This window comes from Notechis scutatus, chromosome 4, assembly GCF_049901735.1.
Source record: "Notechis scutatus isolate UNSWTSFEM ecotype Mainland chromosome 4, rNotScu1.2, whole genome shotgun sequence".
Taxonomy (NCBI): domain Eukaryota; kingdom Metazoa; phylum Chordata; class Lepidosauria; order Squamata; family Elapidae; genus Notechis; species Notechis scutatus.
Genome location: NC_142012.1, coordinates 117,924,561 through 117,985,508, shown reverse-complemented (window position 1 = coordinate 117,985,508; position 60,948 = coordinate 117,924,561). Strand labels below are relative to the sequence as shown.

Here is a 60,948-nt window from a genome sequence, read left to right as displayed (position 1 = left end):
TTTGAGAACATGATCAGCCACAAAATGCTAACCACATCCCGTTTTTTTCCTGAACTGGACTCCATAATTTCTCAGTCCTCACATATGTTTTATTTCAAATTCTTCAAAACCGGTTGCGCCTCCCTTTTCTGCAAGAATGGTGCTGAAGGGATTGGAGCACAAACAGAGTGCATATACAGTGTGTGTCTGGCCCAATCTTTGATTTCCTTGCTGAGCTGGGAGATGAGCCAACTGCAGAGATAAAAACTTCTAGGCGAACTGCCAACCTTACCCTAGCAAAGTAACTACTTGAGAAATGCAAAATCTGCTTGTAACTAACTTAGAATGTCTTCTTCCCAGTAACTTAAAATGTGAGAAACAAAGCTTTGGGCTAAAATGTATTTCTTTCCAATCCACCTAAGTAAGGTTTCTTTGTTTGTAGAAGCGCTGAGAAAATTTCATGAGCTTTGCTTGATATGAAATGTTTCCATAGCAATGACGGTCTTTGCAAGCTGTGTGATCTATAAAAGTTCAAGAAAAAGTTTTTGTGCGCCTGCTTTTCTCTCTCTCTGCCTTGCTGTTTAAGGTGGGTAACTGAAAGGTCGCCCAGTTTTTGCTTTCTGATCAGAAAATAAAGAAAATAAAGCTGATTATCAGTAGCCTCGTGTTCAGAGTTTCATTGGATTTATTAGATTCTGACCTGCACTCGAAAAACCTTACTGTGCACTTTCAGCTATGAAAACACACTCAGTCTCAGCCCGAAGTTGACTGAAAATTCTTCTCCCACAAAACAGCACAAAGACTTCATTTATCTCCAGCATTGTCCAACCTCTCTCTCCCATTGGTTGTACTTGTCTTGGCGCCCAAATTGCTGCTACGGATTGAACCAAATTCCGATAGGGCGAGTTAAGAGACGCTTATTTTAACCGTCTACCGCGAGTTCTGACTGTCAGGACGGAAATGTTGGCATAAGCGATATCTCCATACAGTGTGAAAAAGTGATATTTTCCGCTCCCCCTTTCTAAGGCGCTTTCTAGGTTTTCCTTGAACCTTCCCCCTTTTCTTTGATCAAATGGTTCATTCCAAAGGGGAAGGGAGGGGGGAGACATGCGGCCATTTTGTGCGCAGCTTGAGCGGGTGGGCGCTTCTCGGTGAAAAGAGGAGGCCACCAACACCGATCCGATGTATATTAAGCAGGTACTCCGCATCGGGCGTAGGAAATGGAAAGGAAGATCCATACAGGGCTGAATGTGAAGGGTACATAGGGAGAGGGTTGCCGGAGTTGGGTTGAGGGAAAGGAGTTGCCGTGAGGGAAAAGAGGACGGTGCTTGTTGCCTCTGGGCTCCAGCAGGAGCTGAGAGGATATGCAGGCCGCGATCGTTGTGGAGGAGGCTTTTCGGTGCCTAGTTTTTGGCCCGGAGATCTTTTTTTTTTCCAGTGGCAGACCAGAAGAGAGGTGACCCATCTTCAGGCCCTTCTGGGGGGATGGGACCCCGACTGGCTGCTGTCTTCCTTGGCGCGATGATGGGAGGACAAGAAGGGGGGAGGCGGCCGTTCTTAGCTGAGGTAAAATTAATGGATCGGGAAGAAATAAGCGAAAATAAAATTGTGGGCCGGTTCTGGAGAAATGGTAGTGGAGAGTTGTAAAGATTGAAGGAGAAATATGACTGCTCGTGAGGCAGATCAAGGTGATGAATTCGGACGGGTGGTTTGGGACGTGCTTCCCCCCCCCCTCAACAAGCCGCAATGCATCGTACTTAGCTCGTTTCAAGTGTGTTGCTGCATCCTGAGGAACTGTCAGCACACTGCATGCACCTCCAAATGGTTGGGTGGAGACAGCCGTGTAGTCCCTAGATGGGTGATTTTCAATCTTGACAACTCCCAGAATTCCTAATCATGGCTGGTTAGGGAATTCTGGGAATTTAAGTCCTCACATCTTAAAAGTTGTTAAGGTTGAAAAACACTGCTCTACATTGGTATGTCGATTAAGGATTGTAATTGGCATAGGGTAAATAAGATTAGAGTTAAGACTGAGCTTGAATGACATTTGTCACATACTGGCTAGAAAGTGCCAAAAGTGGCAAGTGTACTTGTTCTTACATTAGCAGACAGTGTTGGCTGTGACATAATTACAACAAGGCTCGTAATTTAATTATGTTTTTTCATATTAGTAAAACTGCTTTGTGCAAGTCTTGAATTAACCAAAGCAATGACAGGCAGTGGAGGTCAATACCATCTGGCATATTAAAGATTGCAGCTTGGAATGTAGGAAGGGTACTTGGTACAGAGTATTAAAAAAATGAATTTGAATTAAAGGAAATGTGTGTGTCTGAGAAGTTGGAAGAATGTAATAAGTTTGAAGAAGATAGGCTGATCTTATAGAAAATTATCAAGTCCATGCTGGGAGATGAAGCTATAGTTTTAATTATGAAAGGATTAAAATATTGGTCAGAAAGTAAGACTAAAATGCAGATCAGAAAATATGCCTTGTATCATCTAAGTTGAGTCATCTAGGTGATGTGTTCACAAGAAGGACTAATAATACTGCATGTTATGCCTCAGTTTGTAGTGATGCATTTCAGGACAATTGTGCAATACTAATGAATGTGTTTTGGGGTAAAATGTTTGTTAGAAGAGATGAATAAGCGGGTAAGAAAAGATAAGAGAATGTAGAAAAACGAAAGGGCCATCTAAATCCCAGAAATGAAAATTATGACCATTGATTTTTTTTAAAAAAGGTGTTTCATAGATGGGGACATGGTAAAGGCCATAGCACAGATATAGATGCATGATGACCCCTAGATTGTTTAATGTAATTATGGAATGAATAAAGAATTTTGTGATGCTATTTGAGGAGTGCTTTTTGGGTTATGTGAATGCATATCTTTTATATACTAACGTTGCTACATTATTAGCTAAAAACTTAGTGATCTTTAACAAACAACCTAGATTGTATGTTGTAATATGGAATATTGATTTGTGTATGGTAAAACAAAAGGTACAACGAGAATGAATTTGTACTGAATAAATGTGGATTAATTATGTTGGAACATTTTAGTTCAAAATCTGCAAGTTGATATATGATTTGGTCTGTTCATTTACTTTAAAAAAATCTGCTTATTTCAGGTAATTATCCAAGGATTTAGAAGTTACAGAGATCAAACTATAGTAGATCCCTTCAGTTCAAAACATAATGTCATTGGTAAGTTCTTTACTATAATGGATAAATATTAAATATATGTAATTTAAATAATGCAAATACTACTGAACATTTCTGAATACTTTTTGTATAGTAAAACTTAAACTGTGAGCCACCCTCTATAAGTTTGAAGTTAGATAGTGTCTAAATTGAATAAATAAAATAAATATTTAATTATGCAAGTAATATAGGTCATCCTTGACTTAAAACAATTTGTTTGGTGACCATTTGAGGTTATAGCAGCACTAACAAAAAGTGACTTACAACTGTTTTTCACACTTATGATCATTGCAGTTTCCCCATGGCCATATGATCAAAATGCAGACACTTGGCAACTGATGTATTTATGATAGCTGTCATGTGATTGCTGTTTGTGACCTTCTGATAAGCATAGTCAATGGGGAAGCCAAATTCACTTTAACAACCATGTTACTAACTTAATATGGTTAGCAATGATTCACTTAACTGTGGCAAGAAAAGTTGTAAAATGGGGCAACTCACTTAACAAATGTATCACTTAGCAACAGAAATTTTGGACTCAGTTGCGCTTGTTAGTCAAGAACTACTTGTATTAAAAGGAAAAGGAATCTTTCCACTATAGCCTTGAGAGGTAAAATTCTTGTTTCTTTAATCTTTCTATAGATTATATTTATATTTAATTCAAAATGTATGGTTAAGACATCTGGAAGTTCCCGAGGCTCCCGTGCCAGAGCATTAGTTTGGAAAAATCACAAAATATAGTTATGGTATATTGCTATTAAATCTTATGGGAATCACTTTTCCCCTTTTTAGCAGCTTGTTTTCCAGAATTGTTACATAATGACATAGTCTGAATGGAGGAAAATTAAGTGTGTCAGACTGTGATACAGATAGGATAAAATTAGAGAATATCCATATTGAAGATGGTTTAAAAGTATTATAAAATAAAAATGAATCAAAATACCTTTGTGAAAGTTACTTTTCTTTTTTCTGCACTTTGGTGCAAAGTGTCTGGTTGATTTTAAGTATAGGTCAGATGGTAATTGATTCTATTTTACAATTTTATTTTCATTGATGTAATTGTGTATAAAGCTATATATCTTTATCTTATGACTCCAGTTTAAAATATTCCTATAATGAAGTTACATCAACATTTATATAATTTTTACTGTTTCTTTTTAGTGGGCAGAAATGGTTCCGGAAAAAGTAACTTTTTCTATGGTAAGAAAAAACTTCCAAATTTGCATTAAATGATAATCCAATTTGTATTAAAGATATGCAGGTAATATTGTGCATGACTGCTATGTACATTGTATTTTCTTTCAAGCAACACGATAACTTAGGCAAATCAAAGTTAGTAGTATGAATACAACCATATAAAGACTAAATACTTTTATATAATTTGTGGTACCTTCTGTATTAATTTATAAAATAAATGTTTAGGAAGTTCAGTATTAAAACATATCCTACAAATTAAGTTGCAATGTATTTCTTTATTACAGCAATTCAGTTCGTCCTCAGTGATGAATTCAGTCATCTTCGTCCTGAGCAAAGGCTGGCTTTGTTGCATGTAAGCAAACTGTTGGCTGACAATTACTAAAATATGTTCACTTCCTAGTATTTAGGCTTTTCAAAATATATCCTCATTAGTACAAATAGACTCCCTCCCCCAAAATACTGCTGAACTGGGACTATCATAAAATATTATCTTAAGATTAGCTTGTGTAATTATTTTTAATTAGCCTAATAGTTACATTAATTTAGTGAAGGAAAAATACAGTACTTTAGTCATTTGATTATATTATTAAGCATTTTTATTACACAAAATTAAATATAGTATTTCTGTTTTTTGGGAAGAATAAAGTTTATACCTACATTGAAGAATAGGGTACCAAAACATTGTATCAAATAGAACAGTTTAAAACTTGGATAACTTACATATATCTATATTTTAGGAAGGCACGGGACCTCGGGTTATCTCTGCTTTTGTGGAAATTATTTTTGACAACTCAGACAACAGATTACCTGTAAGTTAAATATTTTAATTTTATAAGTCCTCTTGATTTGATTTTATTTAAATTAAAAGGAAAATATAAATTACTTCATCAAAAATTATATCCAGGAAATTAATGTTTGCACTCTATCTTATTTTAAGATTGATAAGGAAGAAGTATCTCTTCGCAGAGTCATTGGAGCTAAAAAAGACCAATATTTCTTAGACAAGAAAATGGTGACGTGAGTGCAGTTTTATTTTATGAAAGCAATTTGATTTCTGCATGAAATGTTTCTGTATGAAATTTTAAATTATTATACGAGGTAGCTATTTTGAATATTTTCATTTGTCATATTTATAGCAATAGCACTTCACAGTGTTTACAGCTCTCTGTAAGAGTCAACAGATGGCCCCCAACAATCTGGGTTCTCATTTTACCGACCTTGGAAGGATAGAAGGCTGAGTCAATTTTGAGCCAGTGAGAATCAAACTACTGGCAGTTGGCAGAATTAGTCTGCAATGCTGCATTCTAACCACTACACAACCATGGCTCACATTTATATTCATTGCAAATCCCTTAATTTATCAAGTTCCAACTTTTCAACTTCTACCTGTATAACTAAAATATGTAAAAACATTTGGACTTAAATTGGCAATTGTCACGACTACTAAAGTTTTAAAATAAATTCTATATTCATAATATAGAAATATCTCTGCAGATAGAAAGTGATCACTGTTACTCCTGGCTCAGTATATAGCTGTTTGGAAAAACTGACTGCTATTGGCAGTCTCCTCTTCTTTAATAAATAAATAAATATATAAATAAATATTTTGAGCTGGATTGGAAAAGCATTTAAATACTGTATCTAGAGCAGTGGTGGTTAGATTGTCACTATTCCTATTGGAATGAACGAGAACAAAAGAGTACAGAATAAAAAGGACTCTTATCCCAGTTATTGTTTTCCATTTGATTATTAATGTGTTCTGGCTACTCATTCCCCTACTATAGTTTTGAAGTAGGAACTGAATTTAAGATTTGATTTAAATTTTATAAAAATATTCTACTTGATAATACTGGAAAAAGCTAAACAATTTATTTCAAAAATAAATATTAAACAAAATATTTTTATGAATTAATAGAATAACATTGGTTATTTAAATGCTTTTATGTTACTTTTATGCTACAGTGTTTATAAAATTGGCTTAAAATTTACTTCTAGGAAAAATGATGTCATGAACCTCCTTGAAAGTGCTGGATTTTCTCGCAGCAATCCCTATTATATTGTTAAGCAAGGAAAGGTATGACAGTAGTTACTATTTTGAAAAAAGAACAGTTCATAACTTTCAAAGCAAATTTTCTACTAAAACAGAAGAAGAAATTCTAATAATATTTTAATTCAGTGGTCCCCAATTCCTGGGCCACAGACTGGCACAAGCGGTGGGCAAGCGGGAAAAGTTTCATTTGCGCATGCACAGGATTAGGTTGTGCATGCAAAAACATTCCCTCTTCCCTCCACTGCCGTTGCTGGTCTGTGGATCCAGAAAGGTTGGGGATTATTGCTTTAATTGACTAATTTTCATTAATATTTATATTCCTTAATCTCAACTATTCAAGATAGATTCTCCATTTGTTTCTTTATTAGTGTGCTTCAAATGCAATGTGTTTCCTTTCCAGTTTAAATTTTATATTATTGAATTATGGCATTGTAATAAGAGTAACAATTTAAAATAGGAATAATAGTACAGATATGGTTTATTGTCCATGAAAATATCAATCCATTAACATTTTCAGATCAAACGAATCATTTATAGTTTATGGATTGGTTGTAATAATATTTATTAGAGATGGAAAAAGTATTGGATATAAGAACTAATCATTATTAAATGACAGCTATATTCTGTCTGGAATAATCTGATAATACTCTAATTGTATCAAACCACACAGTAAAAATATTTGAGAGTAAGGGTTAATGAATTTTGAAAATGAGACAGACTGAGGAGGGAATGTCTTCCAGATGTCACATTCCCATTTTCACTAGTTGTAGCAGCATCACTAGTCTGAACAGAATTATAAGCAATAACATTGCATATTAATATTTCATATTAGCTATTGGTGCATTATCTGTTTGCTTTTATATATAAACAAAAACGTTGAAAGAAAATTTTGTTGTTCCTAGATCAATCAGATGGCCACAGCTCCTGATTCTCAGAGATTAAAATTGCTAAGAGAAGTTGCTGGAACTAGAGTATATGATGAACGTAAAGAAGAGAGTATATCCTTGATGAAGGAGACTGGTAATATATTTTTTGAGTTTCCATAATATTTCATTTTATTGATATTCCACACATTTTATTTACTTTATTTGCACTTACATAGGTGTTTATGGAGATTCTCAGTCATTTAGGTCATGGTTGTCCCAAAGGCGCTTTTTCCAAGAGGCAACTGGACTTTATTTTTCTTTCAAGATGTTTCGTGTCTCATTCAAGAAGCTTCTTCAGTTCCGGAGTTAACTGCAGTTACTCTCCCGAACAATATATTGGCAGCATGATCAACTCTCTAATAGAAATCCACATTAAATAAATGTTTATCTTGACGAAAACATTTTTTTTTCATAAATATATTTAAGACATGTTTAGATTATTTTTCCATACATAGGTAAATAATCTATTAGAACATGATACCACATTCAGTAAAACATTAAGAACAAAATATGAATACAGGTAGTTCACTATTGGAATAAAGTATTCCAGTCATATTGCCCTTACAAGAATTTAATTTGATTGTATTCCATATCAATTGATGTTCCCAGAAAGTATTAAAAGGCATATATAGTTGCAACTACTAATAACCCTCTTGTTTAATTTGTTTTTGAATGACATTTAAAGAAGGGAAAAGGGAGAAAATAAATGAGCTGTTGAAGTATATTGAAGAGCGGTTACATACTCTGGAAGAAGAGAAGGAAGAACTAGCTCAATATCAGAAATGGGATAAAATGAGGAGAGCACTGGAATATACCATTTATAATCAGGAACTAAATGAAACCAGAGCTAAACTTGATGAAGTAAGTCACTATTTTGGCTATGTGTTAAAATAAATAGCACTTAGATTTATATACTGCTTTATAGTGCTTTACAGCCCTCTCTAAGCGGTTTACAGAGTCAGCCTATTGCCCCCAACAATCTGGGTCCTCATTTTACCCATCTTGGAAGGATGGAAGGCTGAGTCAACCTTGAGCCTGGTGGGATTCGATCTGCCAAATAAAAACTGGTTTTATAGCTATACTTTATGCAATATTATTACATGTAGTATTATATTACCAATAGTATACCAAAGGTTAATTTACTGTATGTTTTCAGCTTTCAGCCAAACGAGAAACAAGTGGAGAGAAATCTAGGCAATTAAGAGATGCACAACAGGATGCTCGAGATAAAATGGAGGTAAAAATTAACATAACTTAAGTTATTCCTAACTGTAACAAAGATAAAATATTTTATGTAGTATGACACTACACAGACATATCTGAAACTGAACTGAAATTGTGCTAGAATACAGAAAGAATAAATAAATGAATAACTAGGTTTTCTATAAGACAAATAGTTCATATTTCTATTTACATGCTATAGTGCATGTAATGATAACATCAGCAATAAACTTCCCAAAATTAATCACATATTAATCTCCCTGGTTAAATCTTGTTATGTAGATATTGAGAATTGCTATATTTCTTTTGCCTAATATTAATATGTTTGTACCGGTATGTAGGAAATTGAAAGACAAGTCCGTGAATTGAAAACAAAGATTTCAGCTATGAAAGAAGAGAAGGAGCAACTCAGTGCTGAGCGACAAGAACAGATAAAACAAAGGACCAAGTTAGAGCTTAAAGCAAAAGATTTGCAAGATGAACTTGCTGGAAATAGTGAACAACGGGTAAGAGTCCCGGTTTTTTTCCCTTTTTAATTTCTGCTATTTATCAAAATAATATAAACTGAAGTTAAACGCTGTGCAGCATTCATCTTCTTTTCATGTTCTTCTGGGAAAGCTTGCCCAAGGATTACAGTGTTCGCTTAGTTATAAATCAATGAACCTCCTGAAAGTGACAGCTGACAATCATGACAACTATTACCAGGATTGTATTGATGTTACTTTGAACATTTATGCATCAAAGTTTCTAAACATTACATTTTAAGTTATTAAAACTATTATTTTTATCATAATACAAACATGGTTTCACATATTTCTGACTCATGTTTATTTTCAGAAAAGACTGTTGAAGGAGAGACAGAAACTTCTTGAAAAAATTGAAGAAAAGCAGAAAGAACTGGCAGAAACAGAACCCAAGTTCAATAGTGTAAAAGAAAGAGAAGAACGAGGAATTGCCAGGTGTGAAATAGCTAATCTGGAAAAAAAAAACCATTTAGAAACAGCTCTCCATACCCAATGTTTGTTCCTGAAACAAGGTCTGAAAAAACATTAGATTATCTGTTACTTTAAAATCAAGGCAAATACCTTTTCCTTGGTATTTTGTTTTAGAAGATGTTTCTCTTTTTCTTTTTTGAATATATGGGTGTTAATTTTTCCATAGCCATGCTCACTTTGCAATCTAATCCCAGTTTTCCTGTATCATGACTCTTAACAATTTATCCTTTACCTAGAAGGCAGAAAAAGCAAAACAAACACCAAACTGTAAATTTCAGTCAGTACACATTCCCTATCCTATTCAATGTCCTTATTACGTGTCCTATAATTTATACATTCAGGAAATTATAAGAATAAGTGTAAATTTTAGACTTAAAATAAAAACTAGTTATGGCACATTCATCTTGCATTTATTTTTCTGAAGCATAGAGTTTTAAGAAAATGGATTGATAAAATGATAACATTTTAACATTTGAATGTATTGGTTATGATCTAATAGTTCTATTGAGACTTAATTTTAATCATTTTTAACAGACTAGCACAGGCTACCCAGGAGAGAACTGATCTTTATGCAAAGCAAGGTCGAGGAAGTCAATTTACCTCTAAAGAAGAGAGAGATAAATGGATTAAGAAAGAACTCAGGTCCTTAGATCAAGCTATCAATGACAAGAAAAGACAGATTGCTGCTATACATAAGGATTTGGAAGATACAGAGGCTAACAAAGAGAAGAACCTGGAACAGTACAGTGTAAGTATTTTAGCTCATTGATACACATAATTTACTTTGATTCATGTATTTCATGTGTGTGCATGTTTGTGTGTGAGTGATGGAGCTGTTCTTGGAAACTACACTTCTAGGTATAATATGTAAACGGTACCTATCTAAATATTATACTTGTTCACAAATATAATGCTAAGCAAGGATGTTGTTAATTGTATGTTGAAGTTATTAAGTCCTAGTTTGCACATTATTCATAGATTCTTTTTATAAAAGAAAAGTTCATCACACTCATACTACATCTCAAATTGTTAAATAATAAGGGTGACCAAAGCCTTTGGTTTCAATTGTACATTTGTTTTAAGTAGTCTCTGAATTAAAATACACATCTAATCTCAGTATTTCTTAGCTTTTTTATATGTCCACCAAAAATGATAAAAAGTGCCTTCACATTGATTGCATCTCCAAAATATATTTGATGTCCTTACACATCTTTGATCAACAACAATACATTATCTAATAAAAATTGTCTTTTAAATTACAATTCAATTTAATTATCCCTCGATCAAGTAATATATATACTTCTACTTACAGAGTATATATCACATCTCATTTGTGATAATTTATAGATATTCCTTGTATTTAGTTGTGGTGTATTGTGCCTGATAAAAGGTATTCACTCTGATTTAATGATCTTTCACTGACCATTACCTTTGAATTGTTCTTTTTTATTTTTTATGGTAAAGATCAGGGAAATTGTAACTACTCATAGGACCATTTTTAACATTTAACTCAGGTGATATGCTATAATATTGACAGCATGACCCATTCTCTCTCCACTCCAGCTGCAGCATCACTTAATAAATGTGTTATCAATAAATGTGTGTTATCTTGTATTAATTGTTTGCATTCATCTACACTAAAAACAAATCTAAATTGCTTGTTTGTTTATATTGTTTATCTAAATGCTGAAAAGAAATTCATTGAATTTCAAACTTTTTTGTAAAGTTGATGCTGCTTAATAAAATGTGTTAAAGTTAGTAAAAATTGGGAATGTATTTAAAACACTTTTCTTATGTACATTAGAAATTGGATCAAGATCTCAATGAAGTGAAAGCTCGTGTTGAAGAACTGGACAGAAAATATTATGAAGTAAAAAACAAAAAAGATGAGCTGCAGAGTGAAAGAAAGTAATTTATTGAGCTTTTCTTTCTTACTTAAGCTTGTAAGAATGTACATGTGTAAATTTCCCTATTTTTAAAATGTATTCTTAGTGTTAGATCGAGGGTGCTTAGCTTTAGCATCTAGAGCAGGGCTGTCAAACTCTCAGGCTGAATGTGTCATGCACTGGCCTATGCCCACATCTGGTTTAGCAGAAAAGGGAAAAAAGTCCTGATATGTCATGTGATGCTGCCATGACGATGCAAGTTTACACCCCTGATCTAGAGGTTTCCTCCCAAAATCCTTGGATATGGCTATTCTACAAATTGCTTCAAATTGTAATTAAATTGGTTGAAAACAATTGCATTAGCCATTTAATAAGTGTTAACCTTACATTTCAATTATATTTAGCTTTTGTTCATGCACTGTCCATTTTTGAACATGTCCCTCAGCAAGCTACTCAAAGACCAAAGACATTCCTAAGTTCAAAATCAATGCTTCTGTTTTATTATCCTACTGCTAGAAGGGAGTAAAATTTCCCATTGAATCTGCAGTAGTGCTGTTGTACTGCAGACTAATATAAGGGATCTCAAATGTTGCAGTGTCTTGATACACTAAAATAATAGAAGAATTTGTGTAATTCCCATCCTCGTGATTATTTATGCAATGTATTCAAATAATGATTTCACTGGATACTTTTAATAGCTATGTTATAATCTATGTATAAAATAAAACTGCTCTGGCTTGTCCAGCAGAAGTGGGACAAAATTTAATAGCAATCCAACTTTTTTGTGTTGGGCTTGCCAAATGCAAAGCTGAAATATGTCAGAACTGGGCTTAATGTGAATAAAGTTGGAAATCGGTAAGCTTGTCCAGGCAAAGCAAATTCTGCTAAGAATCTTGCTTTGTAGAAAAATATTCCCCCTACCCCTTTTGCAACAAATTCGTTCTAACTTAGGGTAGTGTGATCCACAGTTTGAAAGCCGCTAACCTAATGTGTTTTACCAATTTATCACTACCATAATGGGATAAAATTAGACTTCCTGAGGTTATACATTTTTTTTACTTTCCAAAAGCTGAAAATTGTTATAAAGAAATAGAATTAGATGGTTCACAGAAAATAATTTGGTTGTTAGAGAATTCAAATATAGGTATTCTACTTTGAAATTTTGCATAGCACATTGGTAATTATATTTATAATGCCTTTTTTAAAAGATATTTTTATTAATTTGGCTACCTCTGAAAATAATTTTCAGTTACTTGTGGAGAGAAGAGAATGCCGAACAGCAAGCTCTTGCTGCAAAGAGAGAGGATTTGGAAAAGAAACAACAACTTCTTAGAGCAGCAACAGGAAAGGTAGATAATAATCATAATTACTGGTGTTTTGCTCAAAGACTTATACTGTAAATAATACAGTTCTTTAGTCTTCTTAATATTTTATGGGGCATAGTAGAATGGTGGGAGACTTGAAAATAAAAAATAATACAGCATTTAAAGCTAAACGCTTTAAATAAAATTACATTCATGGTTTATCAGAATTTGATTTCTTTATAAAATAGCACCATACACCAAACATCTACTTAAGTCTATGTTGTTGCAGCCAGCAGAGCTGGCGGCAGACTCAGACAGTGGGGAGGTTGGGGAGGAATATGGGCCAGTCCTGGAGTTTGGGGAAGGCTCTGATGAGTACTCTGTGTTGGAGGCAGAGATGGGGCCAGGGCCATTTGACAGTTATCAGCTGCCTTCAGAGTTGGAGATCAGTAGGGTAGAAGAGCTGGATCCTGTTCTCGGTGTGCGCATGCACAGAGCTACCAGGAGAAGGAAACAGTTAAGGAACAAGTGTTAACTCGGGAGTAAAGGCCTGGTTGGACAGTGAATGGCCCCTCCCATAGGGAATAAAGAGGAGCGAAAGGGGAGTAGTGTTTGCAGGAGACAATTAGTTCATTTAATTAGGGTGAAAATTTGGTTGTGACTCCTTGCCAAGTATTTTCTGGTACAGTGTTGTGCTTGTAAACCTGGCAATTTTCAAGCCTGATAAGGTCTGTGGTTGTAAATCACTCTTGAAAGACTGTTTGCCGGGACTTCGCTGGATGTGAATGATAAGAATCCACATTAGCCTAAATAAAAGGGGTTTTGTTGGGACAAGGAGTCTGCTTCATGATTTTGTGAAGCCTAGGTCAGAACAGTCTATATGTATTCCCATAGCAATAGCTTCACAAATTTGTTTACTTATATAAATACTAATTTATCTTATGTGCAGAAAAAACACATTATTTATAATAATTGTACACAGGTACATATAAAGTAATAGCAAATCTGAAGATTTATTTTGTTTTCTGCTATAGACAAAATAATCAAGTTTGTGGGAAGGGGTCTGAAACAAAAGTGTTAATGACATTGGACATAGACAGTTTCTACAGAATATAGGTTTTACAACTAATGCTATTTTATTATAAACAGGCTATTCTAAATGGCATTGATAGCATAAACAAGGTTCTGGAGCACTTTCGTCGTAAAGGCATTAATCAACATGTTTTGAATGGCTATCATGGAATAGTGATGAATAACTTTGAATGTGAGCCTGCCTTCTACACCTGTGTTGAAGTTACTGCAGGAAATAGGTATAGTTATCACTAGTTATTTTTTTAAACTGTTTTTTGTGTTGCACTTAAACTGGTAAATTAAGATTATATTTTGAAGCAATTATAGGCTTCAAATATTTTGAAGACAATTCTGACAATACTTGCTATCAACTTTGTATACAATTTGATACAGTGATTAAGGTGGTGGATCAAAAGAGATTCCTCCCTTAGGCATGGAAACTTTGGGCTTGTTTCTTTGTCTTAACCTAAATCAGTTTTGGGTTTGCAAGCAGGCAGCAAATAAACCATCTGGTTATATCATATATTGATAGTTTTACTGTAAGAACCAGGCAAACAAAGCACAAAAGTATAATAATAGCTCAGCATACACTTAAGAGGAATAACAAAAGTTGTCTGACTTAGTTATATATGATTACGTATGTTTGACAGTATAGTTTCTTCATCTTTTTATGGTTACCTTTGATACTAGGAAAGGGATATACTATGCTGTCATAGTTACAATAAACATTGATTTGTTTTCTTTATCTTTTATGACAGGTTGTTTTATCATATTGTCGATTCTGATGAAGTTAGTACTAAAATATTGATGGAGTTCAATAAAATGAATCTACCAGGGGAGGTGACTTTTCTTCCTCTGAACAAACTGGATGTTAGAGACACTGCATATCCTGAAACAAATGTAAGTTTGTTTTGCTATAAATAATTTACTACCATAGTAGTTGAATTATATGAGTACAATATCTTCATATTAAGGTAGCTACAAAGAAATAGAATGAATAAAATTATAAGCAGTATAGACTCTGGGTTTCCTCTTTGTATGTTGTGATCCTGAATAGCCTAAGATGATATTTTCCTTTGATTTAATTGTCTCATAATTAGTATTTGTATTTTGTATTTGTATAATGCCTTTTATTCATCATAGTGGTTCTGGGTTAGATCACACAGTATTTAATCTGCATCTGTTAAATCTAAGATAAATTCTACTGGTTTGCAAATTTTTCAGCTTTTTGGCTTGGTTATTATTTTCAGGATGCCATTCCAATGATCAGTAAACTGAGATACAATCCAAGATTTGATAAAGCCTTTAAACATGTTTTTGGAAAGACTCTTATTTGTCGAAGTATGGAAGTATCTACACAGCTGGCTAGAGCTTTTACTATGGATTGTATTACTTTGGAAGGTATGGTTGGTTACAGTTTGATTTATGATGTAAATACATATTTTAGTTTGCTTTGATCTGCCCAACACAATATTAAATCCAGTGTACCAGCATTTCAGATTAAATCTTAAGTGAGTTTTATGTTTGCTAATGTCATAATTTCCTTTGTATACCGAGAAAAGTTTCAATAATATTTCAATACTTCTTGTATTGTAATAACTGATTTTGAGTCTGGCTTGTTTAAGCATTGTCTGCATAAACTACAGTTCTCAGTTCCCATGAGATAACAATTAGAATCTACTGAAAGTAAATTCTGGTAACCTCTTGTTCTGGTTACATAGAAGTAGCAATGTATTGACCTGGATTCATCTTGTGCATGTAATTCATTATGTTCTGACAGGTGAACTATTTCATGTACAGACCAGTTTGAAAACTATTTTTTATTCAACAGAACATCATTTTTGTTGTAGGTGATCAAGTCAGTCATAGAGGGGCTTTAACTGGAGGTTATTATGATACAAGAAAGTCTAGACTTGAACTCCAAAAAGATGTTAGGAAAGCAGAAGAGGAACTTGGAGAACTTGAAGCAAAACTCAATGAAAATCTACGCAGAAACATTGAAAATATCCTTCATAAATTGCTTGCTTGCTTGTCTGAGATGTGCTGTATGTAAATGAGTAGTTGACTTGAATATGATGAAAACATCCTTAGTGGTATGCTTGTATGTATGTGAATGCACGTGTAAATCTGTACCTCATAACCATTGTCTGGAAATTTGAAGGGGATATTTTTCAGTTGCTGAGCTGAGGATCTGTTAAGATTACTTGGCCTGGAAGAGAACTTAAAGCTGGTGGTATAAGCAGATGACAGTTATTCATTTCACTAGGATTGTGTATGTCCTTTAAAAGAGATGCTTTGGAACACATACGTTTTTGACTCACTAAACCAGATGTGACTTTTTTCAGGCTTCTGTGGGGAAGGGGACAACTCAAATAGCTTTATGGAAATACAGATACAGAATTTCTGGGAGTAGCTGTGTGAACCTAAAAAAAGATAAGGATGATTTAATTTCCCAAAAATATTTTTATTTGTATTTATTATTTATTAAATTTCTATATTTTCTCCGAAGTGATACATGCTTCATATGTGTTCTGTGCATGTATATTTAAAAGCAGTTCTTTAAGAGTAGCATTCCCTTTTGCTATTTTCTAATTTCAGAAATTAATTTTGAATTAATTGACTAGAATTCATTCCTCTTTTTCAAAAGAAAAAAATTCTGGCTTTTACAAATTGTATGTTCTTTCCACTGGAGCATATAGTATAGCTGTTTAAAATGGTCATTTGTGTGATAATCGCCCCTGCCCTAAAGTACATTTTTAGCTCTGAAAGGCAACTTTAGGCTTTCTTGCTTTTTTGGAAAAAAAAGTTATCTGTATTATTATAGCAGACTTTCAGACTTTAGTTGTGTTTGATTAGTCAATGTAGCCAGATAATGATGTGGTAGTGGTGATAATAATGATTTTCTATTTTAATTTATTATATATTGAAATTGTTCTCTGCTACCTAGAAACCTAATGATTAAGTTAATAAATAAATAGTCTGCAATTGGTTGGTTAAGTTACATAGATGATATGATTACTCATCTATCATTTTAAGCAATATATTGTATATGTTATATTGTAACATTTAACTTATTTCTACAATGATGTAAATGAAAAGCTTCATTAATATGAAGAAACTTACAACCATTTTAGCATATTGTATTATATCCTTAGCACATTGCATGAATTAATAATGAAATTGACCAACTGATGAATCAAATGCAGCAGATAGAAACACAGCAAAGAAAATTCAAGGCTTCCAGAGACAGCATTTTGTCAGAGATGAAGATGCTGAAAGAGAAGAGACAGCAGTCAGAAAAAACATTTATGCCTAAGGTACAGAATATCTGAGAATGTTTGCCATTTGGGAGGCATTTGCTCTAGTTTCAATTGTAGAACTCAAAGACAAAGAATGGGTTAATGCTAAGTGGTTTCAAAAGAAGAAGCAAGTGATAGAAGAAAAACCAATAGCTACACAATTAATTGAACCAGAAGGCTCCTTTCATGAATGAATAATTATACTTGGCTTAATTTCATTTTAGCAACGCAGTTTACAAAGTTTAGAGGCAAGTTTACATGCTATGGAATCAACCCGAGAATCATTAAAAGCAGAACTAGGAACAGACCTGTTGTCTCAACTTAGCTTAGAGGACCAAAAACGAGTTGATGCACTTAATGATGAAATCCGACAGCTACAGCAAGTAAGCAAGTTCATGTTTCAGAATCAAATTGCAGTCTTAATCATGTTCAAGAGTTACTAAATTAAAAAATAACAATTGTTTAACTTTTTATGAGTAACCTAAGTATTTATTTATAGCAGATATATAGCCATATTTTACCTATATACAGTTATAATGACTGGGTTTACAAATATTTTGTAAGCCATAATAAACAAGTTTTGGCTTAGCATGTTATCTGACTCTAAAATAGGGTTTCTTTATAATTCAGTGTCTGAATGTCAATTATAGCTTAGTCGGAAAACCATTGTTAAGCAAACCATGACCTAGTGTGATGTATGAATCCCAGCACCTGTGTATTAATATTCTTCTCATCTTAATACTAAGCATTGCTGGTTGTAGCATTCTGATAGTTTTACGTCTTAAAATTACACATCTTAAAATTAATGAGGTTGGCAAACACTGATATACTGTTATCTAACATCTTGGTTGGTTAACTGTTGAGAAGGTCCTACTTGTAATATAAACCAGATGCATTTCATATAAAGTAGTGGAGAGGTTTAGAAAGTTTATGTGGAAAGATTTCATTGTAATTTAAAAATCCATATTACTTAATTTTGGAAATATTGTACAAATTGAAATATTTTACAAATTGATATTTTTTTCTTTATAGGAAAACAGACAGCTTTTGAACGAGAGGATCAAGCTTGAAGGCATCATCACTAGGGTTGAAACCTACCTCAATGAAAATTTAAGGAAGCGTTTAGATCAAGTTGAGCAGGTAGGATACTTTATTTTTTTATTCATTATTTTTAAAACAAATCTTGATTTCAACATAGCCACTCTGTTTGCATATCATTATTGTGAAAAGGGGGAGTAAATCTGGGAGAAAATTCTGTTTTCTCTTTAAAAAATGACCCACTTGCCTAACCCAGATGGTCTAGATTTAGCCACACATAGACTTATTTGAAACTTCCCTGAAATGTGCCAACTGTCTTCTGGGTGAACTCCTAACTTGAGGCGGGGGGTTAAAGGCAAAAAAGATAAAAGTCCTTTTGTGGCATCTGCCATATTTTTAAAAAAATATGATTTTTACTGTTACCCAAGAATTATTATCATTAAACTCAAGATGGCAACTCATTAGAAAAATAATTTATAATAAAAGCACATTTTAAAATAGATTTTTTTAAAACTGAAGATTACTAAGCCTTACTTTCCAACAAATCTACTGAATTAGCTGTATACATGGTAACTGCTGCAAGAACACCTGGCAAACTTCCTATTGAAAAATGTGAACAGGCCTTTCTGCAGAAAAATGGCTAATTAAGGTCTGGGACTATGCCTTGATATTCAAAATAGTTTTATATGTCAAAAATAAATCTGACAGAATTTAATCCAATTTAGAAACGCTTTTCTATCCATAAACAAGTTTGTACTATATCTGAAATCTGGTTCAAGGTTCTTCTGGATTCACAGTTCCTGCTGGAAAAATAGTGGTCAGGAGGGCTTTTTATTAGAAGCAGCCTCAATTCCTAACATCCTTGCATCTCTTGTGTGGATTTCTTCCATTCACTTTACATGGGGCTGTTCTCAAAGACCTCCCAGAAACTTTAGCTGATGCAAAATCTAGCAGCTGATAAAATTATAAAAAATATTATTACTGTTATCTAACATCTTTATTGCAGAAGTTATACTGCCTGTTGATTTGTTTCGGGAAGTCAATGTTCTGGTTATTGTTTTAAAAGCTATGGCTCCAGACCTGGGTATTTATGAAGCTTACCCCAAACTCTTTCTGTTTGCATAATATGAACAAACAGAAAATGCCTGTTGCATTTTTCCATGTGCTGCAAATTACGGTGGAAAGGGGCTAGGGAACAGTTTCACGGTTAGGATGGCTCCCACTCTTGTGGCCTTCCAGAAACTAGTTAAAACATAGTTATAGATATTCCAGGAGCTTTGGGTCCTGACTGGTGGGAATCATAAGCACCAGATGTATAGGTCTCTTACAATATTAAAGTAGCTGGAACTATTCTATTTTATGTCTTTTATTTATGTGCTGGGTCACTGCCATTACTTTTTGTACATTAACGTGCCTTTTTAAGATTGAGAAAGTTTAGAAATTATATATCCATTAGTCTTCAGTTTCTAAATTGTGTGAAAAAGTTGATTAAATCATGTTACAAATCATATTATACATTAAAAAATTTAAATGCAAGGATTAGTTCAGGCAGTCACAAGGAATCAATACTGAGTTGAAAGCACAAAAATGATTCCAAGTTGAACAATTTGTGATTTAGTACATATTGTTAGATATGTTCTAGTCATCCTGTACATTGGAATGTAAATGTTGTTAACTCTTTGTCTTTCAGGAGCTCAACGAACTAAGAGAGACAGAAGGTGGCACTGTTCTTACAGCCACAACGTCTGAACTGGAGGCAATCAACAAACGAGTAAAGGATACATTGGCACGATCGGATGGTTGGTAATCTTATTTAAGCAAAGAAAGTAATAGTTTGCTTTCTTAAAATATCCTAAAACATAAATGTATGTTGTTATGACAAAAATAAAGCACAAATAATAAAAAATAGAATGAGGAAAACCTAAGTATTATAAATTTTTCTTCAAACAGATTTACATCATCTGAATATGTCTTAGAATGATTCAACAGTTAGTATATTATTTACCTTTAGTTTATAGTTGACTCCTTTGCTTTTGGCCTAAATGCTGCCATTAAGACTTGTTCATTCCATTTTTCAGATCAAATGTTTCTTCTGGTCCCCGTATCAACTTCCTTCCCTTGTTCCCAATCAGTATAGACTTTCTTTGTTCTACTTCTTTTTACTCTGTGTAAGCTCTTCCTCAGTATTATTTTATATACCTAGTTTAGTATCTTTATACTTTTTTATGTTAATAGACCTGGATAATTCAACTGATAAAACAGAAGCTGGGATAAAAGAACTTCAGAAGAGCATGGAACGTTGGAAGAATATGGAAAAAGAACACATGGATGCTATTAATCATGACACAAAAGAACTTGAAAAGATGACTAACAGGCAAGGTATGCTTCTGAAGAAAAAAGAAGAATGTATGAAGAAAATCAGAGAATTGGGCTCTCTTCCCCAAGAAGCATTTGAAAAATACCAGACTTTGAGCCTAAAGCAGGTAACAAATATCTCTAGTTTTCATGATCAGAGATGAAAGATGTTAGGTAATATATATTTATAATTTTTAACTCTTTTATACAGCTCTTTCGCAAACTGGAACAATGCAACACAGAATTGAAAAAATATAGCCATGTTAATAAAAAAGCTCTCGATCAATTTGTGAACTTCTCAGAACAGAAAGAAAAGTTGATAAAACGTCAGGAAGAGTTAGATAGGGGCTACAAATCCATCATGGAACTGATGAATGTCCTTGAACTCAGAAAATATGAAGCTATCCAGCTGACTTTCAAACAGGTATTACTTGACAATAGTTTTAACATATAAAAAGCATATTCTTTGGAATTAAACACCTTAATATTATTAGCTGCTTTTCTTGATTTCTGAAATATAAGTGGTTTTATAGTCATTTTAACTTCCTTCCAAAAGAAATGGGTTTAATTGTAAAATGCTTAAAAATATATTAGGTTAAATGTTAGGGGAAAAACAAGTTTTATATAAACATAACTTGATAACTGTCATATCAAAACTATGTTGAAAGAGGTCATTAGTCAGTCTCCTTCATTCTTTTATCGTTTGTCATTCTTGAATTATGTTTCATCAAGGTGTCAAAGAATTTCAGTGAAGTCTTTCAGAAGCTGGTACCTGGGGGCAAAGCAACACTTGTGATGAAGAAAGGTGATGTGGAAGGTAGTCAGTCTCAAGATGAAGGTGAAGGCAGTGCTGAGAGTGAAAAGGGATCAGGATCTCAAAGCAGTGTTCCATCCGTAGACCAGTTCACTGGTGTTGGAATTAGGGTAAAGCAAGACTATTTCCAATTGGTGTTTAATTATTGCTAAGTCTCTTGTTGATAATATTTAAGAGCTAAGAATAATGTCTCCAACTGTTTCTCTCCACCAAGTACATTCTGGCAAAATGAGTGCGCTCCAGGCCCCTTCTATTAAATTTTGTCATCTTGCAGAACCAAGGAAGCATGCTTTCTGTGTCGCAGTTTCCACCCTCTGGTATACACTTTGCCTAGAGATAAGGAGAGCACTCTCAGCATTCTGGAAAGCTCTTAAAACCTGGTTTTATCCTCCAGGTCTGGAGTTAATGTATTAGGGGAGAGGTGGTTCTGTTTCTTATTATTTGTGTCATTTTTTAGCTTATGTTAAACTCTGTGGCTTTAGGTTTTATTGATTGGGGAGGTTGTATTGTAGCTCCCCTTTGCACTTAGGGAGCCTCAGTAAATATAAATAATAAACTAGTTTTTCTGTGTTTCTTTAGGTGTCCTTTACTGGTAAACAAGGTGAAATGAGAGAAATGCAGCAGCTTTCTGGTGGACAGAAATCATTGGTGGCTCTTGCCTTGATTTTTGCAATCCAGAAATGTGATCCTGCTCCATTTTACCTCTTCGATGAAATTGATCAAGCCCTGGATGCCCAGCACAGGAAGGCTGTTTCAGGTACAGATACAGAGTTGCAGATCAGTCTCTTGTGCAAATGAGACTCTTGTGTGTACTTGCTCCTTTCTATGAATTTTTCTCTTATTTGTGTTACTAAAAGAAAATTAGTAATATCAAGTACACCTTTGAGGAGGAGGGCATTAAGATGTATGTTCAGCTTATTTGTCCTACTAGCCTATTTCATTTTAAAAAAATAGTTTGAAACATTCTTAAAAGCATTTGCACAAAATCTTGAAGTCGGTGGCAGAATATCAGCTTTCATGTATTGCAATTTCTGCTAAAATGAACTGTGTAAAGAGCTCATATTTTACGAGGATTTTTTAAATAAAATTGCTTGTGACTATGTCTTGAATATAGCTTATATAATTTATTAATGTATATATGAGGTTTATAGCTGTCCTCCAGGTACACAGTTATGAAATGCTGCAATACTGTTTTGATAAGAGTTGTATACTTTACAGTAACACTTAAGGATAATACTTGTTACTTCCAGAGGATCTTTACAAGTGCCCCTCATATATGCATGAGTACAGTTGATAGATGGTACAGTCAAATAGGAGAAGCAGGAATCCTCAGTGGCTTAACAATCAGAGAAAGAAACTTAAGCAGGGCCCACCTGCTTAATAAATCAAGCAGTTAAAAGTGGCTGCAGGAAATTTATTGTGGCTTTGCTCTGCATTTGGAAGGCTGCCCACTGGGTGGTCGAATGCATCAAGAAAGACACCAACGCAGGTTCTATCTCGGATGAGCTGCCCCGATCACAAGTTCGGGAAGCTCTTTTATTAAAAAACACACAGTGATACGTCACAAGCAGTGAATTCTATCCAATCATTAAGTTACATGAGAAGGAATATTAGTGCACACATAGTAACATCCAATTACAGTGCATGGTCAGTGTGAAAGGTACAAGGTAACAAATCAGCGCCTGCATTACAGTTATTCGCCCATGATGACGTGTTTGTTGATTGATTATCTCTGTTCCTGGTACGCTTTCAGCCTACGTGAGGCCTAGAGGCCTTGAGGCCTGGTATGTACCGAAACTATAGAAACTAATTTATTACTGCATCTCCTCTGTTTTAGTTTTATAGAGAGAAATTTCTTCTGGATCTTCGTCACTGCCCATGCAAAAACTCATGTGAGCGCACGCATCAGGGTCTTCTGAGGGTATGACTTTGTACAGAGGTTCCTTTTCCCAGAGGGCATTAACCTGTGCAATGGCGCGCTTTTCAGCTAACAAGGATAGACTATTGGAGATAGTGCGAATAAAAATTTGTAATACACATGGAAGAATAACGCATCCTAAAGCAATCATACCTATGAGAGCTACTATAGCTTGTAATCCTGGTAGTTTTGGGAACCAGGAACTAAAAATATTTTTAAGATCAATACCTTGCCATACTTGATTAGGATTATAGGTTAATTGTCGCATCTCAGTTGTTAATTGTGCTACTACTTTGCCAACTTTATCAATTTGAAGACAACAATTCGTAAGATTGAACCTTCCACACACCCCTCCTTCTTTGGCTAGTATGTAATCTAAAGCTAAGCGATTTTGGTAGACAGCTGTGCATAATTTGTCTGTGGCAGTTGCTAGAGTGTTTAGAGTTTTGTCTATTCGTTGGCCAGCTAAATCTAAAACAGCTTGTAAGCGAATAATTCTATTAATCATATATATGGGGGTTCTGTACCCCCAGGACCCGTCTTGGGCCCAAGTAGCCACGCCGTAGGTGCAGACGATTCTTTCTGAGCTCCAGGTATCCCCAGTATATTCTGATTGACAGGGGAAGCCTGCAAAGGCATTATCGGTGTTTCTTTTCCTGCGGGATAATGTATCATACACAGGGATGCCTAGTTCTTGCTTAATGGAGATCGGGAGGAGGAAAAAGGAAGGTCTTATCCACCCCAATGCACATGACCCTTGCCAATCTGCAGGAAGGGACGGATAGGCTAGGTTACCACAAATCCAATACATGTTATTTGGGGCTGTCCAAATTTGGGAAGATGTTGTGTCATTGAGATAGGGGAGGAGGGAGGTGTTGAACTTGGCAGGTGTGGTGGTAGCATTGTCAGGTGCTGTCCAGATCTGGTAGGAGTTATCCCATGTACCTAAGCAAAGGAGGTGTCCTACTGGAGTGGACCCATTTCGGGAAAAGCAGTTTCTACCAATTAAGTTGGTGGTAATTGTCCAGATAAGTGGATCGGAAACTGTTCTAGCTGTTATGTTTCCTACAGAAGACATGTTGTTGAACAGTGATGGTGAGGCTTCCAAGGCTTGCCATGGCCATTATTCCCCTGTGGTGGTTCCCCCACAGACAAAACAATTGGTTATTGCAAGTTGTTTTGCAATTTTTTCTGCCATATCCATGAACAAGTTTTTTGCAATAACACTGGTATCAGGGGCTTTTTCTAATTTCCTTAAATTATTATATACTGACCAGCCCAATGAAGTTTCCTTACCTTCATATATCACTTCGGTTTTTATGGTAATGTAAGTGTTTGGATCCGATCCTGTGCCATCAATCCCTATACCATAAGTATCCAAGGCAGGGTGTTGTCTGGAGATGGTGATTTCTACCTTATTGTCTGTGGTAGACCCTGATATTCGTTTGAAATGTGACAGATGATTGCAGCCTTTGTACCCTCCCCCAGTATAATCACAGACACAAGACCAACCCGAGCACTCGATGGAACCTCCACAAGGGACCCATTGATTGGGGTTCCCTATGGCCCAGTTGATGGGTGTAGGACACAAATATTTATGATTGTGAGCGTATGTTCTTTTCCAGTCAACCGACCCGCATGAATGCCCCCCTGGTTTAGAACAAGCAACACAAACATCAAAGGTTAAAACAATTGGGTTAGTACCGTCCTTGAGCACAGTGGTGTGGTTTAGGTAATAAAGTTTTCCCTCCCCCTCAGGATCAGATCTGCCAGAGGTTCTTGGAAGTCCCGCCCATAAGGTAACGTTGAGACGAACAGCCGTCTTGGGATCGTAGCAAATGGTTTTTGAGTTCATCTTGCATAGATGGTACATGGTTCCGTTGTTTTGGCAAGTTTTTCCGGTAGGAAGGCACTTCTGCGGTTGTTGGGTATGGTAGATGAGAGTTAATTGAATGAAGCCTGCTCGTGTGGTTTTGGTCAGGCAGGGGGTGCAGCCATCTGACACGCTGGTGGGATTCTGCGATCTCTTAACCCGATGTGGAAAGGGGGGGGGCTGAGCATGAATGTCAGGCTGATTCGTGAGCTGTCTGTGATGACGATGGGGTGAACAGGGTCTGAGGACTGTCCATGAGTCATATATGTTATGTATGGAATCAGAGGCGTCGACCAGAGCAATAATAGGCAGTGGCAGTAGGACGGAGTATGAGGAGTGTAGTCCGAGGAGGGCGTTCAAAGGTGTTGATCTGGAAAGAGGCATTGCTGGAGATGTGGAGCCATGGCTGAGGGAGTGTCGACCATCTGAGATAGTGGGGGAAAATGTCCCCAGATGCAGTGCAGGTCAGCAGGAGGGGAGTACCTGGCGTGAAGTACGTCACTCGAGATGGAATGGAGACCTTGGAGGCATGTGCAGCAAGAAGGAGGAAGAGGGTCGGCAAGGCAACGAGACGAATCATGATGATATGTCTGCAGGTGGTGATTTTTCTACTTTGGGGTGGTATGGTCTGACGTGCCGTCCAGGAACCCACAGGACACGATCTGGAAGCTGGATAGCTGCGTAGCCACGACCCCAGGTGAGGAGACCAGCAGGGCCCTTCCAAGTAGGGTCTGGCAGTTGGCGGTAGTATACCTGTGGTTTGGGAGAATCAGGGGAAGGGGGGGAGGAAAAATGTCGCTCCGCTGCCGTCATAGCAGGGGTGCCGGAGAGATTGAGGAAGTTGAGAGTATAAAGACAGAGATTAAGAGTGTCTTGCATCGCCGGGAGGCTAGGGGTTCTTTTCCCTTTGATCAAATGTCGTTCTAACGCTGTTTTTAGCGTTAAGTTAGCCCTCTCTACCAGGGCTTGTCCCTGACTGTTATAAGGAATCCCAAATTTGTGGGTAATTTGCCACTTAGCGCAAAATTCTGACATAGCTGTGCTAGTGTATACAGGACCATTATCTGTTTTTATTTCATTTGGGCGTCCCAACGATGCAAAAGTGCGAATGCAATGATTGATGACATGTTTGGAGGCTTCTCCTCTTTGTGGGGTCGCCATTATGAACCCTGAATAAGTATCAATTGTGACATGCAGATACTTCCAGGGGGCAAATGGAGGAAACTGAGTAACGTCCATTTGCCATATTTCGCAGGCTTTCAACCCGCGGGGATTTACCCCTAAGGGAATGGAATGGGCTTGTTGACTACAGGTGGGGCATTGCTGCCTAATGGCTGAAGCTTCGGCCATAGTGAGGTTGAAATGTTTCATAAGAGCTTTGGTGTTTTGATGGAAATAAGAATGGCTCTCCCAAGGAGTCAATGTGTGTGATGTCATGATGCATGCAGCCGCTTGATCAGCCACATCATTGCCTTCCTGGAGGATTCCTGGGAAGGGTTGGTGGCTACGAATGTGTGCTACAAAGAGGGGGTGTTGACGCTGTGCAATAAGGTGTTGCAATGTAACAAAAAGAGAGAGAAGGTTTTTATCAATAGCGGGAGAGAGGTAAGAGTCATGAATAGTAGAGACTATTTGAGTAACATATAGGCTGTCTAGGATTAAATTGAGGGGTTCGTTAAAATTCTGGAGGACTAATATGGTTGCAGCAAGTTCAGCCCTTTGTGGTGATGTCTGCACAGGGGTGGTTTTAGTGTGCCACACCCCATTCCTTTGCCAAGCGCATGCTCCTCTTTCCCTACTGCCATCAGCAAATATAGTCAAGGCGTTGACCAAAGGTCCTTTGCTGATGGGAGAGGAGAAAGAAATGGGTATTGTCCGAATGATTTGAAAACGTGGATCAGCGGGCGGGTGGCAGGAAACTAGTCCAGGCCAGTCGGCTAAGGCAAACTGAATTTCCTGGGAGTTTTGGAATAGAGATTCCCATATTTGTAGCGAAAAAGGGATATAAAGTGTGGAGACATCTATTCCCATAAGTAATTTTGCACAGCTCCTACCTTTTATGATCAATTGAGCCAATTGAGCTGATTTGGAAGTGATAGAGCATCGTGGCGTATGGGAAAGATGGATCCACTCTATGATGTGGAGTTTTTGGTCTTTTTGAATTACTGCTGCGGTCATAAGCCTCGGGGTGGCTAAAATGACCACATCTAGAGGAGTATTGGCAGCAGCTCTATCTACCCATACCTTTCGGATATTTTCTTCTATTTGAGTTATTGCTTGAAGCTGAGGTTGCTGCAAGGATATTATGTCAGCAGGCTTTTCCCCCCAAGTAAGGGCTTCAAACAATGGAGAAAGAATATCAGTGGTTAAAGACAGGAAAGGTCGGGCCCAGTTTATGGTACCCAGATATTGCTGAAGTTGAACCAAGGTGGGTTGAGAAGGTAGAGACAAAGAGGGAAGTGAAGGATAGGCAGTAGTTGAAAGCATTTTATAGCCCAGATATGCGTACGGAGTTAATACTTGCACCTTTTCAGGTGCTATGTGCAAACCTTCTTTTGCAAGGACGGCTTTCAGGAAGGAAAATGAAGTGAACACCGTACCCGGTGGCCCAGGAGCGGCTACAAGGATATCATCCATGTAGTGATACACCAGAAATTGTGGAAAAGCAGAACGATAGGGTAGCAAGACATTATTTACATAGTGTTGACACATGCTGGGGCTGTTGAGCATACCTTGAGGTAAGACTTTCCACTGAAAGCGGGAGGAGGGAGAGGAGTTGTTTAGGCGAGGTAAAGTGAAAGCGAATAAGGCACGATCTTGTACATGCAAAGGGATAGAAAAAAAGCAGTCTTTTAAATCAATGACCATTAGATCAAATTTCTCAGGGATGATGTTGGGATTTGGAAGACCACATTGTAGCGCCCCCATTGGTTTTATAATGGTATTCACGGCCCTTAAATCATGCAATAGCCTCCATTTTCCTGACTTTTTCTTTATGACAAAAATGGGGGTGTTATATGGGCTGACAGATGGTTCAACATGCCCTTTGACAATTTGGTCCTTTACAAGTGATTGCAGGGCCTCTAGTTTGTCTATCGTGAAGGGCCATTGGTCTACCCAAACAGGTTCTGTGGTTTTTAATTGTAGCCGCAGTGGAGTTTTAGCAAAAGATTCCATTAATCAATAATGAGTTTTGTGTTAAGTTGAGACATAAGATCACGGCCCCACAGGTTAGTATGTAATGGAAGGACCAAAGGTTGAAGGTAGGCAGTGTGAGAAATATCAGAGGAACTCACCGGTAGCCAGTGTTTGCTACGGTGGGCGTGCTGAACTCCTCCCACTCCCCGAACGGCTGGGGCAGTTTCCAAAGGCCAATCGTCCGGCCACTCAGCCGTTCGGATGACACTTACATCAGCTCCAGTATCTAAGAGACCCGAAAAGACTTTGTTACGGATTCTGAATTGTAACACAGGCCTGGCTTGTTCCACTGTTTGATGGACAGTAAATGCCCAAGCATCAGCCGTTTTAACAGGCACCGGAACAGCGGTTGCTACTAATTCTCCCTTGCTAAATTTTGTGGGAGTATTTCCAATTACTGCCATGGCCACTGATGAAAAGTCATCAGAATCTCTCAGAAACGGAGAAGCAATGATTCCCTTTGCCATGAGGTCTCGGATGGGATAAATTATGAGGGGCGTCATGGCAGGAGGGATCGTTTTCAGGCATGTGGGGAGAAAGTAAACAGTGCCTGGAATGTCAATCTCCATATCTTCTGAGGCAATTAGTTGGAAAGATATGGAGTCAGCCTTTGGAGCGGAGCTGGCTGATCGCCCCCCCTCTAGTTTCCCTGTGGCTGAGAAATGTTGCTGCGACACTGGTTTGCCCAGTGGTACCCTTTCTTGCACCTTGGGCATACTGTTTTAGGTTTGGTGTTGTTTTGTGTATTATCTCTGGCTCTGCATTGTGCTTTGAAATGGCCAGGTTTCCCACAATTGAAGCAGTTTCTGGCTGGCCTGTTTTGAGAATTTGCTTGCTGCAAGGCCATGGCCAGATGCTCCATATTGTAAGAGACAGTTCCCACGATTCTGCAAGCCTTTAGATAGTCCGAGAGGGAAGTCCCCCCTCGGGCAGATAGAGGCTGCAGAATCCTCTTGCAATCCTCATTTGCATTTTCAACAGCCAGTTTTAACAGAAGCTCTTTACGGGCTTCTTCATTCGAGATTTGCCTCTGAATGGCTTTCTGAAGCTCCTCTACAAACTTAGCATAGGGCTGATGTGAGCCTTGAGTAATTTTTGAAAAAGATCCTATGATGCCAGAGGTAGGATCATCGACTTTGTCAAGGGCTTTGACCGCTATGATACTGATAGAGGCAAGAATACGTTGTGGGAGAGTCGCCCGAGCTGCTTAGTCCATATATCGCCCCGCACCGAAGATTTGATCCGCTCTCGCGGGCGCGCCACGATTGCGGGCAAATCTCTCAGCTTCGGCGCGAAAGTCTGACTCCCAAACAACATACTGTGGTCCAGTCAGTATCATACGGAAAAGATCTTTCCAATCTTGGGGTAACATGAAAAAGGAGGTGCTGATGGTGTTAATGAAGCCTCTGACGTATGGTGCCTGGATGCCGTACATGGCCACGGCTTGTTTTAAATCTCTGATTAATTTCATGGGTAAAGGTTCAAGTCTAGGCACCATATTTCCGGCTCCATCCCCTATATATTCAACAGGACAGAGAGAGAGCTCCTCCAGGGTAAGAGAGCCCTCCCTGCGTCCCTGCGCCATGGCTTGTGCTATCGCTCCCATGAGTGTTTGATCCTCCGCAGAATTTAAGTTAGGAGGATTTATGGGTTTAGGAGCTGTGGGAGATGAAGCTTCTAACGGGAGAGCGTCCTTTGTTTTGGTTTCAGCTGTATAAGGAGGAGGACCCGGGGGGGCTTTGGTCAGTGCTAAACCATGGATTTTTAAACATTCCATGACTATTCTCCATGTGGTCAGAATCTTTGGCGGAGCCCTGGGGTTATCATGAAGATAATCACCAAATGTTGCCATGTGGAGACTTTCAAGGACCCTTTCTCCGGATAAGCCGGATATTGTGTATAAATGTAAGTCAAAAGGGTGATAAGGTCCTTTTTAGTTGGAACCGGGAGCTTTTTGCCCTGATTCCTAAGAATACGAATTGAGCTCTTCGTTAGTTCTCCTAATTCCTGCAAATGTGCTATCTGCTTTTTGGAGAACTTTCCGCCCATACTCACCTGAAGGGAGGATGTCTTCTTTAAGGAAGATTCCTGGGGAGGGATCCGTGACACGAGACAGCGTCCCTGAGTTGCAACTGGCTCGTCCGGCCGGGTGAGATAAGCAGTCGAAGATAAACGCACCCATTTCTTTTAATGGATCACGTCGGGGTCACCAGATGCGGCTTTGCTCCGCATTTGGAAGGCTGCCCACTGGGTGGTCGAATGCATCAAGAAAGACACCAACGCAGGTTCTATCTCGGATGAGCTGCCCCGATCACAAGTTCGGGAAGCTCTTTTATTAAAAAACACACAGTGATACGTCACAAGCAGTGAATTCTATCCAATCATTAAGTTACATGAGAAGGAATATTAGTGCACACATAGTAACATCCAATTACAGTGCATGGTCAGTGTGAAAGGTACAAGGTAACAAATCAGCGCCTGCATTACAGTTATTCGCCCATGATGACGTGTTTGTTGATTGATGATCTCTGTTCCTGGTACGCTTTCAGCCTACGTGAGGCCTAGAGGCCTTGAGGCCTGGTATGTACCGAAACTATAGAAACTAATTTATTACTACAATTTATACCTTCCAATTTGCAACATTGATGTCAGCCCAGGTAAACCAGATGACAAACACCAAAAGATGAACTAATTCTATTTTATTGTAAGGCTACATTAACAGAATTTTGCATGTCTGGAAGTACAGACTTCCTGCCAGTTTGTCTAATCACTTGATCCCTTAAGCTGAGACTTTTCTCAGTTTCTTTCTGTGATTGCTAAGCAGTTGTGGAATCTTGTCTGTGCCCTGTTCCTCTTCCTTCAAGGCCACTAATCCATTCCATTCCTAATTTTCTTCCTCTGACCATGAAGCCACTCAGGGCTCCTATCTCTCTTGTCAGATTGTTTCCGAGGCATCATCTATTCTTCTATTTTCCCAAGGTTGTTCAAACATTTCATTATACATGAAAATTAAAAATTTTCTGTACAACACTAGTGTAAAGTGCATTCGGTGTACAAAAGTGAAAAACTAAAAAAATATATATCTTTTTATTCTTTGTTTCATTGACTACAGATCCTGGATAAAATTATCAATATCTCTATAGAAGATATTTGTAATGAAAGAGTACTAAAATGCTGTGCTCAAGATTATCAGATTCTGTATTGATTAGTAGTTTTAAAGGGCCAGCGACATATATACAGTATATTAGAAAAGTATAAATTACTATCTTTAGACCTTAATTTAGTAGAAAAGATGCAGGGTTTTCTTTTTTTCTTGTTCTTTTTCCTTTTTTGAGTACAAAATATTTTAATCATCACTACAACATGGTGTTGTAAAGTCAGATCTTTGAACTGAATGATCCCCATTCTCTTTGGTACATCATAAAACATTTAAGTATCTTATGTTACTTTTGACATTTAAATTGGTAATTTGAGTGTGAAGAAATTCTAATCATAGCCAGATTGCTATGTCATATAAAGTACCAAACCACAAATTGGTACAGTCTTAAAAGACTGATGTGACATGGAACTTTATATCCCACTGGTAGCATTGCATCTTCAGTCATATGGGAACTAGCTGTTGGATCAAAAAGTAACTAAGCTTTAGTTGATGACTAAGACTTGCAGATGTTTCATTTGTTAAAGTTTTAGATTATGTACTAATAGGTGCTGTATTTTAACAATGTATTGTTTATTTTTTTGCTGCCTATCTTGCTGTGGGGCTACTCTGGGCGGCTTACAATAGTAAAAAGTAAGACAAAGAAAAAAGCATATAAACAGAACAGAAGTAAAATAATAGAAGAATAAAGCAAAAAATGACAAAGGAACGCAATTAAAATAAATACATTAATGTGATAACCAAAAGGATGGGTAGGTGGAAGGGGGGGGTGTTAAGGTGGAGTCTGCTATCAATCTAGCTTCCACCTCCAGTTTATTTCATTTATTTCAATTTATTTCAGATATGATCATGGAATTAGCAGAACATGCTCAATTCATTACCACAACATTCAGACCTGAACTGCTTGAATCTGCTGATAAGTTCTATGGTGTAAAATTCAGAAATAAGGTGTGCAGCTTAAAATGTACAGTGTAAATATTATTGTATAATAGTTAACATTAGCTATTAAGATCACTGTTTATTCAGTCTCAAATTTAAGTATTTGTAGCCAATATTTTTCTTGATTTAAAGACTAAAATTTGCTTAGATTTCAGCTTGATTTAATTAACTTAAGAACATGATGCAAACTGTTAAGATATCCTAAATATTCATGAAACATTTCAATATGATGTTACATTTAGATCAAGTATGTATACCCATTTTTCTAGACTTTTTTAACTACAAGCATACTAAAAGATCAATTGACAAACCATGATGTCAAAATTACAGTACATATATTATGTCATATAATATGCTCCCATGATTAGTGCAAAATTCTTCATACACATGAACTATGGAAGAGATCATATATGACTTCTTCATAGTCATAGCTATTTACATTTGTATTTTTGAAAACAAGGGCTATATCATATTCATCTATTAAGCCATTTATTATTTGTACAGAATTCAGAATTTTACATGCAAGGAATCTGACAACCAAATGAATTATTCACTAATGTTATCATTAGTTGCATTTTTCCAATTATAATTGCCAAATCACTTTTTTCTTATGTAGGTAAGCCATATTGATGTGATCACTGCAGAGATGGCCAAAGATTTTGTGGAAGATGATACTACTCATGGCTAAGTGGAGAACAACTGCCAGTCTTTTAAGAAAATGTAAAATATTTTAACCAACGTTGGGCAATTTTATAAATCTAAATATGCAGTCATTGTTCAACAGTTATTTCAATATATTTATTGGACCATTTCATAATATTAATTAATTTCCTTGGTGTCTTCTGTATGTACATGTGTTGAATCCTTTTATAAAATATCTTTTATATGTGTAGCTTGAAAATGTGTTCTCTGCAGGTTTTTTGTAAAATGTTTTTCTTGTTCAAATGTGTTCATTTTCAACCCCAGTTCTTGCTTTCTAGTGGTGATCTTACTGTTATATTGCCTCACATGATTTTTTTTTTAAACGCTTCAATAAAATAATTGTTTTTATGCTATATTTCCTACTTGAAAACTGTTTTTGTATCAGGTGCCATCACTTCATACATGTTAGTTTGATTACATAAAATATTTGTGACAAAAGTTGCATATTAGTGCTTAGCAATAGGCATATGGGAAACTAAGTTTATGACTTGATTTAATTTAGTGTTCTAAACCTATATGTTACCTATACTATTTATCAAACTGATTTTAAACATTTCATCTGATTTATGTACTACAATGGCTTAGTTTTGATATTTCAATTTCATTGGAGAATAAAGATGACTAAGAATCATAACACTAAGAATTCATTCACATTTGAACCCTATTCATCCTCTTCTTGTGGCCAAATTGTTTATGTCTACCTATCATTTGATTTCTAGAAAGCAAAGAATGAAAATGGGAAACTTGTTATTAAAATGTAAGTTTTTTGTTCTATATGCTTTATCAAGTGTATGTAGTCCATAGAAGCGTAGGCTGTAAGAAATTTGATAATTATTAATGTGTGCTATAAATCTGTAATAGACTAAATTTGCTACCCATTTAGAATTGTAATACAGTATTTTTTTCTTAATATAAATTTTGTTAAATAAAAAGCAACCGGAAAAACAACAAAGAAAGGGAAAGGGCTAGAATAGAAAACATACATAGTATAAGCCCTAACTCATCTGTTGATTTTTAATAAAAAATATTATTGCATAAGCTTTACATAGAAGTGAGAGCCTATGAGAATTTAAACCATGAAATATAATACGAGTGAGAAAAGGAAAAATTGTGTTTATAAGAAAAAACATTCAAGAACCCCTCTTTATTTTTTATAACTTCTAAATGCTACTTGAATATTTTTATACTATACCTTAAATATCTATTTATTATTTCTATTAAAGATAAAGGTTCTTGCACATACATGCTAGTCATTTCTGGCTCTAGGGGATGGTGCTTATTTCCGTTAAATTTAATTAGTTTTTTTGTTTAATTTTCAATTTAGTTTTTAAATAGATTCTTTTCCCCCCCATAAAATGTAATATTTTAAGATACTAACTTGCCTTGCTATGTGGTATATTGTACAGGTAATTTTCCAGTTACGACAGTTCATTTAGCAACTGTTCAAAGTTATGACAAAACCCTCCCCCCCAGTACTTAGGAGATAGTCCCAAAGTTATGAATGTTGCAGCACCACAGTAATTGTTCACCTTTATGAACATCTGCAGAGGCACTGCAACATTCGCCCTGCCTATTCCCCCCACACCCCAGGCTGGCTCTCTACAGGCACTGGGCCTATGGAGACTCATTTCCCTTCCGAAGATCTAGTAAGCCTTCGGTTTCTTTGCCTGGTTCGTTGCTTCAGACCTTCGGTGCATTTGCAGAGAACAGAGAGCTAAAATACCAGGAGATCAATAGCGCGAGATTTCACTACTTATTTTTGGCCTGTGTTTTCTGCGAATTTAGGCCTGGATGAGGTCCACAGCACAAGGCTGCAAACGGAGGGAAGGCTTCAGTTCTTCAGCACTTTCCTCCATTTTCTGTTTCCTTGCTGAAGCCTGCAGGAGTGAGTGATTGTGTCCCTGTAGGCTCTGGTTGTCTGCAAAAAGCCTTTCCTATCAAAAACAGCACCAGGAAGGGGCTGGCATAGCTCAGTTTTTGATGGTGCTCCATTTTTGGTGGCGAGGGCTTTTTGCAAAGATGATCGGAACCTAGAGGGACACAATATCTCTCTAAGCTTTGGCAAGCCTTTGCCCAAGATGAAACCGCAGCAGAGAGGCTGGAGAGGAGACAGCTCATCAAGATTTTCAAAAGGCAAGTAAACCTGGTTGGGCAGGATTAGCGGGGAGGAGAGCATGAGAAATCTCTCTTCTTTCAATTTTTTAAAGTTCTCAGCTATTCCAGTCCAGGGTCTAAACCAAAAACATCAATCAGTCCCACAAACAATCTTTCCTTCCTTGCTTTTTCCTTTATTCTGGTTCTGCTTTCACTTTCCAAAATTCTTACTTTGTTTCAATATTTCTGTAATGTTATATCCATATCAGTTCATTCAAAAACAAAATGTTTTCCTTTTTATTTGAACTAAATTTTTATCAAAAGGTGACACTCTCCATTATACGAAGTCTTCACTTTTTCCCCCCTGTATTTTTATTTAAGGTTTTTCGAACCTCAATATTCCAACACAATCCAGTCTCCAATTTGTAAACTTTATTATTATTATTCTTTGACAATCTTAAGTCCAGCTTTAATTTTATACTTGATTATTCCCAAATTATTTTAGTCCAATTTCATAAAATCTTTAATTCCAGCTTCTTCCTTTCCCGGTTCGAAGCCCCATTTAGCTGACAAAAATATTTTCCTTTTTTTCTCTGTCTCTTTGTAATTTCGCCGCTCACGTTTCTTTTCTTAAAAGTTCTATGTTACCTTAATCCCGGGGTACTTTTATTTGGTTATGTTGCCCAGTTGTCCCGGTTCAGATGTTATCCACCTCTTTCTTCCCTCCTGCACAAATCTTAGTCAAGCTGAGTCATCCTCTTCGGGATGGCCATTTTAGACCATCGCTGCAGTCGTCTTCGGGAGGAAAAAAAAACAAGCCCGGGGGGGGGAGATGCGGCTCCCCACAAACAGGCTTGTTGCTTCCTCTTACTCCGCTGCCCCTCCAAGGCAGTTTCAGCCCCTAATCAGGATGATTGGGGTTCTCCGACGAAAGAGCACGAACGATAGCCGCAGAGAGTTGCAATCTACCGCCCATCGGCGAGGAGGCTCCACCTTCCAAACTCCAGCATGAGAAATCTCAGTGGGTTGGGAAGGCCTTGGGTGGTCAGAAGCACAATGGCCCCCTGCTCTTCTCCACCCTGAGATACTCGTGCACTTAACGACTGGTGAAAGCAGGGAGTTCTCACGTTCATTCAACGTGATTCACTCCGATGAATCTTTGGGTTACGAATGTAATCAGCAGGTTCTATTATATTTGTAACTTGAGGATTACCTGTATATGAAGAAGCCTGCTTGAATTTGGTTAGACATCAGCTATGAATATATACTGTCAATTTTTCAGTTTTTGATCTTAACATTGTATTTTGGACAAGGTTTTTTTTTCTAGTGTTAAGCCAGATTGATTCTTGCCATTGTCAGCAGACAAACAGCATTTCAGTCTGTTACCTTATCTGAATATTGTTACAAGAATCAGTCACTGGAGATGGAGCTGACAGCAAAGAGTTAACAGTGCCTATGTTATTAGTGGGCAGGACTTATTACATATTTATGGAGGAAAATCCTTCACTCCTACACATTGCTTTTGGCTTTCCTGTCCTGTCTATTCTGGGAGTGAAGAAAAGGAGAAAGACAACTACAGGAAAATGTGTCCTGGTATTCTGAACCAGCAGATTGGCATGCTGGCAGGAGGCCAAAATGAAAAAGGGCTAAGTAAGCTAAGAGAGCAACCAAAGGACCAGGGGAAGATCCTCATCAGCTGATTGGAAAGAGGCAAGCAACAGCAATACAGCACACACACACACACACACCAATGCGGCTTGATTGGAGCAGAAAGATTTAAGAATTTTGGAGCAACTACCACTTACATGAGTAAGAAGGAAAGCCATGAGAAAGTGGCTGTGGGGAGCAAGATGCTGCCAGTACTAGTGATTCTTTAGCAGGACAGAAAAGTGGTATGACATCACCTAAACTTACCAGTCTCAACCAGATAGAACCTACTAGATCACCCTTTACTCCACCAACAGAACAGTGGTGAAAATGGCTACTGAGCATTTCACTGGGGATCCAGATAGTGATTTACATATTTTTTAAAAATACCAAATTACAAGTTTGCCATGGAAATTAAAACATATTGAAGAGAATAAAAGATTTACTTAATACGAGACTCTCCAAGAAATTTTGGTAAAATCTTTAGCTCAAGTAATAGATTCAGAATATGAAAAACTCATGGAAAGAAACCCTTAGCGCTCTGATTTATAAAGAAAGAAATTACTGAACCAACATAGAGGTATTTCTTTATTCAATATAGATTATATTTTTTGTGACAATGCAAATAGAATAAATCTGCTTTTAACTGAAATTATATACCCTAATCTGACTTGATTGATTCCAAAGATATACATGAAATGTGTGTGTGTGTTAACAAGATAAACCAGAAAAACAAGAAAGTGGCTTTGATTTTTCTTGATGCAGAAGAAACTTTTGATAATTTACAATGATCTATACCTGCAATTTCGAAAAAGATAAAATTGTAGCCTTAATTTTTTTTACATGAATATATTTATAAATATCAAAACCAATATAATAATAAATGGATATAGAGAGAATTGCTCTGTAGGGCTGGCTATTGAGGCGATTTTCTAGGAAATAATAGGAATTTGTCAGATGTGATTAAAGGGAACAACCGTTAGTTTCCCAAGTGCCAATAAGTCCATATATGAAAAACATGGAATCTTGTAGAATAATGCAATACCTTTTAGCTTTCTAGCAGCATGAATTCTAAACAGCTGGACAGCCATTCAGACAGGCAAGAAGAAAGATTTGTTCAAGAAATGTTTCATTCAATGTCTAGATGCAGGCTTTGAGACATGGTATCCAAGCATCTGGGGAGATTCCACATATCTCTTATCTACACTAGGGTAGAGACCCACAATTTGCTGATCCAGGTGATGATAAGACTCATGTATGATTTGAATAATTTTATCTTGTACACCAACTTTGGAAAGTGTTGAGAAAGGTACTTGTGCCTTTTAGTTTTATATATATATAGCTCCATCATGTCAAACCGCCATATGAAAATGTCCATCTGTTGTCTGTTGTTGTAAACAAGTCAGTCTTGCTGAGGCTTTATAAAAAATATTTGGATGTAATGCCCATTGTCCCTGTGACAGATGCTGATTGTTCAATCAGTTTTCCATGAAAGTGCATTCTGGTATGGAGAAGATATGTTTCTCCAGTCATTTCCTCTATTTTGATATGGATCTTCATGATATGAAACTCCTAACTTTTGAGGTACAAACTTATTATATAACAGAGGCATTCTTCTTCAGCTCCTCAGAACTGCAAAGGTTCTGTCTGGCAATGTCACATATATTATTACGGACAACTTTGAAGGTGTATTTTGGAGATTCATTTGTAGAAGTTTAAGGGATAATTTTGCTGCTTAATTACCTCTCCCTAGCATTTTGTAGGATTTGGGATTTGCTTTGTAATGGATAACTTAAGCTTTTACAAGGTTTGAGGATGCCATTTTTCCCCTTAATATCTGCAAACTTCAAGTGGGAGCTGCGAAAGATGCTGAGAGGCAATGCAGATTGGGTTATTTACTCCTGTAGTTTATTCAGTCTATTTTTTTTTAACAAGGAACTATTCCTGTTTTATTTTTATTTATTTGTTGAATTTGGATAGAACTTATTGTATTCACAGAAGTGAATAGAATATGTAGCCAAGTCAAATAAACGAATAGGTCTACATTTTGCTGAAGACATTACTTATTAATTGCATTTCAGGTCAAAATCCACAAAACATTAATATATATTGTTATGTTAACTTCACAAAATTAAGATAATGTAACATGCTTCAGAGATTAGAAAATTGCACAGTTATGTCATAGAAGTGTACATTTCTAAAAATGAGAAATCTAAAATGAAACAATAGTATTCATGAAATGCAGAACTATTTTCATTCATTAAACAAACTGAAGTGGCTAATTCTTTAATTTTACACTTGGGTTAATCTAGGAAAAATACAGAACAGTGCTAGCAATTTCCTTGTGTTATGAACACAATTTTTAAAATATCCGTGGCTTTTAAAGTCTTACACATTTAAGATCTTATATATTTTAAAATCTTACACATTTTAAACTATAATTTCATGTAACTGGCAAGATGCGACAGAATTAACTGATTATGTGTGAGAAAGCATCCACAAATAACATTATGGAAATACACAGTGGAAATATGTTCATTACAATTCCCGCCAACTATCACCATTGCCAATTTATAATTATAAAGTTTTAGTAAATATAAGTTAGTAACATCTGTAAAGCCACAAAGTTTTTTCTTGTAATGCATGTAACACATGTTTACAGCAAATACATGTTTATTAAGAAAATGAATAGGATTACAGGATTAGATATAAAATTTGAATCTGAATGTAAATGAACTTTTCTGTAAGCATACAGCTCTATAATGTAAATTCAAGAGCACATTGTTCAGAGAATTACAATCCTCAGTATATTTTCTTTGACTGACCTAGCTGACCCTACCAAATGTAACTTGATTTTCCATTGTTAATCAGTATATATACAAGGAACACATTGTTCAATTCCTACAGCATTTTATAAGGCTCTCAATTTCTTTCGGGCAAGTTCTCCCACAAATCATTCCTAAGATGAAACTCATAAATCATTTCTATTCGTGGGTGAATACAAAAGTATGCCATCTTATTCCAAATTTTTAATACAACCATGTCTAATGCAACACAGGCTTATATCCTTTTAACCTCGGGATATTATTACAGATTTGCTACAAGAGACCGTCTGGAAAGCAAACATAATTTGGTGGGAAGGTGCATAGTTTTCCACTGAAAAGTATATTCAAACATCAAGATATTTGTGTTGCACGGGTTGGAAAAATACTTCCCCAATCAAACATTTTCTTCTCTCTTAGCTTAATTACTAGCCCCAAATTACTGTGTAAAATTAAGTCTATTTTTCTGTCTAATTAAAATGCACTACCAAAATATATTTTCACTATTGACAGGATTATAATGTAAAACAAAATTGCCTGAATGAATTTGTCCCTCAAATTTCTCCAGAACAGTAACCAAGTTGTTCCATGACAGAGGGTGCATTTCAACTTGAGTTTTTACTGTCTTGCTCCAACACCTTAATAGCTGCACACTGGCTCTCTTTTGGTTCTCCTACGGGTTCGGTGACTACGTTTTTAAAATTATTTTAAACAATTAAATTGAATTGTTGAATCAATCCATAGCAACTTGTCCTGTGGCAAGTTGGCCATGGCAAGTTGTCCGCAATGAATTGGCCATTGTGAGTTGGCTGTGGTGACTTGGCTGTGGCAAGTTGGCTGTGGCAAACTTTATTTTTTTATTTATTTTATTTATTTTGATTTGTCAATCACTTACAAGATAATAGGTATAAGTATATACATAGTTATGAATACATGAAATGGGTACATATAAGAAAAATAAAAGAAACAATAGGACAGGGACAGTAGGCACGTTGGTGTGCTTATGCACGCCCCCTACAGACCTCTTAGGAAAGGGGTGAGGTCAATAGTAGACAGTCTAAGGTTAAAGTTTTGGGGGTTTGGGAAGAAACCACAGAGTCAAGTAGAGTATTCCAGACATTGACCAATCTGTTGCTGAAGTCGTATTTCCTGCAATCAAGTTTGGTGCGGTTAACCTTGAGTTTGTATCTATTGTGTGCTCTTGTGTTGTTATGGTTGAAGCTGAAGTATTCATTGACAGGTAGGACATTGCTATCTATGATTTTATATTCTATACTTAGATCGGATCGAAGGCGGCGTAATTCAAGGTTTTCTAGGTCTAGAATTTCAAGTCTGGAGGCATAAGGTATTCTACAATGAGTAGAGGAGTGGAGAACTCTTCTTGTGAAATATTTCTGGACTTTCTCAACTGTGCTGATATCAGATACGTAATGTGGGTTCCAGACTGATGAGCTGTATTCGAGTATTGGTCTAGCAAATGTTTTGTATGCTCTAGTTAGTAGTGTGATATTACCAGAGAAAAAGCTACATAGGATTAAGTTAACAACTCTTAATGCCTTTTTGGCTATGTAGTTACAGTGGGCTCTAGCACTTAGATCATTAGAGATGAGTATTCCAAGGTCCTTTACAGACCTTGGATCATCAACAAGGTCTTGACTATTCAGCTTGTATATTATTTTCTGATTTTTTTTGCCAATATGTAAGACAGAGCATTTATTTGTTGAGATTTAAAGTTGCCATTTGTTTGACCATTCTGATACATAGTCAAGATCTTTTTGAAGGGTGGCAGTATTGTCTGTGGTATTGAACAGCTCTACATCATCATCGAAGAGATCACAGTTGCTCTTAATATGATCACAGAGGTCATTTATGTAGAATATGAAGAGAGTTCGTCCTAGAACACTGCTTTGGGGGACACCACTGTTGACAGGTACAGAATTTGATAGGACGCTCCCAATTTTGACCATTTGTTGTCTGTTTGACAGGAATGTTTCTATCGTTATGCAGTTGTCCAGAAATACCATAAGATTTTAGTTTTAGGAGTAGTTTGTCGTGTACCACTGAATCAAAGGCTTTACAGCAGTCTATGTAGATTGCGTCTATTGTTGTTACTGTCCCTGGGACGTAGAGGAAGACTCAGAGGAAACACCTAGAGTAACTTGTGAGTTTATGGAAAAAAATAAGAGGAGGGACTGTGTTGTATATATAGAGATTCAGATGTGGACAATGGAACTTTGGAAGTTAACAGCTTTGACAGCAAGATAGCCAGGAGAAACTCACAGTCCAGTATCAGTAATTGAGATAAGGAGGCGAAGAAGAAGCCAGAATAAAGCACAAATAGAAAACAAGGGAAAGAGATGTAAGAAGGTGGAGACTAACATTTTATTTCTTTTATTATTCTGCACATTCATTAGGACACATATTGGTTTTGTCAATAATGCTTTTATTTGTATGTTGTATATTAAAGTATCACTACTGTAATTAATTAGGATACCATAGTATTCAAAAGGGAATCAAATAAAACTATTATTTGTTTAAGAACTGGCTCTGTGTGTATGCATCTATATCAGTTCCTATCCTATTCTGATCCACAAGAGTACCCTTATTTATTCCCCAACATATAATGCAGTAAAAGTTTCTTTAAAAAGAACATAAACCAATCTAAAGGTATAGATATGTTTCTTTTCTAAGTGTAAGATAAATGGGGAGGTAGAGGTGATTAATTTAAAATACTGATTCATATGAAATTAACTTCAAGCATAATAAAAATTATTAGAAAGGTCACTTTCATTCTAATGTTTTTGTCTTTGCTAAGATCAACCCTGGGAGTCTTTCTCAAAGGCCCATCATTAGGATCAGGAAAACTGGCATATGAAACAGGGTCTCCTCAGTGATGTGTTAGGAGTCAGGATGTACAGCTTTCTACATTGTAGTTATGTCAATCGAATGTATGAAAAAGGATGCTTGGTAAAATGAAGAGGCTATGGACAGAGGAAGAAAAATATGTAAGAAATAGACTGGTGCAAAAAAATAATAAAACAAACAAAATAACAATTGTACAATATGTATAGACAGACATGTAATCAAAGACCAAAAGAAGAACTAAGATTAAGAGATAAAGAAAAGTGATTTTATCAAAATTAAAAATGGTTTTGGAAGTGAACGGAAAGAGACTAGATCGAATTTCCAGTAGACTGAATGGAGTTAAAATTAAAGTGATGATGAATTAGGATGTTCATCAGTAATGAATTCTAGAAAGATTTGTGCAGGAATGAGAGTGAAATATTAAAGAGTGGAATTGAAACAAATGTTATAACATTCATGTTCAAATCAACATTGATGAAAAGGAAGTCATAAAAACTGTGACAATGCTGAAAAATAAGGCTGCTGATATAGATGGTGTCATTGCAGAAAAATTAAAATACACATGCTGTTTACTCATAGGATGCCTGCACAACTTGTGTGATATAAATGAAGACTGTATATAAAGGGAATAATATTATATAAAGCGAAAGGTAGGAGGAAGAACATAAGATTATAAGATGATTTGTTTACTTAATTAGTCAGTTTGGCAGAATTCTGATCAAAACGATGGAAGGAATGAACAAAATCTGGAGCATGCAGTTTAGTTTTATGCCAAGTGGCTCTGTGTGTGTATGTATCAGGGGTAGGATTCAACTGGCGTTACAACCGGTTTGGTGAGAGTGCGTTATGTGCATGAGCATGCAGCATTTGCAAAAACTCATCAGCTGTGCCACCCAAACAGTTGACAAGCACTCTGTGTGGGTGCACAGCATTTATATATTCCTCTTCTTTCCTGCTTTTTCGACCTCAGCTGTGCTGCGCAAAGCAGCTGAGGTCGAAAAAGCAGGAAATAAAGGACAGCCAAGAGCTCCGGTGGGCGGGTGGGCCAAACAGATGACCAGAAGGTTATCGCAGCAAACCGGTTTGGTGTCAGCTGCTCTTCGGAGCTACCAGTTCTATAGAACTGGGCCGAACCGATAGCATCCCACCCCTGGTATGTATATGTGTGTGTGTGTGGGGGGGGTGCATTAACATTAGCATGCACATACATATCTCACTTTTTCCTCTTTAGCAGGTCTCTAAGAAGTATCTAAAATGGGAAAGTTGATTGTACATTTGTTGATTAGTATGCATATATGATAGAGTGAATAGACTTGAATTATACAAAAATGTCAGCACATGAGTGAGCTATCCAGCTCTTAACTGTACCTGGGTGATGTCATGTATCAGCCAAGTTTCTGAACTTTTAGTGCAGTTCACCTGCAACACATTATAGTTAATGCAGTGTAAAAGTTACCAAACCATGAAAATTTGGCAAGTCAAACAGAAAGAAACAATTTTGGATTGCTAATTGTTTTTGATGAATAGTATATTAATTTTCACACATATTCCTCTAAAGTCCATCTTACATTCATTTGTTTACAGTAAGGACCTTCTTCACTTATCCAATAATTCTTTGCTTAATAGTATTAATAGTATTACACTTTCTAAAGCAGTAAGTCAAAATAACTCAACATATTTTTTTCCCTGTGCTCTCCATCCAATAGGCAAGCACTGTTACACTGTCAACATCAGAATGGTTATATCTGCTTATCCCTAACTCTTACAGTCTTTGGCGATTATGTTCAAGTACCCATTTGCCCAACATTCTTCAGAGCTCTATTTTTTTTCTTTTTCATTTATTGAAATATAGCGAGCTCACAATTTCAGAGAAAAGTGTCTTTCTCCCCTCTTGCATTTTCATAAGCTTTATAATCTGAATTCTTCTTCATTTCTCATATCAAACTCTGGACTCAAGGTAGGCATTATTTACTCTCTTATACATTCACACACAGAAGCTTAATAGTGCACCTGCAGTGGTGGCTACAAAATTATATTGTACTGCCAACAACACAAAACTCAACTTGAAGAAAAATAGTTTTGACAGCAAGTTATATTTATATTTTTCTTGATGTAAATCATTCCTACACTTTTTTTGGCAAATAATCAAAGGCATACAAAATATACTGAAAACTTAAGAAAAGACATGTGTCCATCAATTTATTTTTTCTATGTAGTGGAGGTTAAAAAAAACCTTAGAAGTTTTTTTTACCTTAGAATAGCTCAGAGGCCTCAATAATTATTTATTTTCAGTCTTCTGTTAGTTGGCTTACAGGGAGCACTGATTGCTACATGGTGCTTCTTTCTGTTATCAGGAAGATTGAAGACAATCACATGGCAAACTTCACAATCCCTATGGAGACAGGGGAGAGGAAATGGTGCCTAGTGGAAAAAATACATTTTGACAAAGAGCAACCTAATCTATAATTGTCAGGAAAGGATCACATTGCCAGATACTAAGTTGAAGAGGGGAAGAATTGAAGGGGAAAATGATAACACTGCAGTAGTTCAAGTCATCCTCTTACTGTTTGAAACCATTCAGTCCTTGAAAAGATCCACAAAAATTCATCCCTCAAAACTCCTGCAGTGTCACAGTGTAAATGGTTACACCCCCATGTAGTCCTCAGTTAAAGATTGGTAGTTATGACACAGCACTCAGACCAAAGAAAGTTGCTCACCCTTGGACTAAGACAAGGTTAACAAATGTTAATATTGTTATAAGTATCCTAGTGTCATTATTATAGCGTTGTCAAATCCTGTGCTAAGCCAATAAACTTTAAAACTAAGCCAATGCTAGATCTGCTTTGTTCTTTTCACACCATGCCCTCTACATTTTTCATGTACATGAAACTTTGAACGAGGCTCATCTTGCTGCACTATGGACAAGAGAGGGTGTTTTCAAAGGTGTGGTTTTAAAAACAACCACACATTGTTTCTGCATCTACAAGCTCTCTCCAAAAAGCCGTGCCTATATCTCTCAACTACAACTAAATAAATACTTTTCCCGAGTAATTTGTAATGATTCAGGTTAGCAAAATGCTTTTAATTATTCCTTATAGACAACAAATTAGTATAAAACTACCATATTAAAACTCCATTCCTTTGTAACTGCTCAACAAAAGTTTAAACTTTGAACTCGATATCTTCCTGGTCTTATTCTGCTGAAACTTTGCGCCTCCTCAAATATTTATGATTATGAAGCTGGTTACCCTATTTGTCTTCATCACGATTGATGCCAGCTGAAGTCAACCTTTCATATCTTTGCCATTTCTGTGGAAGTTTCAAGAGGTAATATCAGGTCTCTGCTATTTTCTCAACAGAGAGGAAAAGACTGAGACCTTGGGGTGAGCCCTTGACCTTGACTGACAGCCTGGTGGCACCGACAACATGTTAGAAGGGGGTATGGGGGTGGGGGTGGATATAAAAGACAGATGGCCTAATTAATCATATACCAGGAATAAATAAAAGCAGTTGCAAGCATTACATGTGCTGTGATGAGTGAACAGCCCACGAATATGGAAGTCTGCCAAACAATTATCAGCATAAAGAAGACTGGCCAGTGCAAAGGGGGTCTATGAAAGAATTGTGGAGGAATGTGAAATATGCACTATATGCAGTGAGGACTAATTTCTCATCCTGAAAACTTTATAAATGAATGATCAGAATGTTTACTGATTATTTATACTATTTTTATATGAAGGTGCAGCAACCCACATTAGAATGGCATCAGAACATGCATGTAACATCTTTCAGGAACAGCTTGAAGCAACTAGCTCCATACCTGGACTGCATAGTAGCAAGGTCTATTTAGTATAAACTGTTTCTGACAAGTGATGTGCACCAGTGGTGTGATACATTTTTTTTTACTACTGGTTCTGTGGGCGTGGCTTGGTGGGCGTGGCGTGGCTTGGTGGGCATGGCATGGCTTGGTGGGCTTGGCAGGGGAAGGATACTGCAAAATCTCCATTCCCTCCCCACTCCTGGGGGAAGGTTACTACAAAATCCCCTCCACCCCGCTAACCTGCTTTCCAGCTCCATTCTCCTGTGCAGGGTAACAAAAGAGGACCCAGCTGATCAGCTGGGACTTGGGAGGCAGAGAATAGATGGGGGCTGGGCCAGTCAGAGGTGGTATTTGCTGGTTATCTGAATACTCAAAATTTCCACTACCGATTCTCCAGAACTGGTCAGAACCTGCTGAATACCACCTCTGATGTGCACACTATGAATCTCATTTTGCACTACAAATCCAGAATGCTGCATAGTCTTTCTTTCCTACTCTGAAGTTTTGGCGAGTGTCTCAGCAGCCATTTTATTTATTTGTAAAAAATAGTTTAATATGTTTTTTGTAGGTAATTGAAACAATGACAATTATTTGAAACAATGGAATATAAATTATAAACTATATTAACACCACAGCAATTGGTAATGAAGATAAAGCTGAGAACATATGAATACTTCCATAGGTTCTAAAAACCTTCATTACCTTTATCTTTATCTTTGTCTTCTTATTCCAAGTATATCACTCTGTGCTCAGCACAAAAGGAGAATAAACTTTCTGCTTTCAGGCAGCTATTTTATTAGAATGTCCAGATCCAATGGCATAAGCTGAAGGCAAAAATATACATTTAATTACTGTAAGGAAAACATTCAGTCCAGAACTAATTTAATTATCAGAATGGAAAATATTTCCTCAGAATGATCTATTTTTTTTCTTTTTAAATTTATGAACTTGCAGTAAATTAAAAATGCTATGCGATGAAGTATTTTGTTTGTGCTTGAGAACAACATGGCTCCAAATTTATGGCATGAAGTAGCCACCACCATTCAAAAAATTTATAGGAGTGCATGATCTCAAAACCTGAAATTTATGGGTAACATGCATATGTCCACAAGACAATTCTGTTGGAATAGCATTCATTCATTCCTCACTCATTCTTTCATTCATAAGATTTGGACATTATACAGCATAAAAACAATAAATAAAACATGTAACAATAAACAATACAATACATAAGTACAAAATATAATAATAAAGAATACAAAATATAAAATGGTGACTGAGAACGTAACAAAAAAAAATCACAAGGCTTCTTCCATTCTTGCCACTCATGCCTGGGGATAGAACCAGGTCTTGTGAAAGGCATCATCAAAGCACAAATCCTACAAGCACAAATCTTACAAATATTCAACCAAATTTTTCACATTTCAAATTTTTCACATTTCAATTAGTTTATCCAACATTCAGAAAACAAATGAGAAATTAAAAATAATTTATTTGGGCAATTCAAATTTTTAAATAGTTCTCCAGTTGAGATTCCTGATACAATGGAAAGAATTTAAAGTAGACAAATGTATAAGAGGGTCAGCAGAATGTAAGCTCGGACATCCCTCATTGTTCAAAAATAAAGAGATGGTATGAAAAAGGAAAAAAGCTGCTGTTGTCATTAGTGAAAAAGCAATTCAGACTTATTAATGAGACTGTAGGGAGACGCAGCTACTATCACTATTGGTAATTTGCAATACAGCAGCTGTTACATACTGTGGTTTTAAAAACTTTAGAGGCAGAACCTTGCAGGTATGATGTGACTACCATCAGCAATCCCTTGGCTCCCTCCAGAAACACATCCAGCAAGTTTAATGGGATAAATAGCTGCAAGGATCCCCGCTTTTCAGATGAGAAGCAGAGAATAGATGAGCACAGGAAACAGACCTGTATGCATCACTAAATCTTGGCTAGCAAAGAGAGGGGATGCTCCCTGAGTTATCTCTAAGAACTGGCTTCTGGTTTTCAGCAACTATAAGTCAAGGGTAGAAAGGCAAGGTAGTGATGATCTTCCTGAATAACTTGATTGTTTCTACAGGAATTGCTGTACAGATCATTGGATCCAAGTATGGCTTCAGGAAAAAGTTAAGAAGTCTCTTGGTGTATGATTTATCTGTCTAACAGCATTACTATGGTTAGCAGAATCTTTTCCCTATGGTTTGTTCCTTGCTCAGGTCAAACATTCCATTTAAGAGTTTAAAAAACACATAAAGTTAATGCATAGAATGGTATTAATAGCCTTTTATAGTAAAATGTAAACAGGTAATTTGTGCTTACCTAATTCTAAAATTTTCACGGTTAACATTCCAAATAAGATATAGCTGATTTGTCACTTTCTAATGGATAAACCTTATCTCTGTTAGTTTCTTCTTATTCCTTTTGTATCTGTCTACATGGCCCTCTTGTGTATATATTATGATTTTTCCTTGTAAAATTTCTAATTATTTTCCAGCACCATCTAAATTGCTTGAGCTCACCTCAAAACTATTAGTGCTAAGCAATTTTATATACCTAGCATGGGGTAAAGGATATGTCCCAATTGATATTGGGCTCAATCCATGGAGACATGCTGCATCCACTTTTTACCCTGGAGTGGATGGTGTGTAAACTGAAACTGGAGCACTTCATTACTATTCTTTTGTTATGGTTGGAGGCAGAGTGCCACAAGTTTTATCTATGCAGGATTGATGAATTGATAAATTCAGTCATATAGGTATACATTCATATAACTTATGCATGTCCCATCCTTTAGGAGTTTTCCCAGTTACATGTCAAACAATTTTTCCATGAGTTGACCTAATCTCTACAATAAGGAAGGTATTAGAGTCATACATAGAATTGAAGTCTTGCTGAATAAGAGAATCTGGGGAAGGGCTGGCTTATTGAGGATCTCCAAAAAATGAAACTTTTTTTTTTAAAGTAGGGCTGCGTGTGCTGATATTTGGATCTACACTGTGACAATAAGAATGGTGAAAAACCAACAATTCTTATTCTATCAGTGCAGTATCACTCAGCAGCTGTCATAAGCCTGTCTGATCAGTCCATTTCTTAATTGAAGGGGTAGCTTGGCAGATTCTGAACCTGCCCTCAGAAACTAGCAGACTGTCAGACATTTGCAGATGAGGCTCAGAAAGAGGAAGTCCATTTGAAGATGAACCTGCAGATCTAGAGAAGTCAGATAATTAGCCACTTGTTGCAGAAGCGTAGTAGCAGGTTGAGGCACTGACCTAGACCTTTTCCTCTGAGCAGAAAAAAATCTTCATCCCTTGCACATACAGAAAGACCAAGTAAGTGAAAAAGAGTTAGTCACTGGGGATTCACAAAAGAAGTACCTTGCTCAGGAAAATAGTCATGCCTATCCGTAGGATAAAAGAAAAGCTTAGGAGTCAAGACAATAATTAGCAAACAACTTTCCAATCTTGGTCCCGATTTACTGAATTCCTGCTACTTATGATTCTGAGATACTTTTGGATGTATACAATACTAGGCTTTGATTCCTGGACTTGTCTGCATAGAACTTTGGCTTCTGCATAAAAATTGTTTGTTTTTCCTGAGATTGGTATCAAGCACCCAGAACAAGACAGCAGATGGTCTGTCCAGAAACCTGACTATCAGGAAGATATTCTGAAGATGCCTTTCTAAGCTTTCCTATTCCTATTTATAGCTAAAATGTCATAAAGACCTAAATCTGATTTCCTGCAGTCAGGAAGCCATTGTCATTGTTGGTACAGGACAGCAGCCTTGTATAAGGTTGACTGACATGCCATTGGGGAACCATAGATTGATACATCTTCCTTTGGATGCTACGATAAGTTTACAAGATATTTTGCTGAAAAAAATTGCATCAGAATTTCATACACATCGGCATAATCAAAGAAGATAATGAGGGGTATATGCCAATCTTGGGATTTTTTCATTCTCTCAGGATGTGGATAGGGTTTTTGACTGTTTCAGTTGTGCCAGTTATTTGTGAGAATCCTATCCTTCCTGTGGTAGTCAAGGTAGGGTAGACAAGAGAGTTTGGAAGTGGCTGCTGCTTTGAACAGCTCATCTGTCAATCAAATGTTGGACAATTCCTACTCAGCCTCCTGTCTTAGGGAAAGATTTTGGAGATGATGAGGCTATGGATCCTGGATGAAGCTAACTATTTGGATCTCCTCCACTCAGGATTCAGATCTCTACATGATGGAAATGGTATTGCTTAGTCTTGTGGATGACTTGTCCCTATGAATTGCATGGCTGGTAACGATGCAATTCTTCTTGTCTAGTAGATTTGACAGCTTCTACTACTATGATGCATTGTATACTTCTGAACTATACACAGATGTTTTCCCCTTGTGCAGGAAGATTAGGGAAATGGCATTTGAAATTCAGGAAACAAGAGAGAAGCACTACATATATTTCTACATAATGCACCTTTTCTAACTCTGTGATGCTGTGGAGATCCTTTGACCCTTTCAATTTTAGAGCAGTGACATATTGGGAATTGCGCTTACTCAAGAATTTAAGTCTTACACTCTTACAAGGTTTAAAAGTTATTACTATGCAAGTAGAGACCAGACTATTTTGCCATAGCAGAATAAAACTTTTTTTAAAAAAAAAAATCACCTATTTTGTATAATAATCAGTATTATTTGTAGAAACTTTAGCAATACTTTTAAAAACCCCAATATTTGATATTATTCTTTTTGTTAAATTACCATTTAATCTGGAATCCTTTGCATATATTGTAAAATTAGAATTGGACATAGCATTTTATCATGATGAGATTCTTGATGTATAAATAAGCAAACAATATTTTTGGAATAATTAGTATTTCCTCTCACATCTCCTCATTAAAATTATATTGTTAAATTCTGTGGATCAATCATAAAGATACTTAAATATTAAATCAAATACATGAAAAAATAAGATATTTTTTTGTTTGGTTATCATTTCACTTCTGATAAAAGTTTTTCTTCTCTTTATTTATCAGCCTACAGATAAGTATTAAAGCTTATCAATAATCATGTAGGTTTTTATATATCTAACTCATTTCTTAAATCAGCTCTAAAAATTGTGTAAAAATTTTGGGAAGACACCCTGAAGTAAAATTTATTTGCAGCCTGGCAGTCTACAAATAATTTTTGCAGATGTTTCTCTTATGGAGTTGTTTGTTGGTGTGCATTTCTACCTTTCATCTCTACTCAGGAAGGGCTTTAATTAATTTCTTTACAGTTATTTTGGGAGCCTTGCCCTATGTAAAAATATTCACCAGGCTATGCTGAATAGTCAAGATCTTGTTGATGACCCAAGCTCTGTAAAGGACCTTGGAATACTCACCTCTAATGATCTAAGTGCTAGAGCCCACTGCAACTACATAGCCAAAAAGGCATTAAGAGTTGTTAACCTAATCCTACGTAGCTTTTTCTCTGGTAATATCACACTACTAACCAGAGCATACAAAACATTTGCTAGACCAATACTCAAATACAGTTCATCAGTCTGGAACCCACATTACGTATCTGATATTAGCACAATTGAGAAAGTCCAGAAATATTTCACAAGAAGAGTTCTCCACTCCTCTACTCGTTGCAGAATACCTTATGCCACCAGACTCGAAATTCTAGACCTAGAAAACCTAGAACTATGCCGCCTTCGGTTCGATCTACGTATAGTATATAAAATCATACATTGCAATGTCCTACCTGTCAATGAATACTTCAGCTTCAACCATAACAACACAAGAGCAAACAATAGATACAAACTCAAGGTTAATCGCACCAAACTTGATTGCAGGAAATAGGACTTCAGCAACAGAGCGGTCAATGTCTGGAATACTCTACCCGACTCTGTAGTTTCTTCCCCAAACCCCAAAAACTTTAACCTTAGACTGTCTACTATTGACCTCACCCCTTTCCTAAGAGGTCTGTAGGGGGAGTGCATAAGCGCACCAATGTGCCTACCGTCCCTGTCCTATTGTTTCTCTTATTCTTCTTTTATTTTTCTTATATGTACCCATTTCATGTATTCACAACTATGTATACACTTATACTTATTATCTTGTAAATAATTGGCAAATAAAATAAATAAAATAAAATAAATAAATAAATGTTGTGTGTATTAGTTAAGTTCTTTGAGAATTTTAGGATGTAATGTGATAGTTGATCTCATCACATGCTAGCTTCCTTAGATGTAACAGGTTTGTAAGATATTTTTTACATTTAAAAAAGCATCTCCAAAATACATATCTCCAAAATACATACTGTAATTCTAATTTTTTAATCGATTCATCTGCCCTGATCATAAGTATCTGTTACTGGAATTCATTTCTTATAATTCAGAAGGAATCAAAATTATTTTAAGAGAAGAGAAAGCTTTAGTTCCTACTAAAAAAGAATGATAATAATTAGAAATGCTGATTAGTTGTATGTAAACCTAAGTATGATATTAGTTTCAGTAGGCTAAGGATATATACCAAAATCCAGATAGCCACTAGATGGCAGCAAAAAATACAGTCAAACCTCTTTGCCATTTAGTAGTCATCTAGATTTCTGCAGTCCTGCTGTGGTAGCCTTAAATTTCACTGTACATTTTTGGCCCCTTTAAAACTGGTTTAAGATATAGTAACATTGTCATATAATTGAGTTATTGTAAAAATAATACAGGTGGAATAAAACAAACAAACAAACAAACAAACAAATAAAATAATTGAATATTTAAAATAGTAAATCATGTGCCAGTAGAAAAACTCTTGATTTTTAATGTAAAAGGGTAGGCAAATCTATCTGCCATATCAGCATTTCTTATGTACATAAAATATCCCCAGAACAAATGTTGAAGCTTTGATATTGTATCCTTTTCAATATATCTCTGTTGCTGTATTTGATTTATTTATTATTGATTTATGGAACGGATGGTAACTTAAAGCAAGGGAAAGTTTGTGCTAGTGGTGCTAGTTTGTTCTACTTGTAAGCATTGGGAAATATGACCCACATTCATTCCTGTAAAAATTGGGTGTGAAGATTATCATTTTTATTATCAAGTTTTATTAACTTTTTACAGTTCCAGGTTCTGTTGGCATACTAATATTTTGCATTTTTAAGCATTAGCGCTTAGTACTGGCAATGAATATAAGGAATATTCAACAGTCTGTGATGAATGCTTGTGAAGTTTAGAGCAATGCTTCCAATTTTTCTCCCCTTTATGTAGACTACTAAGTTATACTGAGGCTCACAACATAACATAGGTATTAATCATGAAAACTTTTGGGCACCTTGACAAATATGATCAATGTCTTTCATCATTCAAATCAAAATTATTTTAAAGGTCCAAATATTATGAAATCATAATAGGAAGTGTTGCAACATTTTAGCATCATTGCCAAAATTGTAAGATAACATTAATATCTTATGAGATTTGACAGTTTGAATGTTTGTGTGCAAATACAGACACACACACACACACACACACACACACACACACATATATACACATCATCTTCAATATCCTCATACCTAGACTGCAGTTTAGGAACTACTTACTACAGAAACATTTCATGTATGTTTTACACTTGAATCTGATCCTTAGTACATAGTGCCAAGGGATCTTCAGCTATAAATGGAGCCAAGACACATTAACAGATAGGTCTGAACTTCAAAGAAGCTAGAGCATAATTTTGCATTTAGAATTTGAAAACAATATGTAGGAAATTACAATATATTCTTGTCTTTCATCAATTGATAGTTAAGTAGGAGTCATCAATATATTTTTGTTATTTTGAAATGAAAAGGTTATGCTTATGCAAATTCTCTAAGGCCCCCTTTTCTACAATAGGTTTCAAGAAGAATCAAGAATGAAAGAGCAGAAAGATCTCTCATTTCTGACCACAGAGTTGCAGCCAGTGAAAAAATGGTATGAAGACATTTGTTAAAGAAAAATACCTCCATGATTATGCTAACTGGATACACTTTTTTTTTCAAGTGTCAACTTTAGGTTTCCCTAAAGGAATAGCCTACTTTAGGCTAACATTTCAAGAATCTAATGAAACAATCAAATAAATTGAGACTGGTAATAGTAAGACTGAGATTAACACTTGTTTACACATTTTTACACTATTAGGCCACAATATAGCTTGCCCTGTAAGCCTGACATCTTGGATTCTTAGTGAGAATATTGTTTCATCATGATAGGCAAAAAATTGGAACTTCTTGGATTTTCATTAATTCAATTTCTGCACACTTGGGTGTGAACAGTTTTCAGGTGGTTTAAGGACATTGATATCCTATTAGATCTGGCATCTCTTTCCAATATATATATTCATGACTAGCTTTTTCACTCTCCTATATACAGTACCTGCCCTGATATAGAGATCTGAGTCAAATAAATCTGCCTGTATCAATGAAAATTCTGTTCAAATTATCAAAAGCAAGATAATGCATGCCATGTATATCATGTTTTCCTTCTGCTTAGCAATGCAAAAATAAAAAGGGATTGTCATTTGATCTCCATTTGTTGTTTAAATACATAAAAAGGCTGTAAAATTCATAGCAGGAATATTATATATCAATATTTAATACCAATAACAATATTTAATACTACTTCTGTAAGAAATGTTGCAGTAGTTTATGCTGGTTTTCAGTTGTCCTTCCCTTTTGTTTTTTTCTCTGTAATAATTAGGCTTTCTGAAATTTAAACATTAAATTAAATGTAATTATTATATAAAATTGAATGTACATAACGATGCTGTTATAAATATGGTATACAATATTAATTTGTGAAGAAAAATTTAAACATTATCAACCAAACTACCAGTATATGAATTAACACATAAAAAGATGCAGACTTAAAAATAGGGGGAATTGAAATTCTGTCTTCCCAATCTTGTCCCAATACAAAATTATTTTTGATTATGAATAAGTTCATCTGCTTCTTGCAAACAGTTGGTGAAATTATGAATAAAAGTTTATTTTGGATATCACCAAGCAGATACAAATTAGCTGTATTTATGCTAAATATGGTTTGCTCTACACATGATTTGTTATATTTTTTGCAATTGGCTGGATTCACACAACTTAAACCATAAATGACTAATTTTACAGATGGTTTAGTGAAATGTTACTCTAACCATGTTCTTTCAGCTGAACTAAAATGTAAAGAGCAAACCCAGTGCAACTGATTTTGGTATAAAAATTATGCATATTTTAAGCAATGTGGAAAATTGTTTAAAAACTTTGACTGTTTAACATAAAACCAAGAAAAAAGAAAGTGAATAAAATATAAGAGACAATGTCTCTTATATTTTATTCACTTTCTTTTTTCTTGGTTTTATTTTTAGCCATGATGCTGAACATTTGGTGTTTCTGAATTAAGAAAGGAATAGGAAACTAACCATTCATGACATAAGACTGTATTTTGGGATCCAGGAGAATGTGAAAACACTTAGAGAATGACCACTTGCATTGCGCACTAAACTATCAGAATGTAGACCATAGATTATCCTATCATCAGCTTTAGGTAGGAGGAAAGAGAATAAATTCTCATTGTGATAAATATAAAAGAGAGTATGACTTTTGTGAATCCTGTCCGGAATGAGGAGACTATTACAGAATGTTCCTTTCATCAGTTGACTAAGTTCTTGGGAAGTTTCAGCTCTCACTATGCAAATATCAAATCTATGCACAAATGCTTGATAACTCTGTGTTCATGAAATATCCCCATCCCGTGCATGCTTGAAGACCCTGAGCGGACTGAATTCTTACTGCCTTTTCATTGATTAGGTTTCTGTAATTTTACCAGATGCTATATCTGATGTATTGTGACTGGAAAGTTTTTTTATATGCTGTGCTGATTATATGACAGTAGAGAAGGGTTAATAAATATGTATATTCATTCCTATCACTATGTTAGTACTTTTGTGACTTCAGCAAATAAATATTGTCAATCTTATTGCATATTCAATGGCATATATAAGAACTGAATTTTTTGTTAAGCAGATTGTATTCATTCAGATTACCATGAAGAAATGAATAGAGTTGGCAAAATGCAAATAATTTTTCTCATTTTTTTCTACCTATAGCCATGTATTTTCTGGATATCATGTTTTTAATTTAAAACATTTCATTTTCAAGTTTTGCAAGGAATCTTACATATCTTCTGGAAGAATCAAGTCTACCTATGTAAAATATTTTGCTTTGTCTTTACATATAACATTTCCAATTTTGCTTTCTTGGTTAATTGATTGAATAAAATCAATCCAATTCTTTTATTCAGAGGTAAGCCTAATTATATTTGTTGTATTTATTATTCGGGTTTAGAACTGACTGTGTATACAATACTTACTATTGTATAGTAATTTATAACTAATCCCTTGACATCCCTGTTATTTCACTACACATAGATTTACTATTGTTATATGTAGTGAAATAACAGGGATGTCAATGGATTAGTTATAAATTAAATCATAGTCTTCATAAGTAAACTGTTGAATATCAAGAAAAACATAGCAACAGGCATAATATCTTTCTAACACAGAAAACAGGTGTGCAAATTTATGCAAATTATTTGATACCAATCCCCATATTAGGTATGTTAGGAGAGTCATGTTATCTATGGTAGCACCTTTTCTGTCTAACAATTTTTGTTAAAAGGCATAAGCTTTCATGAGCTACAGCTAACTTTATCTGACACAGAGTGGCTAAACTGCTGTAGAATGTAAACTGTGATGCAACCGGGAGAAGGAATACAGGGAAAGATAGATGGATTATGCAAATGTAGAGTAAATGTGAAGTATAGTACAACTAGTATATTAATAATTGTAATGTATTTAAACAATTAAAATTCTACTGTAGTTCACAAAAGCTTTTCCTTTTAATCATTTTGTTAGTTGGAAAAAGTAGTCCTTCTGATGTAGGGCTTACCATATTCAGACTAAAATGATGTGTAAAAGACTTCACTGCAAACTACCACAATCATATTGGTAGGATAGCAATAAATGCACAGCATAAGAAAAGTATTTTGATTCAGATAATTTTTGTTGACTAGTCTTCCAGTTAAAAACAGTAGTGTTTTTAATAATGTGATCCTGGAGAAATTAAAGTGCAAGGGACAATATTTAAGTAATTACATTCTTAAATAAAATGTTTTTAAAAAGAAAAGCTTGACAGTATATGAATTGGAATATGGACAAATATGAGCTCTATTACAAAAGAATATGCAAAATAGTATAAATAAAACAGCCAAATGTGGATGTATCATGGATGAATGATTTCTTATTTTAGTAATTTGGTTTCTTAGTCAGTCCTGATTCTGGGAATGTCTTTAGATGGAAAGGAGGAGGGAGAAATGACCATAGCTTGTAAGAATTCATCCTCTGACTCACTTTTTTTTTTCACCTTTTCACTTCTACTTTAAACATAGATGGACGTGGTTGCTGTGAAATTGGAGTTGAATATTAAGATATACTAGAGCAGGGATGTCAAACTGGCGGCCTGCGGACTATATGAGTCATGCGCAGACCACACCCACCCCAGTTCTGCGAATGGGAAAAATGTCATGAAACATCACGTGACAGCAATGTGATGCCACAAGTTTGACAATCATGTACTAGAGATAAGAATATTTTTTGGGGGAAGCACTATGATAATATATTTTGTCATTCTAGCATTGGTAACTTGGTTATTCCAATCCACTATGATTTAAATAATGTACATTATGCTGAACTGAATACAAACATTTTTAGATTTAATTTTAAAATTTATACAATTACTTTCTATTCTAATCAGAAAAGTTTTGTACTTAAGTAAAAGTAGGTACTTTAGTAGCTAATTTAAAATTCGAGTATTTTGAAAAAATAAACTAAGTATGCATTTTTACAAATTATTTTAAAATTGCAAGGTAGCTAAATGTTTATTGAGATTCTCAGTCATCCAGGTCATGGTTGTCCCAAAGGTGCTGTTTTCCAAGAAGCAACTGTACTTTCTTGTTTTTCTTTGAAGACGTTTAATTTCTCATCCAAGAAGTTTCTTGGATAAGAAGCGAAATGTTTTCAAAGAAAAACAAGAATGTCCAGTTGCCTCTTGGAAAAAGCACCTTTAGGAAAACTGTAAGATAGTTTTTAATTTTGTATTTTTCAGAATAAATTACTGTTTATTTAGAAGAGTTGCTTTTAAGTATTTATTACAGAATATGTGAATTAAAACTTGCAATGGTTTTGCATGTAGCAAAATAATTTTCTCCTCCGTTATAATTTTCATTATTCTGAGTGATTGTCTTATGTTTATAGTTGCTATATACCTGTTTCTTGTACACATAACAGATTCATGGCAATTGGAATATCACGTTTCAGAAAAGAACGGTATTTTAAATCTGAGAATGAATAAAAATAAATTAATTCCTAAAATAATTACGACAACACTAAAATTAGAGGTCTCTGAAGCTTTGGTTAAAGGTTTGAGTCTTTAATATTCCTTTCCCTATTTCTTTTTGTAGGGCCCTTGCATCTATTGTTCCTTCCTCAACTTACAGTACCAAACTGAGATTTACAGGCTTCAGAATGTGAGTGTTTGAGTAACACAGCTTTTCTTCTGCTCACATAAGTGATACAGTTTAAAGGAAGAGACTAAGCTGATACATTGATTGCTTCTACCTTTAAATTACTGTAGTTATATCCAAACTTCATATTTAACAATAATTTAATTTTAACTACATTATTATAGAGGATTATTTTCTCTTTAAAATTAGAATTAATTTATATCATAATATATGGACTTCATTATATTTTTTACTTTTATTGACATAAACCTTGGCACTAGGTTTTCAATTGGTTGTTTTGTTACATACATACATTTTATAAGAATATTATAGAGTTCTAATACATATGTATTTCTTTCTATGGATATACCTTAGATAAATTAACTATAAGCAACATTTGAGTTTCTTAAATAGCAATGGAAGCAAAATAAAACATATGATACTGATTTGTAAAATAAATAATAGAACTCACTGCCTGTTCATTTGTTATTCTTTAGCTACAATCTTTATAGATTTTTACTTCTTCTGAATATTATTTTTCTACTAAGTTTGGTTTTATCTATTGAGGATTACTGAAAGTTACTTGTGCTTTCCTGTATTACTTTTAAAGATATGTCGCCCAAAATTGTATTTCATAAGTGTTGCAAGTAGCAGAATATTGCTGATAATCTGTTAACATCTTATACATTCTTTTAAATATTTTTAAACAATAATGATTTTTAAAAATGTTTTATTGTGTTCTGCTCATAATCAAGAGGGTAATAGGAATAGCAACAATATAATGCATACATCATATATATATGGATAGAAATAAATTGCCCTCACATCCAGCATATGATTGGAAAAATTTCCTCCTGAAGAAATGTTAATGTTTGAAGCAGGGGTGGGATTCAACCGGCATTACTACTGGTTCGGTATTTGTGTTTTGTGTTTTGCTACGCGCATGTATTACACCATTAGCTGAGCCACCGGGACAGCTGATAAGCACTGCGCGCGGGTGCACAGCATTTCAAAAAGCATTTTTTTACTGCTTTTTCAACCTCAGCTGTGCCGCGGAAAGCAGCTGAGGTTGAAAAAGCAGGAAATAAAGGTCAGGTAGCCCGGGCGGGTGGGTGGGCCAAACAGCAAATGACACAGAACCGGTTCTGTGTCTGCTGCTCTTCAGAGCTACCGGTTCTACAGAGCCGGGCAGAACCGGTAGCATCCCACCCCTGGTTTGAAGGCCCATGCTACCCAAATAGAGAAAAGGTGAGGTGATCTTTGCAGTTTTCTTTACTCCTTGGTACTGTATCCATTTTCCATTCTTTTAGTTTCTTTTCTGGTTATCATACATGTTTATTTAATGTAGAAACTCAAAGCAATATAAAATAACTTCAAATTAAAAAGAATAAAAACATAAAACATAGCGGACTTAAAATGAAATCAAAATGGTAACTGACCTGGAATCAAATGCAATCACCAAATTAATAATTCCAGAAAATTAGCTTCTTTCCCCTAGTTTTTACAGATAAACATTGACTAAGATCTCTGGTAATTTCTTTGGACAAATCTGCAAAAAAGGAAAATAACCTTTGATTAAGATATTAGGTCAGAGAGGCAGGCTTGGTACATAGGATAACACAGTAAAATATAAGAATCTTGTTTAATTTTTCTGAAGTCTTTGTAGAAATCTCTATTATTATAACTCCCTTTCAGTACCACAGAGGGCAACACATTAAATATAGTCAATGAAAATATTAGTAAGATAATTGGCTAGCATCAAAGATCTACATTATATTGATCACTACTGGAGTAGATTTTCTATAAAATTTATTTTAAAAAAAAATATTTTTCCAAATTTTTTAAAATTATGTTTTCTACCTAACCAAGTTGTATTCCAAAAAATGCTTGTATCTCTGAGGTTGCTTCATTGAATCCTTTGAGCTAGAACTGGGCTTAAAGACCACCCACAGTAACTTTAATTCCCTTCTTACAGGAAGAACCAAACTATCAACAATTAAAAAGGGAAACTATCTTCTGAATAATTT

The 60,948-nt window shown here is 35.7% G+C and overlaps 1 protein-coding gene across 2 annotated transcripts; it reads left to right on the top strand.

The window, feature by feature from the left end:
- The first annotated feature begins 1,058 nt into the window (after window positions 1–1,058).
- SMC3 (structural maintenance of chromosomes 3) lies at window positions 1,059–33,474 on the top strand. 2 transcript variants are annotated; one of them, XM_026675776.2, is made up of 29 exons: window positions 1,059–1,176; window positions 3,106–3,181; window positions 4,340–4,378; window positions 4,660–4,727; window positions 5,113–5,184; window positions 5,313–5,392; window positions 6,371–6,449; window positions 7,328–7,445; window positions 8,037–8,212; window positions 8,508–8,588; window positions 8,914–9,078; window positions 9,410–9,531; window positions 10,102–10,315; window positions 11,372–11,475; window positions 12,703–12,802; window positions 13,907–14,067; window positions 14,587–14,728; window positions 15,079–15,229; window positions 15,679–15,831; window positions 16,994–17,145; window positions 17,352–17,510; window positions 18,160–18,267; window positions 19,856–19,964; window positions 20,401–20,648; window positions 20,732–20,944; window positions 21,253–21,444; window positions 21,914–22,091; window positions 32,322–32,428; window positions 33,036–33,474. In XM_026675776.2, exons 1-29 carry the CDS (start codon window positions 1,162–1,164, stop codon window positions 33,105–33,107), a joined length of 3,654 nt encoding a protein of 1,217 aa, XP_026531561.1. In that variant the 5' UTR covers window positions 1,059–1,161; the 3' UTR covers window positions 33,108–33,474. The 2 variants fall into 2 exon arrangements, with proteins under 2 accessions (XP_026531561.1, XP_026530768.1); XM_026674983.2 differs by lacking the exon at window positions 1,059–1,176 and adding an exon at window positions 1,431–1,545.
- Window positions 33,475–60,948: the final 27,474 nt, after the last annotated feature.

Bases quoted from the DNA above. Each gene is read 5' to 3' on its own strand.
- SMC3 (XM_026674983.2), top strand. From the start codon at position 1,465: ATGGGACCCCGACTGGCTGCTGTCTTCCTTGGCGCGATGATGGGAGGA. The intron at 15,832-16,993 runs ATATCCTTCATA...AGCACATTGCAT, and splicing joins TCTACGCAGAAACATTGAAA to GAATTAATAATGAAATTGAC. The intron at 17,146-17,351 runs GTACAGAATATC...ATTTCATTTTAG, and splicing joins AAAAAACATTTATGCCTAAG to CAACGCAGTTTACAAAGTTT.